The following is a 67,412-nucleotide window of genomic DNA, read 5'->3' as shown; positions in this document are numbered from 1 at the left end:
AAGAAAAAGATAAGATTAAATACAAATAAAAATTTATAAAAATTATACTATATAATGTAGTGGCTTAACATATATTTATAAAAATAATAATATGTTGAATAGGAACAAAATTTTATAATAAATTTTAGAATATTTAATAATGATATATATTATTTAATATTAGTTAAAGTTTTTAGAAAAAATTGTACAAAGTAATAAATAAAATTATAATATAATATAATATATAATGAAAATGATATAATGAATAAAATATATATTAATATAATATAATATATATATGAGAAAGCGTATAAATAAATGTCTAATTAAAAAAAATATATAATAATTTTTATATAATAATGTTTGTAGTGAAAATAAATAATATAAAAACATTTAAAATAGATAAATTATATATAAAAAAAAGTTTAAAAAGGATTAAAATGAAATAAGAATAAAACTTTAGGGTTAATTTTAAAAGAATTTTAAACCCAACTGAAACACGCGCTAAAACCAAGGGACTCACTGGGCAATTTATCCCTAGTCCCAAAACGACGACGTTCCAAAAAGGGCTTTATTATAGCAGCTAGGACCAAATTAAAATAAGAATAAAAAGACAGGGCCAAATTATAATAAAATAAAATAAAATTATAAATATTGAAAATGAGGAAGGACCAATTGGGCAATTGGCCCATTTCCAAAAACACGCGGATCCTCCCCGGGTCACGGGTCAACACGCGGATCTTAAGCTAAAATGGCACCGTTTTAGTACTTATTAGACTAAGCAAAAACGACACCGTTTCTATTGTACCATTTAAGTCAGTTTTTGGCCCAAAATTCATTTTTAGAAACTATTTTTAAAAAAAAAAAACTTTGAAATCCTCTAAAAAAGGAGAGGAGAAGGCCGTCCGGGCTCCGGTCTCTGGTTATTGGGCAGTATGCACCCACGCGCTACACGCACCACCGTACACGGTGGTCGGAAGGTCAAAAGCCTTCATTCTTTTGGGCGAAACACAGGTAATCCTTTACTTTTTAAATATTAACAGTTTTTTTTTGTAAAGAATGTGCTAAATAAAAGGAAATAAATTACGGTGAACTAGATATATGTTTAAATCACCTTTCTTTTAAAAAATCTGCTTGTACTTCTTTCTTGTAGTATCTGCTTTCGTATATATCTCAAAAAAAGGGGTCCCAAATTACAGTGAAATCATTCGGCTTTTATAACCTCTATTTACAAGTTTGGTGTATTCCCTATTCGATTTCTAGCCATGTTTGTTGTGTTCTTCTTTCTCTTTTTTTGCAGGTGACGACGAGGAGACTACCGATGATCGGGCACTGTTGATGGCACGCTGGTGTTGATTCATGCACCGATCACGGCGCGATACGGAGCCAGGAATCACGGTACTGATGGAGGCGTCGATGGAGGGTGACGATTGGAGTGCTTGCGGCGCCTAGGGTTTTTGAAACCCTAGGTCTTCTGCCCTTAGTTTACGGTTTGGGCCTCTTGGGCCCCGTATTTTTTTGGGGGGGTTATGGGTGTAATGGGCACTTGGGTACTTAGGCTAATTGGGTCTTGGGTCATCAGGTCTTTAGGCCCGTTTATTGTAAACTGGACAGTACAGACATTAAATTTATTTTATTATTTTTTATTGTTTTATTCTATTTCACGGGCTCGGGCAAATTTGGGCTATTACAATTTACATATGAGCTTACTAAGCTATGAAGCTTACTTTGTGTTATTTTTATATGTTTTATAGTGAATCAAGGCTAGCTCGGATCAGGAAGTCATCGGGAACATCATCACACTATCAGACATCTATTTGGTACTTTTGAGTTGTGTATATTTGGTATATTGCATGTGATGCGTGATATTCGTAACAGGTTTTAAAGATTTATAAATGAAACGTTCTTAAGACTAACTTATTATCACGATTAAGGCAAGTGTACCTATCGAACAGCAGTATAGTTCAACAAGACCGAATTGTCGAACCCAAAGGAACTACGAATACTAGTATTTACTTCCTTTTTATTATCTAGCTAAAAATTAAAAGGTTTGGTTATCTAAACTAATTACTAACTAAGAATGCACAGAAAGAAAACTCAGGAAAATACTTTTGGGAAAATTCGATTGATTGAGACAATACCTAAGGAAAAATCCACCTAGACTTCACTTGTTATTAGACTCTGAATCAAACGATTTATTCATTTGACTTGATCTGTAGAATCCCTAAGTTATATTATTATCTCTCTCGAGACTAATAACGTCTAACCCTAGGTTGAATAATTGAAATCTCTTTCTAATTAACACCCTAGAATTGCATTAACTCGATCTATGGATTCCCTTATTAGGTTTCACCCTAATCTGGCAAAATCTTGTCACCCTATCCCTAGGCGCGCAATCAACTCCGCTTAATTATGATAATTTTACTCCTAGACAGGGTCTATTCCTCCTCTGAATAAGAGCGTTAACTTGAATCAATATCCTGGAATATTAAAACAAGAATTAAGAACACATAATCAAGAACAAGTCAAATATTTATCATACAATTCATATAATAATAACAAGATCTGTCTTAGGTTTCATTCCCCTTAGGTATTTAGGGGGTTTAGTTCATATTTATAAAAGAAAACATCTCAAAACCATAAAGATAACAAAACATAAGAAAACCCAAAACTCCTGAAGGAACTTGAAGGGAGATCTCCAGTCTTGATGATGAATCCAGCTCTTGAGATGGATCAATCGGCTTTCCTTGAGTAATTCCTTGCTTCTGACTCTGTGTCCCCCATCCTAAGTGCCTCCTAAAGTGTTTAAATAGGCTTTTGAATGCCTAAGATCCCTAAAAATTGGCCTTTTCCGAATAGGACTAAACTTGGGCTCGGCAGGGACATGTCCTGTGACGCGCTTGTGTGCAATTAAATAGGCTGTTAAATAAGCACAGGCGTGTGGTCTACCTGTGTAAGTCATGCTTCGATCCTGCCAAATTGACACAGCCGTGTGACACGCCCGTGTGAGGAAGTCCAGGCCGTATTATTTTCCCATGTGGGTCTATTTTCTCCGTTTTCGGCCCGTTTCTCGCTCTTTTTACTCTCCTATGCTCACCTAAGTATAAAACATGAAATTAAAGGATTAGGAGCATCAGATTCACCAAATCTAAGGAGAAATCATTCGTAAATGCGCTAAGCATGGGATACAAATATGTATAAATTACGGTTTATCAAATACCCCCACGCTTAAGCATTTGCTTGTCCTCAGGAAAAATCCTCAATTCACGATCAAAATAAATTCTTCTCAATTTAAAATTCCTATCAATAATATCTCAAAATAATTATAAGTATTTATACATTGAAAATTCAACTAAAACTACATCAAAGTTTCAGACATTCTAAGTTGAGCATTTTATCATGAAAACATAGGTGTCTCCCCTCATCTAAATGATTACCTTGATCAAAATATCACAGAGTTTAATATCCTCACTAAAGATTCCCTCAAATCACTTAAGGTGTTTAAGGACATCAATTAAAGCACTCATTAGTCAATATGAGAAGTTATTACCATAGGCTTGCTTGAAAATCAAATCTCTACCACTATATATTGAGATGATACCTCAATCAAAAAGGTCTTTAGAGGGTTGTAACGTGGCTTTGGTTAGGGGGTGTGGTCACAAGCTGAAAGAAAAGGTTAGAATCGAGATTGAATTGAAAAATTACCTAGCTAGAAAGATGACTAGTCATCAGTTGATTACAAGTGAGCTTCTTCTCAGAATATGGAATTAACACTCAAGCTCAAAAAATGGTGAATTACTACTAATATGTATGTAAGTATTGTTGTTGTTGTTGGTTTTTTTTTAAAGAACAAGTCAAATACATAGAAGAACAAAACATAGCTAAGCAATTAGTTCAAATTAAATCTCGATAAAAATAGGGATCAAATTATGGGATTTCAACAATAATGGGTTATGGGTTAATATTGAGGGTAAATCAATTAATGGTTTGTTAGGCTCAAAGGGTTCACTAAGGGTTAATTATGAAGGTAGGCTTTTGTGGAGTGAGTGGGTTAAACCTAAGTGCCTTTATCATCTTGACATAACAAATCAAATGGTGTGGTCTTGACATGCATAATCAAGCAAGTTCTAGAATAACAATTCAATACTGACGCACTCAAAGCAACAATAAAAGTGAGCATGAAAGAAATAATAGATGCTCTAAAGCCTCAAAATCTCACAAAAATTATGGCTTTTTGATGTTTAAACTTGTGAATTTCAACTCAAGATAATACCTAAACTTGGGAAAAACATCCTAAAAATTTTAAATTCTTCAAAAATCAACTTATCATGCTTAATTTCTTAATGTCTTAAAGTTTAAACACTCAATGCATAAATGTCTATATTTTAATTCAAGACATATCAATAAAAACTATAAATTAATTAAAATTCATTCTAATAGTGATATGAGTGATTCACGTGAGAATAAGACACAATTTAGGGATTTCTAATGATGATATAAAAGACCTCCCACACTTAATATGTACATTGCCCTCAATGTACAAAGATAGATTTATAATCATAAGATAGGGAGAGAAGTGAAACTTCCTGGATGATGAATGAATTCCTTGAACTGGAGTTTTGGAGAATAATTGGCGTGAGAGTGGAAGAGGATACTCCGGTGGTGGTAGAGGTTCATTAGTCCATAAGCCCTGCGCCAAAAGAATATTATATCTGGTGATAGCTATGGTCGTGGTCGAGCAGGACATGGCAGTCGTGGAAAACCTTTCCTAGTGGAGATTTTAGTTCCTACGCGATGATAAGCTTTAGAGTTCTTTATAACTGTGATAGAATTAGGAACTTTTTAGGAAATATAAGGAAGCATAATTACTAGTAATGAAATAGCTGAAATTTAAAATTGTAAAATAATAATTATAAAACCTAATAAAAATAAGCTTAAAGAAAAATAAAAAGTAGTCTTAAAATAGAATAAAAGTAAAAACATAAAATAATAAATAAAAGTTTTTAAACATCTTCATCGCTAGATGGTTTGCGAGGTGGTAGTGGGGATGAGATGTGGAAGTGCTGACAAATCTGCTGTAAAGTAGCATCAATGTTATCGAAGCGCTGAAAAAATTATTGCTCGAATCGAGTAAGGCGCTCAGAGCTGTCAGCGTATGAAGCCGCCGCATGAACTAGACGAGAGGGGGGTGGTGGCTGAGTCAGTGGATCCTCGTGACGTAGAGGGACATCATCAGGAATGTCCTCTGGGTCCTCCTCCTCGGTGGACTGGGCGAGGCGGTACTGAGGAGGGTATATGCCACGTCGTTTCTCGATTATCCTCATACTTAGCATGCTCGAGATGCCCTGTGGGGACATCTGGCCGATGAGAGTGAGGGAAGATAATTGGGCTGCTGTGTTGAGGAGCCCGAAGTACTGAGCCAATTGAGCCATATAGGGCTCGATAGAGATAACCCCTCTCCTGTGCCGCTCCGTCTGGTGGCGAATGGCAATAAAGTAGGCGAGGTCGATGACGTGCCCGTTCACCATACTCCATAAGAAATAGGCATCGTGGGTGGTGAAGACGCCAGCGCTCTCTCCTCTCCCTGCCAGAGTGTGAGCCAAGATGGAGTGCAGATACCTCAAGGAAGGAGGGAGAACCGATGCCTTGAAGCGGCTAGGATCATAGGTGGCCGATGCAGGGACGAGGTCCCTCTAACATTTCGAGGGGGAGTAGTGGATGTGGCGATGGAGGGTGTCGAGGTCATTGCCATCCATAAACTCCTCTGTGTACAGCCCTAGTGCAATCCTGAACTCGAGTACGCTCAATTAACGTACTAGACCACTGAGGTGGAACTAGACTGTTCCAGGATCATCTAAGTTGGTCATGACGGTCTGAAGATGGAACGTCGAGCAGAGTTCCAATGTAAAATCGAGATACGTCGGCTCGACGATCTCAAAGAAGAGAGCTCGCAGGTCATTCGTTAGGAAGGCTCGGCTGCGTCAGTCAATTGAATCTACTCGAGTGCGACCCAGTCAATACAGCGGCCCACACCTAGGGGTCGGGCCCGTAATATCTGATATAATTCCTCTTGGGGTCCCAAGGGAACCTAGAGGAATGGGTGTCTAATCTCCGTGGTAGGACCCCGAGGATAACGCTGCTCCTTTCCTCTTCTTCGAGGCTAGAACAGCGGTCTTCTTACCACGTGAGGACGATATTGTACCTACACTGAAAAATCGAAGTTCAATCAATATGCCCCAAGAATAGTATGGAAAATCAAAGCTAAATATGAATATTTTATGAGATTTACATACGAGATGATAAAAACTAAAACCACTAAATATATCAAGTTAGAGGATTATAGAAATAATGAATGAATGCATGTTAGTAGGCATAAATTTCATGGAAACAAGCGAAAATGAAAGAGTATAGCATAATGGAGTAACTAAAATGACAAAAAATTTTATTAAACAAGCATTAGTATTTTACTATTCTAACTATAAATATTCAAAAATAGTTCAATATAGCAAATGAATCATGAAGTAAGCAACATATTTTGAGAAAATAGAGAGAAAAGAGTAAACAAACGCAAAAAGAAAGAACTTAGGGCGTCGAAATCGGTGTTGTAGACGGCGTACGGGCATGGGGGTAGGGCGTGTGGAGTTGCAGGGGCTAGGGTTAGGGATTTTTAGGGAGGGAGATGATGAATATTGAGGGGTTTATATAGATTTTGGGGCACACAGCCTTGGGACACGCCCGTGTGCCTTAATTTTTTGCCCGTGTGTTTTGCGAATTTTGAATTTGGACGCGTTCGACATTCGGCCCACGCCCGTGTTGCTTGGGCGTGTGGATGCACACGGCCGTGTCGCATGACCGTGTTTTGCTTCATTCACTTCTCCCACGCCCGTGTTCATTTTGACAGTGTTGACCACGGGTGGAGGGCACGGGCGTGTCGCACGCCCATGTTACATTCTCAGTTTCAACCACGGTTTCAAGGCACGAGCGTGTCTCATGCCCTTGTTGTTTTGGCAGTTTCGCTCACGGCCATGTCACACAGCCGTGACAATTTATCGCATCCCGTGTTGGGGAAAAATCTTACCCTATTTTCACAGGCCGTATCACACGGTCGTGTCTCCACCTATGGTGTGAGCACGGCCTAAGGCACGCCCGTGTGCCTGGCCGTGTGGATGGAAAACCCTATGTTTCAAGACTTAGTTAATAGGTAAGATGTGAAAAACTATAATTTAAATAAGTCATTATTGTTAATGCTCAGGTTGCCTCCCAAGAAGCGCTTATTTATAGTCTTAAGCTGGACTTACCGCTCTTCTGCATGGTTAAAATGGTGTGAGGAGTTTACACTTCTCATCCCTGCTATCAACTTTATCAACATAAGGTTTAAAATGAGTATTGTTTACCTTAAAAGTACCAAATTTGGGATGAATTACCTTGACTGTACCATATGAGAAAATACTGAGTACCGTAAGAGGAATTTCTTCATTAGGTTCAGAAGTGGTAATGCGAGGATCTACTGCATCTAGTAGTACTTTGTCTCCAACCTTAAGTTAATTTGGTGAGGTATTAAGCTCGTCCTGGCTCAGTTTTGGTTTATCGGGTGTTCTCGATTTCTGTATCTGTCATTCATCTAACTCATCGATTTGTAGCCTTCGTTCTTCAAAAGTAGGTCTTTTGTTGTTGTTTGAACACGGCTCATATGCGTTCTTCATAACTTTTTTTGCACAGAGGGTTTCACCACATGATCAGTACTAATAGAATAATTTATAAACCACCTTCAATTTTTGATGTCTTACTCGAATTACGAGCTTGAAGGGTGATTGTTTCATCTCCCACACAAAGTGTGAGTTCACCTGTGCCAACATCGATAATGGTTCTAGCAGTCACTAAAAAGGGTTATCCTAAAATTAAAGGTGGGTCACTATTCTCTTCCATGTCTAAAACAACAAAGTCTACTGGGTATATAAATTTATTGATCTTAACAAGAACATCTTCAATGATACCCCTAGGAAATCTAATGGTTTTATCAGCCAATTGAATGCTCATCCTAGTTTGTTTGGGTTTCCCAAGACCTAGTTGTTTAAAATTTTATAAGGCATAACATTAATGCTCGCCCCTAAGTCAGCCAATGCATTATGAACATCTAAACTACCAATTAAACAAGGAATCATAAAACTCCCTAGCTCTTTCAATTTGTTGGGTAGCTTATTCTATAATATGGTTGAGCAAACTGCATTCAATTCCACATGCGACGCCTCATCCAACTTTCGTAAAGCTCCTTTAAAAACTCGACTGCGTTTGGCATCTGCGAAATGACTTCAATAAACGGTAAGTTGATATGTAGTTTCTTTAAAAGTTTAAGGAATTTACCAAATTGTTAGTCTGATTATTCTTTCTTTGTCGCATTGGGGTATGACACACGAGGTTTATATTCTGTACTCATCGACTTTGGGTTATTGTGGCCTACCTCATTCTTACCTTTGTTTACCACTGTTTTTGGCCTTGGTTTTGCAACTAACCCTTCCTCATATTGAATTGCAATTGTGTTGAGTTTCTCCCTTGGGTTAGATTCAATGTTGCTTGGTAGGCTACCTTGTGGTCGTTTGAAAATCAACTTGGCGAGCTGTCCAATCTGAGTTTCGATCCCTTGAATTGATGCTTGTTGATTTTTGAGTGCTGTCTCGATATTCTGAAAACGAGTTTCTAACACTCAGATGAATTTTGTTAGCATCTCCTTAAGGTTCGGCTTTTTCTCTTATTGGTAGGGTGGTTGTTGGAAGCCCGGAGGATGTTGTGGCCTTTAATTTCTTTCACCGCCCCACGAGAAATTAGGATGATTCCTCCAACCTGCATTATAAGTGTTACTATATGGGTTATTTTGGGTCTAGAGTTATTGTTACACATAAATTGGACTTGTTCCTCCTCGATGCTAGGATTGAAGGGTTGATATTCTGTGAATGCTACTCCTCCATTCGAATCGCACCTCATCACTGGATGTACTTGGGCAGAACCATACAAACCGTCAATCTTTTTATTTAAGAGTTCTACTTGGTTAGATAGTATAGTAACCGTGTCGAGGTTGAAAACACCGGCTGCTTTCGTCGGCTTTGTTCTCATAACTTGCCATTGATAGTTATTCAGTGACATCTCCTCAATAAATTCGTAAGCCGCCTCAGGTGTATTATTATTGATAGTTCCTCCAGCAGCTGCATCAATCATCTGCCGAGTCGAAGGATTCAGGCCATTATGAAACGTTTGAACCTGTAGCCAAAGCGGTAACCCATGGTGAGGGCACCTTCTCAAAAGGTCCTTGTATCTCTCCCATGCGTCGTAGAGTGTTTCTAAATCCATCTGCACAAAAGTAGAGATATCATTACGTAATTTGGCTGTTTTAGCCGGCGAAAAATATTTTAATAAAAAATTTTCGGTCATTTGTTCCCAAGTAGTGATTGACTCTCGTGGTTAATGGCGTCATCAGAAGCGCCATTAATTTTAAAGGTATCGCAAAATTCTAGAAAATTTGCCAAGTGAGCGTTGGGATCCTCGTCCTGCAAACCATCAAACTGAACAAACTATTGTATCATTTGAATTGTGTTAGGTTTCAGTTCAAAATTATTTGCAGCAATAGCAGGTCTAACTATACTTGATTCAGTTCCTGTTAAATTAAGTTTAGCATAATCATACATAGATAGTGGAGCAGGATTCTAATTTACTGGATCAGCAGCAATTACAGGCGGTAGCAGATTTTCTTGGTTTTCAGTCATCTCCTCGGTTGTGGTTGAAGTATCGTCCTCTTGCTCGTCCTCTGTGTATCTTAAGCTTCACCATATTTCTCTCCGGTTTTTGCGAACTGTGCGGTCGATCTCACCGTAAAAAAGTAGTGGTTCTGACGGGTTTTTTCTGGTCATAAACTAGAAAAACCTGTTCGAAGACAATAAATGAAGAATTAGAAAATAAAAATTTAAATTGCAATAAAAGTAAAATGGCTAAAGTAATAAAAATCGAGTCTTCCTAATATCCTAGTTCCTCAGCAAAGGCGCCAAAAACTTGATGCGTGATATTCGTAACAGGTTCTGAAGATTTATAAATGAAACTTTCTTGAGACTAACTTATTATCACGATTAAGGCAAGTGTACCTATCGAACAATAGTATAGTTCAACAAGACTGGATTGTCGAACCCAAAGGAACTACGAGTACTAGTATTTACTTCCTTTTTATTATCTAGCCTAAAAATTAAGAGGTTTGGTTATCTAAACTAATTAGTAACTAAGAATGCACAGAAAGAGAATTCGGGAAAATACTTTTGGGAAAATTCGATTGATTGAGACAATACCTAAGGAAAAATCCACCTAAACTTCACTTGTTATTTGACTCTGAATCAGACGATTTATTCATTTGACTTGATCCGTAGAAATCCCTAAGTTATATTATTATCTCTCTCGAGACTAATAACGTCTAACCCTAGGTTGAATAATTGAAATCTCTTTCTAATTAACACCCTAGAATTGCATTAACTCGATCTATGGATTCCCTTATTAGGTTTCACCTAATCCGGAAAAATCTTGTCACCCTATCTCTAGGTGTGCAAGCAACTTCACTTAATTATGACAATTTTACTCTTAAACAGGGTCTATTCCTCCTCTGAATAAGAGCATTAACTTGAATCAATATCCTGGAATATTAAAACAAGAATTAAGAACATATAATCAAGAATAAGTCAAATATTGATCATACAATTTAGATAATAATAACAAGATCTGTCTTAGGTTTCATTCCCCTTAGGTATTTAGGGGGTTTAGTTCATATTTATGAAAGAAAACATCTCAAAAGCATAAAGATAACAAAACATAAGAAAACCCAAAACTCCCGAAGGAACTTGAAGGGAGATCTCCAGTCTTGATAATGAATCCAGCTCTTGAGATGGATCAATCGGCTTTCCTTGAGTAATTCCTTGCTTCCTACTCTGTGTCCCCCATCCTAAGTGCCTCCTCAAGGGTTTAAATAGGCTTTTGAATGCCTAAGAACCCTAAAAATTGGCCTTTTCCGAATAGGACTAAACTTGGGCTCGGTAGGAACACGCCCGTATGCGATTACTCCAGCCCGTGGTCGAGGCTGTTAAATAAGCACGAGCATGTGGTCTACCCGTGTAAGTCGTGCTTCGATCCTGCCAAATTGACACGGCCGTGTGACACGCCCGTGTGAGGAAGTCCAAGCTGTGTTGTTTTCCTATGTGGGTCTATTTTCTCTATTTTCGGCCCGTTTCTCGCTCTTTTTACTCTCCTATGCTCACCTAAGTATAAAACATGAAATTAAAGGATTAAGAGCATCGAATTCACCAAATCTAAGGAGAAATCATCCGTAAATGCGCTAAGCATGGGATAAAAATATGTATAAATTACGGTTTATCAGCATGTATAGGCTAGATGTGGTATTTTTGGTTGTGTTTATAGCCATAAGAGTTGGCTTGTAAATGATGTTAGTGTTAATGTGTGTTTGGCTAATAGAAATGGTTATTTTGACGTGTATGGTATGAACATGGTAAATTGAATTATGGAGTTTAAATGCTTGAGAAATTCTTTGATAAGGTATGATTTTAGAAGTTGAATTGATAAGTATTTAAGGCATTGAATTGAGTATTGGATTTGGTTGAAATGGATATTGTATGAATGGTACATTTGGTCGATGTTTAGGTGTGCATGAATAATGGTGGCAAATTAGCCTTGCAAATGGCCTATTTTTGTCCATACGGGCAGAGACACGAGCGTGTGTCTCAGCCGTGTGTGACATACGGTCATGTAACACGGTCATGTATCCCCTGGTGTTACTATTAAAATGAAGTCAGTATGCTCCACACAGTCTCACACGGGCGTGTGACTGATCGTATGGTACAAGTCAGTATACCCCCTAATTGGCACACGGCCTAGCACATGGGCGTGTAACTCAGCCGTGTTGCATAAGTCAGTATACCCCCTAATTTCGAAGGGCACACGGACGTGTGGTTGGTCGTGTGACCCAAGTCAATATGTATGCCCTGTTTTCACATGGTCTGAGACACAGGCGTGTCTAAAGCCGTGATGGGTACACGGCTCATTCACACGGGTGTGTGACCCCTGTATGGTTGAAATTTTACTAAGTTTTCAAAATTTTCGTATGATATCTATTTAGTCCCGAAACAATTTTAAAGCATGTTTAAGGCCTCATAGCCCTAATAAGGGACAATGTGATTGTGTTGAATGGTATTTGAATATGAATGCATAAATGTATGAGTTATATATATTATATGATGTATATTGATTGATAATGCCTCGTAATCCTATTCCAGCGACGGATACGGGTTAGGGGTGTTACAGAATCCTTAGTTAAATTATGACAATGGTTTATGCATATTTTTCTAAGTATAAGATTCGGTTGAACTTATATGAAATTCCCAGTTAATGAACGATCGAGTAGCCATGAAATATTTTTCGAACATTGTTAAACATGATGAAAATGAATTGAGTCAAGTGTTGTAATTATTCTAGCTTATTCATGTTATTGTTGTTGAACTTGTGAAATTGTTGCTAAACCATCACCCTGCATTTTATTTCATCTCATTTGCATTTAGGTTAATTTACATCTAGTTAATTAATTTAATTTTAACATCTATCACTTCAAAATTATTGTGTTTTCTTTACCAACTTGTAAATTCATAATTTTGAAATTATTTGATTAACAAATACAGTCCCCGTGAAGACGATAACTTTTTTACTTACTTATTACTTGATAACGACCGTGTACAATTGCACAAACCTATGCGTTACAGTTACCAGGAGCAAGGCTGACATATTTAAACTGAAGGCATACACTGTGATTACCACCATTAGCCCCATTGAACTCTCCAACATCCATAAAGCTATGAGTATTCCATACTTGTATAATGCAGTGTATGATGAATTGCATGTCTTGGCTCGCAATGGTACATGGGACTTAGTGTCTCCCCTTTCTAACATGTCACTTGTCAAGTTTAAATGGATTTTCAAGAACAAAAAGAATCTAGATCGTAATGTGGCTCGAAAAAAGGTATGCCTTGTAGCTTAAGCTTTCTCATAAGCTGTAGGTATAGACTATCATGAAACTTTTAGTCCAATGGTGAAAGCAAACACTGTTAGAACAATTCTATGTTTGGTTGTATCCAACAAATGGTGGCTCCAACAGGTGGATGTCAACAATGCCTTCTTGAATGGGGGTCTCACTGAAGAAATTTATATGAAACAGCCTCCGGGGTTCAAATTTATTGATGAAAAGGTAATTTATTGGCTTGCAAAATCAAGAAGGCACTCTACAGCCTTAAACAAACTCCTAGAGCTTGATATAGAAGCTCCATGACTTCTTAATTCAATAGTTACGTTTCCAGTCATTCGAAGCAAATTCATCTTTTTTTTTAAAAAAATACCCCTTCTAGTAACAATTTTTTTTTACTAATATATGTGGATGATATAATTCTCATAAGAGATTCCAACACAGACATTGAAGCAATCATTTAGTCTTTGCATAATCGGTTTTCACCAAAGAACCTGTGAGATCTTAGTTATTTTCTCGGTCTAAAAGTAACACAACACAGTGGTAATGTGCATATTTCTTAACACAAGTATGCACGAGGTCTATTAGACAAGGCAACAATGGGACAAGCAAAGCCAATGGCCACACCTATGGTTCACCCCTTGAAGATGGCATCCAATATCGACAAATAATTAGAGGGCTTCAATACCTATGTTTAACGAGACCAAACATTTTTTTGTTGTTAATAAGATGAGTCAATGCATGCACTTACCACATGATATGCACTAAATAGTAGTAAAATGAATTTTGAGGTATATAATAGGGACACTAGATCATGGATTGGTACTTCAACCTTCAATGGTAACTTTGACAGGGTTCTTTGACACTGATTGGGTGAGTTCTCTTGAAGATTAAAAGTCAACTTCTAGGTTCTATGTCTATCTTGGTAACAACTTGGTTGGCTAGTCATAAAAAAATAAGGGATTGTTTCTCGATCAATAACAGAAGCTGAGTATAGGAGTTTGGAAAATTACATTTCAATGGTTACATGGTTTCAATCTTACTAAATGAAATAGGAGTACCATTACAGTGTGTTCCAGTTATTTATGTGATAACTCGAGCACCATCTCACTAGTTGCAAATCCAGTAATACATGCCAGAGTCAAGCATGTGGAGCTTGATTTACATTTTGTTTGAGATAATGTATTAAGTGGGAAGCTTCAAGTAAATCATATACCTAGAAATGATCAGGTGGCTGATGTGCTGACAAAGCCACAACCATTGGTGCCTTTTCTTGATTTCACCACAGGCTGAATGTTGTTTCTTTTGAAATTTTTGAACAAGGAAACGTAGAGGGAATATCAATAGTAACTACTTAAATAGATTAACTACTTCCAATTAATTAGTTCATTCTTCTATTAGTTAGCTATTCCTTTGTTATTATAATCAATGTATAAAAACACACTCATTGTACCTCGAATGTCATGAATCAAAGATTATTCTTCTTTGTTTCTTGTTTCTATTTTTTGAGTACTCGACCCAATTAAGCAACGAACAAGTAAAAAATAGCAAAAAAAATTAAGAAATTGAACACACAAATTTAACGTGGAAAAATCCCTCAAAAAGGATAAAAACCATGGGTAAAGATATATTTACTATAATGGCACAAGAACGAAGAGTACAAAAGATGAGATAAAAACTAAACCCCAAAACCCAAAACAAAAAACCCTCAAAATGTAAACACAAAATTCTCCAAAAGTCTTATGAGTTCTAATCTTTAATGGGTGTATTTTCTAATGTTGTAAAAGAGCCTATTTGTAGGCTAAATTCATAGGTTAAATAATAGTAAAATAATCTAGACTAATTAGAGTTCGACTGAAACAAATAAATAGAGTTTAATTGGAGATTTTCTTTGAAATTTGATTGAAATGTGAGTCATAATCGACAAATCTCCACCTTGACTCATATTTCCACAACGCCATCTTTGTTAAAGCCCGTCACGAGTCTATCTTGAACTATGCAGAGAATTAATTGAGTCGAATTTGTGCTTAGAAGCTGGAAGACTTCTAGCTTTTGACTTGTGCACTACCAAATCAAAACTAACCCGGGTCTGATTTTCACGAACATAGTGCACTAACTTTTCAAAACATATATCCAAAAGAAAACATCTTTTCAAAGAAATGGGCATACTTTTTTCCCTTCTATAAACAAGTTGCCTCCGCTCTAAACGAGTTGACTTCGACTCCGTAACGGACGAGGGATGCCCGATTTCATCAGTCATTGTAGAACTTTCTAGAATATAAAGATTTTCAGTCCTTTTACCTTTTACCAAAAGAGAGCTCCACGAGACACCTTAATGCCACTCGACTTGATGTTGATTATGCATCCTTTCTAATCTAAAATACTTAAGAAGATGAGATTCTTTCGTAAAATCAGGTATATACCTGAAATCTGAGAGTGTCCTAATCGTCCCATCGTGCATCCTAATTTTAACAATACCAATACTGATTACCTTATTGGATGAATCATTTACCATGCGCACAATTCTATCTTCAACTGAACTGTATGTGGAGAACCATTCTCTGTTGGGCATGTGGAAAGAATATCCTAGACCTAATATCCACTTGGATGTAAGCTCGGAGCTATCACTCGTTGGCACTAACAAGAAATCATCACCATTTTCATCGGCCAAATTAGCACTAGCTATATCTTCCTCGTTACTCTTAGCAGCCATTTTATTTCGTAGTTTATAACAATCTGCTTTGACGTGATCTAACTTCTTACAATAGCAACACCTTTTGTCTCGCTTGTTTGATGCTACCAAAACAGAAGCTTGCCTATCTACCTTGCTATCTGAACCAAACTCATTATCGAGTTTGTCTTAACTCAACAAACGACCCTTCATATCCTCGAATGAGAGTTTGTCTTTGCCATAAACTAGGGTCTCCTTGAAAGACTTGTATAGAAAGGGTAAAGAGCACAATAATAGCATAACTTGATCTTTATCGTCAATCTTAACCTTAACATTATTTAAATCATTCCAAAGAGTGATAAATTGACTAATGTGATCTCTAATAAGCTCACTTTTGTTCATGCGAAACACAAATAAATGTTGTTTCAGCACTAAACGGTTAACTAGAGGCTTAGTCCCATAAAGAGTTTCTAACCTTTTTTATAAGGCAGATGAGGTTTTCTCCAATAATATCTCCTGCAATACCCTATTCACGAGGCACAATTAGATTGCAAATAGGGCATTTTCATCAAAATCTTCCCATTTTGTCTGATCTAGATTCTCAGGCTTTTGCTAGTAACGACCTTTTTCAAGTTGGTCTGAACTAGAATTGCCATCATCCAAACTTGCCACAGATTGAAATTTGTGACACAATTGAACTTCTCAATGTCACAAATTTAATGTAGAAAAACCCCTCCAAAGAGGATAAAAAATCATGGGTAAAGGTAATTTAACTATAAGATGGAGATAAAAACTAAACCCTGAAACCCGAAAACAAAGAACCCTCAAAACGTAAACACAAAATTCTCCAAAAGTGTTACGAGTTCTAATCTTTAATGGGTGTATTTTCTAATGTTGTAAAAGAGCCTATTTATAGGCTAAATTCGTAAGTCAAATAATAATAAAATAATGTAGACTAATCAGAGTTCGACTGAAACAAATAAATAGAGTTTAACTGGGAAATTATCTCTTAAATTTGACTGAAATATGAGTCATACTTAACACCTATTACTACCTATTCTTTTATGTTCTTAATTGATGAAATTCAATAGGAATACTCATAAAGATTTTCCAGTTTCTCATGCTAAAATGTTTTTAGTTTTTGATACTAGAAAAATCATAAGTTGTCGAAATTTTTTTAAATACTTTTTTATGTTAAAATAGTGGTTCTCCAGTACAAAATAAAACTCAAATATTTCTAGCATTAAATAAAAAAATACAAAAATAACTTTCTAACCCAAATACTAGTAAGAATTTTTAAGGCTAAATATATTGGTTTTTTACTAATTGAGACTAAATTGATAGGACGTATAAAATTTGAAGGGAAAAAAAAGTCACGTCAAACTTCCATTATCAAATTAATGACATGGTAACTAAAAAATCTAATTTCAAAAGCTTTAATGATTAAATAAAAAATTATAATTGTGTTATCAAAATAGAAACACTCTCATAGTTGAATGATTATTAATGTAGTTTATCCGAGAAATAAACGGTCATGTCAACTTAATGACATGGTGACTAAAAAAATGAATTCAAAAATTTTATTGATTAAATTGAAAATTTTTATAATTAGTTGACCAAAATAGAAACACCGTAAAAGTTTAGGGTGTGTTTAGTTTCAGAAAATATTTTCATTTATAATTTTTACTTCTATTTTTTGAAAATTGGAAAATATGTTTGATAAATGAAAATAGAAACTTGTTTTGGATAATAAAAATAGTGAAAACGATTTTGGTATGTATTTTTTTTTAAATAGAAATGAAAAAAAATTAAATTAAAATGAATTGCAATAAAAAAATAAAATGTAATCAAATAAACAAAATTTAAGATTATAAAAATAAAAATTATTACTAAAAAGATTCGAAAGCTTAAAACATCCATTGGTTTTAAAAAAAATCATTTTTCAAAAAATTTTTATTAAAAACAATGGAAGCATATTTTTTTTAATTCTCTAATTTAATGTTCATATAATTTGCAAGTTTTAGATTTTCACGAGTAAAATATTTATACTATATATAACTGACATTCATGTAATTAATTGAGTTGTATAAATTAATTCGATTTAAATTTGATTTGCAAAACTATTTAAAAATTAATTTTAATGAACTAATAAATATTAATTTAATATTTTTACTTTTGCTATTTTTATCTAAAACGTTTTACTAACGCAAAATATCTAAAGATTAAATTTGAGAATAATCATGGTTTATCACATTCGATTGTTGAATAATTGTTTTATAAACATGTTTCTAAATTAAAATTTTCTTTCACCCAATAATATGTAACAGAATTAGTCTTTTACTTTTTGTAAAATTTATACATTAATCATCTATAAATTTATACATTTTTATAAGATTTTTAAACAACTGACTTCTGGTGTTTTCAATTTCTTTTTTAGATTGAGAAGGAAAAAGATAAAAAAAAATTATAAATTACTATTAATTTTTTTATTACTCAAATATAAAAAATTATAAAATAATCAATAACTATCTCTTTTTTTTAACCAGCCAATAATCGCTAGATGGCTAATGGGAAGATCAGGTGACAACTTTTAAAATCAACATAATAATAAATTTAGCCCTCAATATTTACACATTTATTAATTTAATTTTAATTTTTAAAATTTTAACCCTAAATGATTATACATTTCCTAATTTTATCTTATTTTTAACACGGCAATATTACTCAATATATTGTGTAAATTAGAATTAAAAACAAATGTATATTCTTATAAATAAATGAATGAGTGGTGAAGCTTTTTGAGCTTGTCAAAGACGGTAATAAAGATGAAAATAACAAGAGCCAATTGAACTAATGTCAAACAATTCAAGTGTAAATCTTATAAACTCAGTAAAGAGTGAATTGACGAAGATTAAATCATCTCAACTGTTAATGTTTAATCCAACAGAGGAGAACTAAAATATTAAGAGAAAACAATGAAAAAAAGTGAAATTTATGATTTTGGATATTTTTATTTTTGGTATATTTTCAATCTAGCTGATAATTTTATTTTTTTTTAGTTTTTCAGCTGAAAGAGTTAAAAAAAGAAAAGAAAAGAAAAGAAAGAGAGAGAGAGAGTAAAACTATAAAAAGATCAAGTTACATAATGAGTAAAGGTTTGAGAGATTTTTTAGAATTAAGATTATAATGTATAAATTTTTAGGATTAAGAAAACTATGTTATGGTGTTATTTTTTGGTGAGCGATATAAAAGTTGGTAATTAAAAGAAATTGACTAATTAAATGATATTTTGTAATATTGATAACTAGAAAAAACATGCTCGGTGAGGGGCCGTCTAGTTTAACTTTGCTTTCCCGCCCAAAACAGGCAGTTAAGAAACCGTTTTTTGTTGTTCAATTCTCCACGATATGAAAGTCGGAACTTGATCAACCTGTCCCTCAAAATTCAAATATTTGTAGTTTCTCCAAAACCTCTCAATGCCTGCGACCTTTTTCCTTATCTTCTTCCTCTTCATGGTGGCTTCTCAGTCGACATGGTTCCCTAATTACCCACATTATCCACACTTGTTTTCCGCTCAAGAACGTTTCAGAAATCGCGGTGATAGGCTTTCCAAACCTTTAATCGGAGATAGTGGAAGAATTTATGCTTGTTCTGAGGATATGTTATTAGCATTTGAAAACAATGGCTCCATAGCTTGGTTTTTACCTTTGGGTTTCGAATGCAACGTGTCTAAAGCCCCAGTTCATGGTGGCAGAGGAAAGGTAATAATTGAGCAAAAATCTTCACTAATTTAAAACGGTTCTTTTAATTTTCTTTTGCTGGAATGCAGTGATTGTTTATGTCGTCAAATATTGGCAGATATATTTGATTGCAGAAAACAGGGTACTCCGGATCAATATAATGAAAATTGGAACTTCAGAACCTGCGGTTCAAGTTCTGTTTGATCCTGGACCAGGTCAACGAGGAGATGAAATTGTTGGGATTGCAGTAAGTACGTTGTGTTCATCTGTGATCATCAATGTCAAAAATCGGGGTTTGTTTGCCTATTTGATGCGAGGACAACTACTTTGGAGTGTTGGACCAGTGATAGATCAGTATGGTTACAGGCAAGGTTGCTGGAAAAATGTTTCGGATTGTTATTTTGCTTCAGCCCCCGTGATTGATCAATGCGAAGCTAGTGTTTATGTAAGGTCTGCTCACCTATAATCTACAAACAATAATCTCATCTTTTGATGGTAATTTCTTCTAAGCTAAAATGGTTTGAACATGCAGTACGACGTAAAAATGCATAAGCATTTTAAGACTACCAACTCTTTGATGAAATTCCGGATCTCCTAATATAAGACTGTAGTTTGCCTCCTAGGATGATGTTTTCATGTTTTGGCATATGCAGATCTCAAATACTGAAGGGGAACTTTATTCTCTGTCGATTCGAAGTCCACAGTTTAAATGGATTCAGGACTTAAGTTCATTTGATAAGCTTTACACTATTACACCAGGAAATAATGGCATCTTATATGTTACTGTACCGGTTAAGTCTCTTATTTTGGCACTAGACGTTTCTTCAGGGAATGTTCTTTGGCAGACCAGTATCGGACAACTGAGTTCTGCAGAATCTTCACCCGTGGTTGATTCTTATGGTCAAGTTTTACTTCTTTCCCTACTAATTTATGTTATCATAGTTCCTTTTGTTGCTTCTAACTTCATAATTGAAAACAACAGGTTGGGTGACAATTGGTTCATTGGATGGATTTTTATACTCATTTTCTCCTACTGGCACTCTCAAGAAATTTCCTAAAGCAGCTGTATTAGATTCTGTGATCCAATTTAGCATTTTCCTCGACTGCTCTGGATATGCAGTATATTTCTGTCAGACAGAAATGGAGGAAAAGGTTATCCATATAAACGACCAATTCTCTCATGTCTCTGCAATGAAACCGAAAAGCTCAATCTTTACGTTGATTGTTCCATCTACTGGCAAAATCTACTGGTCTGAAAGCAATCATGGTGATTTATATCTTTCTTTTAATCATCATTATTTCAATTGTTTAGTGGATTTACATTCTTAGTGTCTTTTTATGGTTGATTTTATCAGGCCCTTTTTTATCTTCATTGTCTCAGAGTGATCTGCAGAACTTTGTAGTAGATGAGGGTATGCTTCTGGCTTTTGTCACTGCTTCGAGTAAGATTCTTCGACTTGCTCTTGTAACCTGCTTCTTTCAGTTCATACATATCTTACTTCCATGGCTTTTAAAACCAATATTTTCATGTGAACATCATCTTTGTTACTGAGATGCGAGTGCCCATATAAGTATATAAGATATTGTTAACTTTTTCTAGTTTTTTTTTTATGTGTTGGAGTATATCCCATACCTATGTTTAGAACTCCATGTATGTGTTGGATGCATTATGCATTAGACATTGAGTATTTTAACAAAAATAAGAGCAGTAGGATAGATAACTATTACCATTCATTTTAATATAAGAAAAACTTCATTTTTCTAGTTTTTCCATAAATTTAAAATATCTTATACTTCTGTCTGGATATGCACCAAGACACAAAATTAATTCATTTAATCAAAACCATTACCATGGCTCTAAATGTTTAGTGCTCTCATAGATGGAACTTAATCATTCAAAAAAGTGTGATGTAATGCTTATTTAACTATATAAACACATACCTAGGATTTTATGAACTGAATAGCTTAAATTGTTTAGAAATTTAATAAAGCGATGGTGTCATTAAACTTAGTATTTTGGATTTTTCAGAGATTGGCAACCAGCTATCTTGTCGCAGCAAGGGTAATTCTTCGTATTGAACACCTTGTCATGTTTTCTGTTTCTTTAATTAGTGATTTGACACAGATCTCTGACCCTGTCATCAGCTCTGAAGCTTGCATCCAGCTGCTCCCAAGGAACACGCAAGCGCCAAAGTGTCTACACCGGTAATTATCGGCAATTTCTGACCCAATATGAAAAATACATGTATCAAAATTTATATAATAAAAACATGAATATATTATATGTTAAACTTGATTATGATATGATATGTAATTTAAATACGATATCAATTTTAACTAATAAAAACATGAATATATTTTATATTAAACTTGATTATGATATAGAGATATGATATAAATACAATATCAATTTTAACTCTAGAATCTAAAAAGAGCTAAATTGGCGCTTCACTTCCAGGTAATAGAAGTTCCATATTTCTCTTCTTGTTATTGGAGTCCATAATCCTGGTAGTTTTAGCTGTAGTCGTGCGGTTCTGTTGTGTCTTCTGGAGGAAGAAGAAGCTTCAAGATCAAGACCTTGGACGCTTTCTAGAAAAACGGGTAAGTTTTAATCTTAGTTCGTCTCAAACTTGTTTCTTATCTATGTTATTTGGATTCGGGTTGAGTGTCATCAAGTTTTATTTTCAAGTTTTTCATGTTTGTGGAAAATTCTCAATGCCCATATCTGAAAGTGGACCGTAGGAAACATGATAGATGATTGCCAAATATTATAGATCAATATGTTACTGAGATAGAGCAGAAAGATGGTAGAGAAGGCAAAGATACACAGGTTGATAAGAGTACTTATCGACTGCGCCAAAAATAACCATCCTAAACAGAAACTCAGTTATGAACCTGGATTTTAACTCAGTAGTCGGTCGGTTTTTGCTATTATAACATTCAATAAATCCGCAGTTTGAATTTGAACATCAACATTCCATAAATCTGGAGTGTGCATTTGAACATCTACAATCATATCCATCTTTTAATTGATAAAATAAGAAGTTAACAGTATATAAACTAAATGCTTTTCTGTTTGGTCCTTTCAGAGATCTCTTCAACTTAAGAAGAAAGCATTTGATAGAACAATTACAGAGCTTGAGCATAAGGCTACTGAGGAAGCAGTAGCCACTGAAGAAACAAAGGAAGAACTTGGCAAACTGGTTCGAGAAAGGCAAGGCATCGAGAGAAAGCTCTCCACAACCTACAGTTTAGGCAGAGATGAAAGAGTTTCAAATCCAAAGTCTGTTCTTCCATTATATACAGGAAGACCGAGCTATTCTTTCCAAAGGGCAAAGAAAGGAAGTGTGACTATTTTCTACACATTAAGCAATACATCTTCTGAAGGAAGCAGCGGTGAGAGAGAATATGTTTCAGATTCCGAAGTAGAAGAGGAGCATGTTGTCAAGGGAAAGGGAAAGGCTGCCATTGAAGATGAAAGTTCAAGTAATGATGAACAGCTTGGGAGAAAATATCAAAGAAGCCCATTAAAACCAGCTTCAAGCTCTAAAGGGTATACGGAATCTTTGTTTGTTGAGCAAGAATCTGGGGAAGAAAATTTTCAAGATGAGGGAAAGGGGGTGAAAACCGTGCCAAGTAGTAGCAGAAGCATTTGGTTAAAGAGGAGGACCTTTTCTTCATTAAACTGAAAACTAGAGTGTAATTAATGTTAATGACACAGCAGAGCCTTGAACAAAATTTCTATAAATTCAGACAAGTCCAACTTTATGAGTCTCTTTTTTAGGTTAAAACTTGCAAGTTACGCTAAGAAAATATTACTGAAAAAAAAAAACCATAGATTTACAAGCCAGGAACACGACCTGCATTTGCTTATGATATAATAAAAACAGGACGCAAAATGTTGGTCAAATATTTTATTACCAAAAAGCAAAAAAGTAGAGATTTGATTAACAGATTTAATTTTCAAAAAACTTAGAAAAATTAAGGGGAAAAAATGAAGCATATGGACATGGAAGTGGTAAACATTGGTGCTGTTTGATCATTTCAGAAATGGAAGAGCAACCATGACTTCAGCTATACACAAACAGGAATGAAGTATCATATCTGTATCTATGTATGTAAGTAATCCTAGAAATTATCCTTTGCTCTGCGTATGATACCCAAGGCTTCTGCCTCATTTGCTGTCACCGGAATTTTTAATGCTTTCCGGATTTCTGCACTTGATGTCCGGAGGAATGGATTGCATTCCTTCTCCATCTTTAATGTACTAGGAACCTGAAACACCACGTTAATGGTCAACTTATCCTTGAATATTTCAGTTCAAGATACACCCATCTCAAACACTAAACCCTTAATCAGATCACACACAAGCATCAGACATGGATGCTTTAAGGGAAATGAAGAGTCTGGATAACATAACTGACCAGCGTGGTTTTACATTCAAACTTTGAAAGATTCTATAAATCAATAACAAAAGAAGCAAATTTCAGAAATTACCGTGGGCAATCCCTTGTTGCGAAGGTGAGCTACATGGGTTGCATAAGCCTGAAGTGCATCATTCTTGAGATCTATAGACAAAGCAAATTTCGAATTACTCTGCCAAAATGGGTACATATAATGTTAGAGCACATCAAATTCAAAGACTAGGAAAGTTAAGTGATTAGGGTAAAAAAAATAGACTAACCAAAGTATATTCATGACCACAGTAGATATTTGTATCATCAGGTAGTGACATGATCCGCTGAAGGGAAGAAAGCATCTGCTGGATAGAAGTTCGGTTGTTATGATAGTATCAAAAACAACGAAGGTTTGCCAGATTATAAAAGGATCATGATATATGCTCCCAGAAATCTACATTTGTTTGGTTTTAATTTAACTCCATGAACCTTCAGTTAGTATAAAATGAAACTAATGTCCCAAATCGTACAATGACCCGTGCAAGTGTAGAAGTAACAAAAAAGAAGACCCCACAATGTTAAACGACAATTTCAGTTGACATGTTCACATGCACCCCATTTCCGGTGGAAATTATAAGGAAAAACTGTGCATAGAGATGATTGAACTACCACTGCACTGAACAATTAATCTACCATTAGTACTTCAACTTTTTCTGTGAAAAAGATGAGTAAGAAAGTCGAAGCAAAACTAATAAGAACAAATGACAGGCAATTTTTTAAAAGTTTTTTAACTTCTAAACCTCAAAAATTCATTTCACTAGTAAATAACATGAGACGGTTTGAACTTTGTATCCTATTTTCCCTAGCAATAAATTTGCATCACTTTGATAGCTGAATCCCATTTTCTCCACAAAGTAACTTATTTACCATATGTTTGCATTTAAAACTTGCAATATACCGTTCTGGGGTGTCCACTGTCAGGCTGTCAGCTACGATATGGTAAAATATAGATGTTAAAATTACCTGCTCCGGAGTGCCTTCTAAAAGCTTGCCACATGATAAGCTGAACAAAGTGTCTCCAGTAAAAATTGCTCGAGAACCAGGAAAATAGAAGCTAATATGGCCTGCATACAACAAATTAAATTTAAAAATAAATAATAATAATAATAATGGGAAATGAAAAGATACAACCTATCACAATCAGGAAGCTTCTATATTCCCAGTATTCTTTCCTTGAAGTTTGAAATAATAAAAGTATCTGATTAATGCAATTTCCGAGAGAATTGGCTAATGAATCTAACCTCGGGTATAACCAGGGGTCTCCATGACATGCACTTGATGACCTGCAAACATCCACTTTTCCCCATCATTTAGAACAATGTCAATTCCAGGAATCCTATCCTTGTCTATTCCAGAACCAATCACCTACATGAAAAAAGAACGATGACTATTATTATTAATATTATTATCATTATTATTGTTATTATTATTATTATTACTCCATATGTGAGCTGATAAGTTGAGAGGGAATTAACTTTCTGATACAGGCTGAAAGGTGACAGAAAATTTAGCAGGAGATAAAGTTGTCCATACCTTTGCACCATACCTTGCTTTTAACTCTGCGTTCCCACCAGTGTGGTCGTGATGGTGGTGGGTATTCAATATATAAGTCAAGTTCCAGTTTCTTCGACTCAAAGCATCAATAATTGGCACAGCTTCTGAAGGATCAACAACTCCAACTGTGCCTGTGTCCACATCATGTAAAAGATATGCATAGTTGTCTCCAAGACATGACACCTGAAAAAAAAATGGTTAGTGAAAGCTTCATATCTAACGTACATGAAAACCAGTTATTATAACCTTCAACCACAAGTCAAAGGACTCTTTTTCATGTCAAAAGAAAAGGGCCAATAAACGGTCCATCAAAAGAAAATGCAATTAGAGATATAGAGGTTTGCTCACCAATTCAATTTGTAATGAGGAAGACATATTGGAAACACTGCAAAACTCTGCAACCCTAAGAGATCGACTCGCTCCACGCAAGGTTTTGAAGGGAATTGATAGTAAGTGCATAAAGCCATACACAAGACCCTTTCTAATGCAAAGTTGCCTATTACCTGGCCAGACACAAAGCCCACTCCTCACCTAAAACATTGGAAAGCAGGCTTTCAAACTTAAATACCATAAACCAAAATATACTCAAGAAAAAAGTTCCTGCAGTAACAATCAACAGATTTCAGAGAACCCATGCGGAAAATAATAATGAAAGTTCATATTAAAGGATTTGTATTTACAGTCGAGATCCTAAACCGCCAATATATTTTTTAAGGGAAACATCAATACACACAAGGAAGTGACTTCACAGCGTGGATATCGACATACGATATAAACAAAATATAAAAACTCAAATTCAGATTGAAGTCAAGGCTTTCTTTTAAAGACTTGCAGTCTAAGTTAGTCCCTCTTCATCTTTTTTCTCCTTAACTAGCTATGTCCGCCATATATTTGAATATGAATATGAAGGTAAAATCATTCAAAATATATGAAAAGAAAACTGAAACTACCGAATCCCAGTAACAATAGCTTGTAGCAAATGATTCATATCATGCAATTCAGAAATAAAAAAATTGTTTAACTTTTGATTGTTCTTATAAAGGTAAAACTATAGAAAAACACATCACTGAATTTCGGAAGATAGAACTAAAAGTAAGAAAAAATCAGTAAAAATGGCACATAAATCAAATCAAGCATCACAAATAGCAAAACTCAAACTAACCATTAAGCAAAAATAGGCTAACAAAAACACCCATTTACTCAATTAGCCACAACAAGGGGAAAAAACAGATCTTTACCATCATATTTTCATTTCTCTTCATAAAAAGAGTTAGAAATTCAACAGAAGAAAAAACAAACATGCAAAATAAAAAGAGAACGAAAAGAAAACCATAAAAGAAATGAGAAAGAAGCAAACCCTGGAACAAGGAAAGGAGGCCATATCAGGTGAGGTTTTAGAGAGCATTCAATTAACACTTCCTCTCTCTAAAATGGGTTTACTTTTTTTTTTTTTTTGAGTTTTTTTAGAGAGAGGAAGTGTCTGTATTTGTGGGTTGGCAGTCAATAATGCGTGTTTTCCTTTTTGTGCTTATGTGGGGGAGGGAGAGAGGAAGGGAAAAAAAAAGAACCTTTGATTTTTTAGGTAATAATAATTAATTAATTAATTAATTAAAACATTGATGAGTTAATATAGAAAAAAATGAGCAGTTAATTGTAAAATAAAGATATTTTTGGCCGGCACTTCTACCTAGAAATATTTTAAAACAAAAAATATTTTTTTTAATATAAAAAATCAAGTAACTTTTGAAAGGAAGGACTTTTGCTTGATAAAAAAACTGAAAAAAATAATGTTTATTTTGTAAAGGGAAAAATTATATTTTTCGTTTTAAATAAAACAAAAGCTTTTTAAGTAAAAAGAAAAAAGATGAAGAAGATTAAAACAAATATTTTCCATCTTGTTTTCTGTGAAATTCATCATTAATTAGTTTTAAATTATTTATAAAATATATTAATAAAAATTATAAACAAGGAGAACTTTAAATTTTAAATATATATAATAATAATAAAAGGTTGCATCTGTAATCCGAGTCGACCCGGTCATATACTTAGGGGAGGCGGATATTAATTTCAATTAAAATTTGACAATTTAGCTTTGACGATAAGGTTACCGTGGGTGAGAATTTAAAGGTAGAAAAGCCATTGGTGGAGTCACACGTGGAAGTGAGGTTGGGCCATATTGGCGTATGATTCCGGTTACCTTTTGTGGGACATTGTTAGCTTCACCCACCAATTTGAAATGCTCTCCCCATCTTTATTAACACTTTTTTTTATTACTAATCTCATCATTTAATATATCAACATTAACTTAATCTATAAATTCACTTGAAATCTTTATAAAATTTTAAGTTGACGCTTATATATCTTATTAGTTTTTTTTTAATTTCAGGAACTCTTTAATTGATATTTTTTTTAAAAATAATAATAATCTTTTAATCGAAAGTTAAAAACCTTCATTATCTGTCTAATAATATATATATATATAACAACTAGTATAATTAAATCTCTATCTCACTTGGAAGAATGAAGATGAATGAATTGATGGGGTTTTTGTAGATCTAATAAGCACTTTCTAAAGTGGTTTTAGTCATTTGCCAATGGAACAGAGTTTTTTAGATTCTAACCTTTTCTGTCGAAAGATAGATATATTCAAGTTGGACAAACTGTTTCATTTTGTATAATTTAAGCCAACAAATACAACTGTAAGAAAAACTTGCACTTTGCAGTGCATTCATACCCAAAACCCATGTTGGATTTATATACATATATGATAAGCTCCTCCGATGTTTTGCCATGATGTCACTTTTTCGATTTTGTTTCAGCTGCTCGAATAGGTGGTAACGGTTGTGATCCGCCACCACCTAGAGCAGCAGCAGCAGATTCGACATGTGTAAGAAGATATTCGTATATTTTCTTCCTTAGCCGATCAATTGTCTCTGATGAAACATGGGGTGTCATCTCTTCTCCTTCTCCTTCGTCTTTGTTTGAACTGATTTCGTCTAACCAGTCATTCACACTCTTAAGCTGTGTCAACATCCCAGCTATTTGATCATTGTCTGATAAAGCAGATGTATCGACATCGACATCCAAGAATTTCTCGACAAATCCTAAGAACCAATCCTGGGACTCCATTCGCAGCATTTCAGCCAAGTCAACAGCCTCATCAAGGCCATTTCCCCTTGTCCATTCTGGTGGTGGCCGGACCGGTACCTTTGGTCCGAGGCCCGAAACATCCCCTGCTTTTCGAAGAACACCCTGTGCTACAAGCTTAGAAACAATTACCGGACGAGTTTTCCCTTGGGCTTTTGCAGAAGCATTCTTAGCAGAATTTTCTAGAATTAAAATGTTTTGATTGCCAGGGATAGCCTTCTGGCTTTGCACAGATGCTGATGCATGACTCGGTATTGAATTATGTTCTTTGGTAAAAACCGAGAAGGACGATAGATTGGTAGCCAATGCGGCTTGCACCCATGAAGCTGCATATTTCCGCCTATCCAATGCAACCTTCACTGCCTCTTCTGATGGATTTCCTTCAGACTCTGGAGATGAACTGACTGGAATAGTTTTCAATAAAGAATCAGCAATCATCCGAACATTATTCAACCTCGCATGCAGAGTTAAGAACTGATCCACTGCAGGCTGAGGATTATCTTCCTTGGCAGAAGTAGTAAGATCAGAATATAAGCTGCAACACAAAAATAGTATACCAAATATATAAGAAATCAAAGAACAATCAGCTATAGATCATCCATAAAAGATTACAAAACATAATTACAATAATCTCCAGAATCTGTCAACCCTTTGTTACATAACCAATATCCATATATGAATCACTTCAATACGGCGAGTTTGTTATGGGTGTCTCAACATGCACCAACCTACATAGCTTTCTCCAGGTCCAACCACTTAGTCTCCATTAATACCCACTACTACAAAGAACATTGTATTTATGGAACAGAAAACTGATCATGACATTACCGAAGAACCTATATAACCTTTATATAGTTCCCTCTCTCCAGCTTTGTCCTCAAGGCCATAGCTGCGGCCAACTTGTGGTCATTTTTGCTTACGGAATTTAACAACACCAATGTATAAAGATAAGATATATTCCTATTATGTACTTTAAGGTCCATGGAAAAGCTAAAAGTTTCATTTTTCTTCCCTCTCAGAAAAGCAAGAAATTTTGCGGCTACAACTGTGGAAGACCCTTGATTCTAAATGGCTTCCAATCCCAATCAAACCAAGGTTTAAGCTGTGCTAATGTATGGTTGCTAAACAATCAGCCTAGTTTTGAAATTAACAAGTCTTAGCTTTTACTGCCAATTTATATAATTTGATTTGCTAAAATTTCTTTTATTGTTAAGTAGCCCATACCTTAAACATCGAAGTAAGCTCTCTGAAGCAGCAGCCTCTTGTAAAGCTTCTATTGCTGCCGTTTGTGCTGCATCTCTATGTTTCATGACCTCCTGTAACAACAAAAATAAATCCGACATGAGAATCACAAAAGGAACTATGTATTTCGGAATGCCAGAAGGTAATTTATATAAAAGTTAGTTTTAGTTAAATCTGGACTTGGTACTTTTCTTCAAAAGGAATTTGCTAACAGCAGATACATCCTTTTTACGACAAGATAACCCTTAAAAGAGACTTTGTATAAAAACTATGAAGGTTATCAAGAGTAAAGAGTCATAGGTTCATACCTTTCCGAGCTTTGAAAGAGAAGAGGGGAGTGAACCCCATGAAACACTTCCATCAGTCAATCTTTTACTATTTATTGGAACCTTAACCAAGTTCCCCAAGCCACCATTACTACTTAGATCTCCAGATTTCTTCCCAATGTAAGTTCTCGGTTTATTTGGTTTCTCTTGCTCATCCAACATTCCATTTGGCATGACTTTCTTAGTTGAAACCAGAGATTTACTCTCCTTTTTTAGTGACCTGGTCGATGTTTGTAGTTTATTCTCCTCTTTGGGCAGCAACTTTTCGCTTGATGTGCTCTTTCTAGGAACCTGGCATCCGGATTTTAGTTATTACGGAGGGGCAACAAGTTGAAGACAACCATGTCATACATGTATGCCATATCCTAAACTTAAATCAGAGTCCAAGCATCATCTTAGGTTATATCCTTAAGGAAAAATCAATTCAAAAATTGAACAACTCAAAACAGTAAAAATGGATTTAAGAGAAAGGAACCAATTACATTCTATAATCTCATATTTTAAACTTACCAAGGCATTACTCAGTTAAAACTAACAGATCAGACAAATTAAAAGACAAGAACAAGAAAACTTACAGAAGTGCTCCGAGATTCTTGCTTGATATCATGCTTGCTAGCCCTCGGTTTAGAATGGTCCCTACCCTTCACTTCCAGATTCCCTTCCCAGCTCTTTCTCAAAGCCTTTGCTCCTAATTCAATCCCCTGAACCAAAGTTTTGATAACCGGTACCTTTTTCCCAGTCGGACTCGTCCCATGTAAAGAACTCGGCTTCTCCATGGATCCCACCTTGGGACTTCCCTTTCTCAGAGCCTTTATTTCCGCCTGCTGCTTAATCCCAGAGGCAAACTTCTCAAAAGATGTTGGCAATGAATAACAACTAGTGGGGGAAGACGGAATCGACCGTGAGCTTAGAACCTTCAATTTCCCCAAAGGTTCCTTCTTCGTATCTGAAGTCAATGCCGGTTTAGTCGATTGAGACTTTGATCTAGTCAAAGAAGCCATTTTCTTATCCAACTGATCCTCTCTTGCACCACCATTTGATCTACTCCCAACATATTTATCTTTCTCTCCACTGACTTGTTTTGATGGTGACTTAACTTTCTCTCCAGGTTTTGAAATACCAGAGCCATTTTTACTACCATTATTAAGGAATCCAAGAGAATGAGTTGCAACAATATCCTCGGGGCTCCCAACACAAGGGTGTCGCCCAGGGACCGGCCTAACCCCATGAAGAATGGGAACTGGTGAAGCTGATTCTAAGCGATCAACATGAATAAACTGACCTAATTGGATCTTATCACTAAGAATCAGATCATCATGTTCATCAGGCAATGATACATATGTAGCATGACATGAATCTGAAACCTTAAGGTAAAAGCCTTGGTTAGGGAAGAGCTCACCCCCTGCTAGTGCAGGAACTATACTCACTACTTGCAATAGAGATGACCTGTGCTCACCAGCAACCTTCACATCCGTGTTCATATGCTGTAAAAGCTTCAGAAGAACCCCTGGAACAAGATTTGCCATTTTGGGTGCCTCCAAATTGCATTACTCTTTACAAAAAAAAAAACCTCACACAAATAAACTCAAACAGGTTGTGTGAGAGAACAACTGAGACCTTGAGTCAAACAAACTGAAAATAAAACTTTGGGGTCAATACCCGGATTAAGAAAAACAAACCCAATCAAGGATCAAAGCTTAACATTTCACAACAAATATATATATGGAAGATGATATTTGCAACAAATTGTACTAGATTCAGACTAATGGGATTGCTTTACTGCAACTTTTTTGGGCTCTTTAATATTAGTTTAACAAATAAAGAAAGGGAAAACAACAGGTTAGACAACCACCCAGAAGAGATCTATTAACAAAAAAAACACATTAATCATAGACCCCCCTAAACAAAGAAAATTTTAATGGAATGAGATGTATTCAATAATTAGAAGTAACAACAACAATAATGGTGGTACAACTTGTAAAAATCCACCAAACCCAGATAAGAAAATAGACAAATTAATAAATCATAATGGACTTTGGCTGTTTGTATAGAACCCCCCCCCCCCAATTTCTTCAAATATCAACCATTTGCTGACCAAAACCCAAAATGGAAATGTAAAAAGAAGAGCAAAAAAAAATGAAAAAACTTTGGGTTGATTTTAACTTTAAAAAAGGTGACTTTTCAAGGACGATAAAAGATTTTAAAAAAAAAAGAACAGAGCTTGAGAAAGGGTTGCTGAAAATTTGCAGGAAACAGGAAAAAAGGTAGAAAAAAAAAGAGAATAATGGATTGGTTAGTTTAATGCATGATTGGCATAACACAAGAAAGATAGAGAAAAAGGGAGAAGATGTGTGTCAGAATCTGACACATTTACATATATATATATACACATGCACAAACATATAATGAATACAAAACTTGGAAACTGACCCACTTTGGCTTCTATTTGAGTTTCCAGTACTTTGGTAAACAAAAGAACTGCTCAATGCTGGAAAAATTGAAAATGAGTTTTCATGAATTCTTACAAGAACTGAGTAGGAATCTTGGTAGAGAGTAAGTTATTTCTAAATTCAGATTTCAGTTTTTCATTAAGGACAACTTTTTTAATTGCTAAACAAAACACTTGTTGCTTTCACTTTTTTCCATAAAATATATTTTCTAACACACATTCAATGAATATATTTTATTTCTTTGAAAAGAAATACTTTTTCAGATTATAAAAATTAATCAATGAATTCTTTTCCCAGATGAAAAAGTTAATTTTTAAGTTTTAAACAGGGTTTAGTATTTTAATTGAAGAATAATGGAAACTTGGAAAATGTTATTTTATTTTGTTATGCAAATGGTGCATGTGCAGAGTAATGGGGGGTGTAAGAAACAAGGCAATGGCTTGTCGGTTACCTGAATAAAGGTTGTCACATCATCGAGATAATTGCTTTTTTTAATATTTTTTTATTTTTTACATAATAATTTATTCATCTTTTCAATTTTAAAAAAATTATTTAATTTTTTTTGTCCATTTTACCCAAAAGTTCGTTTTTAAACCTTGATAACAGAATTAGGCCATTTATTGGATTATTTATCGGATTAAGTGTTTTGCTAGTGTAACGGTCAAAAATTTGACCATTGACTTCTAACGATCCAAAAAAATTTATAAAAAGGCCCCCAAATAATTTTTCACACAAATCTCTCACAATTTCTATAATTCTCTCAAAATTCATTTTTCTTCATTTATTTTTCACACAATTCTCTGATAATTCTCAACATTCTTTCAATATTCCCTTCAAAAATCTATCAAATTTCATTGAAATTTTCTCAAAATCTATCAAATTTCTTTGTTTAAAATTTTTTTGAATTTAATTTTTTTAAATTAAAAAAATCCGATCGTGTTAGTAATGACCGGAGAATTAATTCGTTTCGATAATAAGCACATCTCCATTGATCAAATGACAATGGTAAGTGATAATTTTAAATTTTCAATACTATTCGATATTTTTTAAATTTATGCAAATTTAATTAAATTTGCAATACTATTTGATATTTTATTCATTTATGCAATTATAGTTAATATTTCAATACTGCTTGATTTTTTTTTCATTTATGATGTTTGCATTAATTAATTTATGTAATTTTAATTAATTTTTGTTTTATAAATTTTTATAATAGTCTGTAAATCGGGTGTTGCAATGTTACATCCGTAATATGTTTGGTCCTCCATCGTCGTTGATCGAGAATTACTTGCGAGAAACGGGATTTTGGCACGTGGTCACGATAGGCCAGGGATGCAAGTTGAACTCGAAACTAATCAGTGCGTTGATAGAGAGGTGGAGACCCGAGACACACACTTTTCATCTTCTATGCGGAGAGTGTACTATCACTCTAGAAGACGTGCATTTGCAATTGGGATTGTCGGTGGATGGGTACACGGTCACCGGGTCTGTATCATCTACTAATTGGGGAGCCGTATGCTACGAGCTTTTGAGTGTTATACGGGATAATATTAACGAAGGTCGGATCGAGATGGGCTGGTTACGAGACACATTCTCGAAGTCGGATAATGATTCAACTGAACTCGAAAGAATAGGATATGCTTGGGCATACATTCTTGAGATGATTGGAGGTTATCTGATGCCGGACTTGTCACGAAACCTCGTACATCGAAGATGGCTGCTGAAATTTGTAGATTTTAGAGCAGCCGGCGAATTGAGTTAAGGGTCTGCCGTGTTGGCAACATTGTACAAGGAAATGTACGGGGCGACGCGACCGAACAAAGCCAAAAATAGGAGTAACCGCCTATCACTACTACAATCATGGGCACGGTTTCGCTTTCTATTTTTACGTCCCCGAGTGGACCATCCATATATATTTCCACTCATAACGAGGTAAATTTTGTATTAGATTTTAAAATTATTATTACGTAGATTTAGAATATAATTGTATGCTAAAAATTTATTTAGTTAGGTGGAACCATTCGGCGGGTTATGTCGGAATACCTACCTCTCTTGAAGATATACGGCTTCTATTAGACCAACGATCCGAAGCACAAGTAAGTATTAAATAAAATATATATACATAATAAAATAGTCGTTTCATATTTAGTATTTAGTATTTAGTATTATGTATTATGTATATAAGTAATATTTTTATCATATTCATATAGTTTCAAAAGACACCATACGAGGATCCGGCAATTCGGGCAGCAATTCCAGATGAATTCCTTCAAAATCCAAATGTTTGGCATGTGAAGGTCACATTGGTTAACTATGCTATCGTGGAGATGCACCAGTCAAATAGAGTATTGCGGTAATTTGGATTCCGACAACCGATTCCCGTGGCACCCGAGGTGTTTGATGATGAGCACAAAGTTGAATTATAGCAACTGCATATGGATTGGCCGAGATTCTGGTCACACTATATCGAAATAAGGGAAATCAGTATAATTATATACCTACTCGGGAACCGATCATCGTTCCAGAGTTAGCGTACATACCGGAATACATGCCATGGTTTAGGATCCATGGCAAGCCATATTTATTATCGGAAGATGAGAGACGACGACAAATTCATGCCCAAAGGGAACAACGGGGCCCTTTAAATCAAAGAAGAATAAATGACGACGCAAGCCAATCAACAGTACCCACACAATCACTAGGCCCAACAGTTCAACCGATGACACCCACATCACAGCCTTTTCAGATTATGCTAGGTGCATATCCTAGCCCTTATATGTATTCTAACCCTTATATGTTTCCTTTTCCTAGTCCTATGGTAGGTTAGAATCTATGGTCCGGTTCATCTCCGTTCCTGATTACTCCGAGTCAACAGCCAATCTATAGGCCGTCGTCGCATGAGGGATTGCACGACGCACCATCAGGGAGCTCTTCTTTCTACCAATCTCCATCACCTTAAGAGATTCAAACACCTCCGCCATGGGTGATGCAAACACCGCCACAGTCATTATTCTATCAAGGTGGGTTACCCTCCCAACACCCACAACTAGATCTCCTACCGGAGAAACCAGAACCTCCGTCGAAAGCTGATCCAATGAGGAATCCAGCACGAACCCGTCGACGACCCCCATATGACAATGATTCTGACTGCCACGGACATTATTTTTTTAATATATTTGTACAAAACTTTTTTATATAATTTCATTTAATAAAATAAAAGTTCTTTTGAATAAGACAATTGTAATACAACATAGTTTCATTTAATAAAATATAAATAATACAACATAGTTTTCTACGACAACTATCAACTATTTCAATTTGGACATGATCTACTTGTATGGCCTGGGTTCCTACACCATCCGCACAACTTCTGTTGATTGGTTATTTCCCGGATATCCATATTGGTACGTATTCTAGTCGAGCAAGGTCGACCCTTTGGTTTGCGACATAATTCTCTATCCGATAACAGCTTAAACGGAGTAAGCAATACAGGCAGCCACTTACGTTCATCTGGGATAGGTGGGAATATATGTCTCCACACGTTATACATGGTTTTTAGTTTGTACACTTCGTCAACGTAGCTCATGGGATTTAGACAAAGATTTTGACAAGCTGCAATTACATGAGCGCATGGATAATGAAGTGCGTCAAACCTCCAAAAGTGGCAAGTCCTATTTCTCAAGTGTACACGATATTGCCCGCCAATAATACCTTCATGCGGTCTGTCAAACTCCGTCACACAAAACCACAGGTTGTCTCGATCATGACAGACTGTGTACATAGTGTTCGCCTGCGCCTTCGCTTTGTTAATTTCTTGCAATACATTTGCGCACTATACATGGCCTCATTGCATTTGGCCTTTATAACTCGCTGCTCGCTTCGGAAATAATACTGTTAAATGAAAATATGTCTCTCGAACAACCGATGTTATCGGCAAATGACATGTTCTTTATGAATATAATTTATGCATTCAGCCAGGTTTGAGGTCATACGACCATATCGTAAGTCGCCGTCATATACTTGCTTCCACTGTTTGAAAGGTATGTTACAAAGGTAATCTGCTCCTTTTTCGTCAACTGAACACAAAACCACCAACATCTCATGAAAACGGTCTTTACTTATCTCATACTCTGCCAATATAAGTTGATAGCAATAATTACATACCACTTTTCCATTTAAAATAAATTCAATATTACAAACGAAATTATATTAATAGATGTTAAATACCTATGTTGGTCACTTGTCGTTTTTCACATGTAAATCGAAATTGCCCATAGTAGTTGGACGCAACGTGCCTTAGGCAATACCGATGGTGTGTGTGATGCCACAGGCTTCCCTGTTGCTCAATTGCGGCTAGTATTTCGATGCCCCGATTTGATATGATACAGATATTAGGTTGGGGGCAAACATGCCTCCTTAACCTAGAAAGAAAGAAATCTTAGTCATCAGCTGACTCTCCCGGTGTTATTGCAAACGCAATTGGAAGGATTCTCCCACTGCCATCTTGTGTCACAGCTAGCAATAGCCGATTGGTATATCTACCATGCATAAAGGTACCGTCAATTTGTACCAATGACTTGCAATATATAAATGCGTCTCGGCATTGCTTAAAGCTCCAGAACAGACGCTTAAATACTTGGCATCCATAGAGCAATTGGTCGTTGTAGTACGTAGGTTCCGTTTCAAGATCTGTTACGTAACCTAGGACATATCTCTCCAGCACTTGACACCATTGTCACATTTCATTATATGAAGCGTTCTACCCACCATGCATCTTTTCCAATGCCTTCTGCTTAGCTATCCAAGCCTTGCGGTAAGAGGGCGTGTACCTCAACTGGCTATGAATATTGGCAATTAAGACTGGTACTGAAGTTTTGGAATGTGCCTTCACTGTCGGTAGTATTAAGGTAGCTAACATATCTGAATCTATCTTGGGATGATCTTCCGAAACACCTGTCAACAAAATACGTTAAAAAATGTAATAGTACGTAATAATAGTACTATTAAAAAACTCTAAACAGTTAGTGATACTATACCGGCAATACATAGATGTGGACCTTTGTATTTTTTTATCTCCTACAAGTCTGTCTTTTTCCTCAACGAGGCCATGATTTTCTATTAATATGTACCGTCTTGCACTAGAAACTTGGCCTCAAACTTATCAGATTTGGATTTAACTACTTTGTAGTTAACCCCATTCATGATGCTATGTTATTTTAATGTACCAAGAAAACTATATTTATTGGAAAACTCCTTACCAACTTCTAATTCACCCGAATCCAATGAGGAACTTGTACGGTCACACCTTCTATGTGGTAGATCTGGAAACTCCAACGCATCATCTTGAAATAGATCGCCATTATTGATATGGGCTGGAGGCGAGTACGCCCTGAATCGCGGATCTTCTTCTTCATCATCTGAACCCCCTTCAACATCTTCAGGTATGGTTGGAACAGGCTCTAGTTCAGAAAATAATACAACTTCCGCACCATCGGGGCCTGCCTCTTGAGGTGGATCCGCATCGAACTCATCATCAGACCCATTATCATGTACAACGTACAAGGTCCCCTTGCCGGTGGACGTCTTAGGGAGTACATCATCCCTCCTTATGGACGTTTCACAACATCTCCAATCAAATTTGGATTTCCAACCACTAGAAGTTAATGTTATTCCCCACTACGTATTTCCAGTATCAAACATCGACCCACTGAGATGCATGTCCCATCCACTAACGGAGTGTCGTACAGGGATTGGGTATTCCATACTGCTACTAAACACGGGCGCTTCCGTGTTTTGTCACCCACTGATGGAGTGTCGGGTAGGGGTGGTGTATTCCTCTCGACCAACAGTAAATGTTGAAGCTGCAAATGCATCATTTGGCGATGAAAATTGTACATATAACTTAAGATAAGGTGATCCACTAGTGAGATGAGTCTGCACCATTGCCTCCAAGCTACGAATGCCTTTGATATCGAATGAGTCATATGTTACAGGATCCACTGAAGCACAAAATCGATACTTAATAGACAAAACTTTCATTGGAGTAGTTTCGAAGGTTTTACCCCTAATTCTTTTACGAAGTTCTGTCAAATCTATGTTCTGGTTAAAAACCAGTCTCGCTGTGTTCTCCGATAAAAAAACAACACCGTTCTCGGTGTTACAGACCTCACCATCATAGTAAATAACAACAATAATACGTTCACTCATCTTCAATTTCTTTTCTTCTTAGCCTCTCTAATTTTTTTTGCTGTAAGTTATGCAACCTGAGAATAAATTTTGGCTTATTTATAGCCTCATTTTTCTATGAACTACTGTAATAAAAGAGTGTCCACGTGGGAGCTTTTTTCAGAAATTTTGCTTACAATGCATTCTGCTTGAAGCGTTTTCGACACTATTTATTCAGAAATGTCTACTCAGAATTATTTTTCTATGAACTACTGTAGCAAAAGAGCGTCCATGTGGGAGCTTTTTTCAAAAAATTTTGCTAACAGTGCATCCTGCTTGAAGCGTTTTCGATACTATTTGTCCAGAAACGTCTATTCAGAATTATTTTTCTACGAACTACTGTAGCAAAAGAGCGTCAACGTGGGAGCTTTTTTTAGAAATTTTGCTGACAGTGCATCCTGCTTGAAGCGTTTTCGACACTATTTGTTCAGAAATGTCTACTCAAAATTATTCTTGTAGAAACCCTAAACCCTAAACCCTAAGACAAAAAAATTTATATTGCTTATATGTTTTTTTTAATACCCTAAACACAAATTTATTTAAAAAAACTAAACCCTAATTTAATCAACTAACTCTAATACCCTAAACTCTATTTAAAATTAATAGTTAATTTAATGAATTAACCTTAAAACCTTAAACCCTAATTCAATTAATTATTTTCCAAAACCCTAAACTTAGCATAGCGCCAGTACGTATATATGCTGCAATCATGTTATCTTTGAGAATTTCTTTTTTGTGTATGTATATTGGAAATTAATAATTAAAAAAAATCAGAAATGAACTTGTTACAAGGTAAAAGAAACTTAGCCGGTGGATCAAAAATAAAATGATCTAAGCCTTTGATAAGGAAAAAAAACCTAAACGCTGAAGTAATCGAATTACCAAGTTGTTGTTTACACGTTAAGAGTTATTTAAGGGTTTTTTACTAAAATATTATAAGAAATAAAATATTAAAATAGTATGTTTAAGCGATAATGTATCAATTAACCCCAAATTAATCAACTAACCCTAAATTTAATCAATTAACCCTAATTTAATCAATCCTTAATTTAATCAATTAACCTTAATACCCTAAACTCTAATTTAGTATTTAGTATTTAAAATTAATAGTTAATTTAAACCCCAATTCAATTAATTTTTTCCTAAAACCCTTAAATTCTAAACCTTAAAAACCCCTAACCCTAAATCTTAAAAAACACTAACCTTAAATCAATTAAACCCTAAAAAACCCTAACCCTAAAAAACACGGGCAAAATGCTTCCCTAGGGGAGCGTTTTGTCCAAGTCAGCAAAGTGCGCCCTCAAGGAAGCGTTTTCTGCTGACATGGACAAAACGCTCCCCCAAGGAAGCGGTTTGCTGGCACGTACTCTGAAAACGCGCTGACGTTGACGCGTTTTCGTGAAAAATGGCCTAATCTGGTAAATAACCCAAAAAAGACCAATTTCCGTAATTAAATTTAGAAAAGGGCATTTTTAAGTAAAATGGCCTAATTTTTTAACTCTTAAACTTACATTATTTATCAAATTATCACAAAATAATAAAAATTCAATAAATCCTTCAAACCACATTACATTATTGACTAAGAAATTAAAAAATTTGTGTAGAATATTTTGTTTTCTTCAACCTTCAACCATTGTATGCCCTGACTCTAAAAAACCATCAATTTTCTTATGAATTGTCATCCCCTTTTTGTTTATCAATATCCTCATCTTGATTTAATCCATGTTTTTTTTTCTTTTTGGTACATTAATTCTTGTTTCTTACTTTAGAATTTATTATTATTTTTAAACATCCTCCCGAATTAAAATAAGATATAAAAAGAACCAGTGTTTTGTAATGGCCTTTGCCATAGTTTTCCTTTTCCAGATTTCCAGAGCCCAGATGGGGATGGTTGAAGGAGGAAACAAAAATTTTGAATGTCCTTTTAATTTATTAGTACATGTAATTATATAATTGGATGGCACCATTATTTATATAGTCGGAAATTTATATTTAATAATTTTTCTAAAATTTATTGAAAAATTAAATTTGTTAACTTGACTAATATGACATACACATGAATTGTTGATTTTACATAATAATTAATTATTTTGTAGAATTTTAAAAATATTTTTAGAAATTAAAACTATTAAAATTATTAAATAGCATAAAAGATTTTAAATATTTTTTTATTTTAAAAATTTTAAGTAATTATTAATGTGGCATTCACATGAATTGTTAAGTTAGTAAAGTTAATATACATTAATTTTTTCATTCATTTTAAGGTGATTTGATAAATAATACAAATTCAATGGTAAAAAAAATAAATAATATTTTTATAAAATTAGAGAGCCAAATAAAACAGTATACCTTTTTATAAAATCCTTACTTTAACGATTCTAGAAAGGATGAAAAATTTTAAATTAGAGAAAAAAATACATTTAAATTTACTTAATTTTTTTTTACTGTTATAATAGCAGCAATTAAATTAAAATTGAATCTAGTTTTTTGTTTTTATAATAATGAATATTTAATTTTTTGAATTTTCTTGAATTTTTAATGTTAACCACATTTTTATTGGAAATGTCACCCGTCACATATCATGAATCGAAGCATGTGGTAGGAGGTATACTTCATAATTTTAGTCCTCAAATATGCATTTATATAAAAATATAAATATTATCAAGTATATAACTTTGTACTAAATCAAAAATTTCTATAACATTTTATACACGAATTATTATATTAAGATTAACCAAAAATTGACCCCTTTGAGGTACTTGGTTGTCCCATTCATATTAAGTATCACTTTGATTTAATTACTAGCTACAATTGTACAAAATTAACTGTTGAGGAATCACCATGTGATATGAAAATTATGAGTACAATTGTAGGCAATGTATTAAGTAGAATTGTACAATGGAATATAATGCGGTGGTTATTCAACTTATCTCTTAATTATAAGGTTGAGATTGATTCTTACTCATGAGATGAAATACATTTCATGATTAATTTTTTTTTAAGAAAATATTCACAGTGAAGAAATTAATTACTACTAGTAGTGAACACCCTGATTTTAATCAAAAAAAAAACTATTGAAACCAGTAAATTTTAAATCAGTTGCGTTGATGTTATTGTAATAATATTGACTATACATGTTTAAATATGCTTAAATATATATTATCTTCCAACTTAACTATTAAAGGGTTTATAAGTAATTTAGCAGTTACTTATATATACACACAGCACTGTTGAGGAAGCATCATGTGATATGAAATTTATATAATTTATTTTTTGGATTATTATTTTGTATATTATTAATGGAGTAAACAAAAATTCGATTTAGGATGATGACATTTATTTTTTTATTTGGAGTATAGTAAAATAATAATAAAAGGATAATTATTTTGTACGTTAGAAAATTTTTAACTCCACGAGGGGTTGAAATTTTAGTTGTATTTAAAAAATTAAAAATTAAAAAAATAAGATATATAACAAAATTTCAACATGCAATAAAAACTTTTCATCCATACGTACTAAACAAGAGTAAATTATTAAAATAGTCACTTTTGTTTATCTCATGTTACATTTTAGTTACTTATATTTGAAATGTTACGTTTTAGTCACTTACGTTAACGTGTTGTAACATTTTAATCACTGAGACATTAATTTTCATTAATGGTATAATGGTAAGTTGACGTGGCGCGTTAAATCATCATTTTAGATAAAAATTTAGGTTAAATTATACAATTGGTCCCTATATTTTTTTCATTCTGAGCAATTTAATTTTTTATTTTATGTTCTCTTCTGCCAATAAAATAAATTTGATTACTAATTTAAGCTCATATAAAGGTAAGTTTTAACATGCCAATTTGTAAGTAATCTTATGCCATCCAATATTAATTCTTCAAGTAATTGGCTTCTGTTTCTTTTTTCAAAAATTATTTTCTTGCTTTCTTCATTTATTCCTTGTATAATTTCATATTTTTTCAAGATTTTTAAAAACCCTGGATAAACCTCAATTTCCCTTTTGGCTCTAGAGAATGATGACTTGAAATTGGGTTTTCATGTGCTTAGGTTTCCTTTGTACTTTTCTATTTCAAAAATATGGAAAAGAAAATGACGAAAAAAAGGTAAATTTGTAATTGCTTTCTATTGGACCGTTCGAATTAGTTGAATCGGTGCTCTTCGAAACCTTAGTTGCCTCTCATTTCTTAGCTCATGTTGGGATCTAGGAGCAATATGTAGTTCAAATTCTATTGACTGGTAAAAACCATATAATATTTGAACTAAGGTTTTGATCTTGTTTCTCATATTTTACTCGATGTAAAAGTATTGACTTGGTTTTTGGGTAAGCAAAAGCAAGAAAACCCTTTTTCAAAAAAGAAAACAGGTGCCAATTACTTGAAGAGTTAATTGTGGATGGCATAAGATTACTTACAGATTGGCATGTTGAAACTTTCCTTTATATGAGTTTAAGTTAGTAATCGAATTTTTTTTATTGGAGTTGCAGTTACATGAAGGAGAGCATGAGAACTAGCATTAAAATAATTTTTTAACAAATGAAAAACATAGAAAAACTACATTAAAAGAGATGGAGAAGGGAGGAAAACAGAAGAAGAAGCATAAGAGAATGGCAATTAAAGAAAAAAAAGTTAAAAAAACATAAAAGAAAAATTAAATTGCTTAAAACAAAAAAAAATAGGGACCAATTATACAATTTAACCTAAATTTTTATTTGAAATGATGATTTAACGTGTCACGTCAATTTATTGTTAACCGCTAATGACAATTAATGGCTCAGTAACTAAAATGTTACAACACGTTAACGTAAGTGACCAAACGTAACATTTCAAATATAAGTGACTAAAATATAACTTGAGTTAAACAAAAGTGATTATTTTGGTAGTTTACCTACCAAACAATTACCAATAATGAAATAATTAAAAATAGGGTGAGTATTTGGTACACAGGAAGTGTACTTTTTTTTTATTCCACAAGTAGCCTTAAAAAATTGATATATATCTCTTTTTTAAAAATATTTTACTATACACTTATTGAACAATTGATAATGTACGAAATAATTTCCCTTGAAAATAATATTTATTGAGGGGTTTTTTCTTTTCTTTTCATCCGCAGTAAATAGAATAATTATATTTATTTGATTTATTTTTATAATTTATGATATATTATTGCATTTTTTAAGTACATTATATTTGGTATTTTTGATAGATTCATATTCTAATGTAGGTTAAGGATTTTTATTTGCAAAAAAATAAAAAAAAGATTTTTTATAATTAATTTTATTTATACGTACATGTATTCATTTCCGAGCTTCATCAGCCTTGTAAAAATTTCAGTAGATACGTTTAGAATCAATTTTAATAAATTCAATGGCTTAGATGATTCTTATCATAAAGGAAGTGTTGGAACTTTTCACGAGAATATTTATTAGGTTTCTCAAACAGTGATCCTAAAATAATTTTCCCTGCAGGAATAAAAAAATTAATTTTATAGTTATCGATGAAAAGGCTAAGGCATTCATAAATATTTTAATATATATGTTACTTCCATATTCAAAGTTAGAAATCAAGCATGAATATGGTTGCTTACTTTGTTCTTAACATTTATATTTTTCTATTAATTTAGTCTTTATTTTTTAATTAATTTTTTTTCTTAATTTTTAAAAATAAGTTAAATTTTACCTTCAACATTTCAAAAAGAATTGAATTATTTTTTTAATAAAAATATTGTAAAAAAATAGAATGCTGATAATGACAATGTATCACAAAAAAAGAGAAAGAAAAAAATAAAGAACACAAAGATTTTACGTGGAAACTCTTTCAGGAAAAAACTACATGCGGAGGAGAGATAATTCACTATGTCAAATTCGAATGATTACAAGAGAAGTAGACTACGTCTATTTATAGGCTTGTAAAACCATATTCTAATAGAATGAGTGTAAAAAGATTAAAACATCTTATTCTAATCGATATTAAATAGATGGAATTTAATAAGATTTAAAAAACCTTATTCTAAAATAAAATAAAAGAAGCATAGTTCTATATGGATTTTACTTTTATTTTATTTTACCACTATATTTTATTTAAATAAGGATTCAGGTCACTCAATTCTAACAATCTTCACCTTGACATGAATTCTCAATGAATAAGTTCTTCGTCGCGAACTCTCAACAAACGAGTTCCCCACCTCTTCCATAAAACCCCTTAAGGGTTTAACTTCAACAATGAACACCAACCAAGTCTAAGCAATGCTCAAACTCGGTTATGAGAAGTGACTTAGTCATCATATCTACAGGATTTACATGAGTAATAATTTTGTTCACAACAATATCACCATGAACAATAATATCACGAACAAAATGATACCTAACATCAATGTGCTTTGTTCTCTCATGAAACATTTAATCTTTTGTACGGAATATGCCACTTTGACTGTCACAAAATACTGTACTGATTTGAAGGTATTCATTGAGTTCATTAAAGAGTCCTTTCAACCAAATGGCTTCTTTAGAAGCCTCAGTAATCGTCATGTACTCAGCTTCAGTGGTAAACAAGGCGACTGTAATTTGCAAAGTGGCTTTCCAACTGATTACACAACCTTCAATTGTAAAGTCATAACTTGTGAGAGACCTTCTTCTATCAAGGTCTCCAGTAAAATCAGCATCAACATATCCAATAACTCTATCTCTAGTTCTTTCAAACTGTAAGCAAACATCAGTAGTACCTCATAAGTATCTTAAAATCCACTAAACTACTTTCCAGTATTCTTTACCGGGATGTGCCATGTATCTGCTAACGCATTGACTGTATTCGATAAATCTAGACATGAACAAACCAATAGCATACATGAGAGATCTCATTGCACTAGAATATGGAACATGTGACATGTACTCAATCTCATCATATGATTGTGGAGAAAAGCCGATGAAAGCCTGAAATGAGCTACTAAAGGAGTACTAACAGGCTTAGCACTCTGCATATTAAACCTGCAAAGAACTTTCTCAATATACCCTTTTTTACTTAGGTACAATTTACTTACTTTTCTATCTTTGAGAATCTCTATACTAAGTATCTTATTTGCCTTTAAGTATCTTATTTGTCGGTCCCAAATCTTCCATCTCAAATTCTTCACTTAGTTGGGCTTTGACCTTTCTTATCTCTCATTTATATTTCACTGCTATCAACATGTTATCAAGATAAAGGAGTAGATATACAAAAGAACCATCATTGTTTTTTTTAAATAAACACAACTGTCAAAGCTACTTCTTTTGAAATTATGAGAAGTCATAAATGAATCAAACCTCTTGTACCACTGTCTTAGTGACTGTTTCAAACCGTTAAGGGACTTTTCAGCTAGCAAACATAGTCCTCTTTTTTTGAAACTTTAAAGCCCTCTGGTTGTTGCATGTAAATATCTTCCTCAAGTTCTCTATGCAAAAATGAAGTTGTTACATCTAACTACTCAAGCTCCAAATCATGCATGGCTATAATACCGAGCAAAGCTCGAATCGAACTATGCTTTACAACTGGGGAGAACACATCTGTGAAGTCCACATTTGGAATTTGACTGTAACCTTTTGCAACAAGCCTTGCTTTATATTTGAGTTTTTCAACTCTTGGAGTCCCTTCTTTCTTTTTAAACACCAATTTACAACGAACAGTTTTTTTGCCTTTAGGAAGTTTTACAAGTTCCTATGTTCTATTTTTTGGAGTGATTCCATCTCCTCTTGCATCTTAAACATCTATTTTTCTGAGGCTTTACAACTTACTGCTTCATAATAATTAGATAGCTCTTGTTTTGCATCTATATCTTCAGCCACATTTAAAGTATAAGCAACTAGATCAGCCTCGGCATACTTTTTTGAAGGTTTAATCTCTCTTCTAGTTCTATTTTTGGCGATAGAGTATTGTGGTGAAGAAGTAACTCTATTCTGAATTTTTGTACTAGCTTAAAGAGTCGACTCTGTTGTAGATTCTGTATTAATCTAATGCTCCACCTACTTTTGCTGTTCTTTGTTGAAAGAGTCTTTGAGAGATAAGTTAGGTAGCATAACAATTTCATCAAAAACAACATCTCTGCTAATCATAACTTTTATATTTTCAAGACACCATAACTTATACCCTTTAACACCAGCTTTATAACCAAGAAAAACACATTTAATGGATCTTGGTTCTAATTTTCCATTATCAACATGAGCATACGCAGGACACCCAAAGATTTTTAAATCAGAATAATTAGCAGGATTACCAGACCATACCTCTTGTGGAGTCTTTTTCTCAATGGCAATGGATGGAGATCGGTTGATCAAAAAACACGCATTAGAGGCTGCCTCGGCCTAAAATGACTTTAGTAAGTTAGCATTCGACAACATACATCGAACCTTCTCTATGATTGTTCTGTTCATTTTTTCTGCAACACCGTTTTGCTATGGAGTATGACGAACTGTCAAGTGTCTCACGATCTTTTCTAACTTGCATAGTTCATTAAACTCATCAGAATAGAACTCTAAGCCATTTTTGTGTGGAGATGTTTTATTTGTTTTCTCGTCTATTTTTCAACCATAGTTTTCCAAAACATAAATGTTGAAAACACATCGCTTTTCTGCTTCAGGAAAAACGCCTAAACTTTTTTGGAAAAATCATCAATAAAAGTTAGCATATAATTAGCTCCACCTCTTGAAAGCACTCTAGATGGCCCTCACAAATCAGAATGAATATACTCTAATTTTCCTTTCTTGTTATGGATTCTTTTGGTGAATCAAACTCTCTTTTTCTTTCCAAAAACGCAGTGCTCACAGAACTTCAGTTTGCAAATTCCTTGCCTATCAAGAAGTCATCTTTTGCTCAATTTTGCCATGCCATTCTGACTCATATGCCCTAGGCACATATGCCAAAGTCTAGTAACATCATCAATTGACAAGGACGAGGAAGCAACAACTATATCACTAGTAACAGTAGAACTTTACAAAATATATAACTTGATAGTCTTTCTATACTCTTTCATCATAATGAAGGAACCTTTGGAAATCTTCAAAAACTCACTTTCAGCTGCGTATTTGTACCCTTTCGAATCAAGAGTACTCAACAAAATTAAATTTCTCTTTAATTCTAAAACATGCCGCACGTCATTAAGTGTTTAGAAAACTCCATCAAACATCTTAATTTTAATTGTTCCAACACCTATGATTTTACACAAAGCATTATTTCCCATAAAAATAACACATTCAGACACTATTTCGTAAGTTGTAAACCAATCCCAATTGTGAATCATGTGAAAAGTGCAGCCCGAATCAAGGATCCACTCCTCGTTCACTTTAGAATTATTGATAGAAGCGACTAAAAAATCACCATCGCTGTAGTTTTCTACAACATCAACTTCACCAAATTTTTCTGGTTGTTTTCCCTTTCAATTTGCAGCCTCCCTTTTGATCTTGTTCTGTAGCTTATAGCACTCAGATTTACCTCTGTTTGACAACTTTGATCTACCCTTAGATTTACCGTAAGGATTCCATTCTTGTTTCATTCCACAATCATCATCAGCATTCTGATCTTGTCTCCCAAGAACAATGAGACCCTCTTCCTAAGAGTCAAGTTTAACTATAAGATGCTTCATCTTGTCATACGAGGTCAAGGAATCATAAACCTCATCAACTGTGAGAGACTTGCAGCTATATAAAATTGTGTCTCTAAAGGTTGAATAAGATGAAGGCAACAAACAAAGTAGAATCAACCCTAAATCTTCCTTATTATACTGAACCTCTATAACCTCCAAGTTTGAGATAATTTCTTTAAACATTATTAAGTGTTCGTGCACAGATGCACCTTCTTCCAAACGATGAGCATAAAGACGCTGCTTCATATGCAATTTGATGGTTAGAGTTTTCGACATGCATATTTGTTCCAGGCTCTTCCATAATGCAGCGACGGCCTTCTCCTTCATCACATCCTGCAAAATTTCATTAGATAAATGTAGATGTAACTGTGTTAATGCCTTTTGATCTTTACTTCTCTTTTGTTCCTCTGTTAATGTCTAAGACATCTTATCTATCCCTAGTAAGGCATCCTCTAAGTCCATTTGTGCAAGAACTGCCTGCATCTTTATCAGCCACAACGTGAATCTGGTGTTACGATCTAACAGTGGAATTTCATACTCTAAAGATGCCATCACAGTGATTGATATGAACAACCCGAAAACTCTGATACCAATTTGTGAAAAAATAAAATGTCGATAATGACAATGTATCACAAAGAAAAGAGAAAGAAAAAAAAATAAAGAACACACAGATTTAAGTGGAAACCCTTTCGGGAAAAAAACTATGAGCAGAGGAGAAGATAATTCACTATGTCGAATTCGAATGATTACAAGAGGAGTAGGCTATGTCTATTTATAGGCTTGTAAAACCATATTCTAATAGAAGTGTAATAAGATTAAAACACCTTATTCTAATCAATATCAAATAGATAAAGTTTAATAAGATTTAAACAACCTTATTCTAAAATAAAATAAAAAAGAATAGTTCTATATGGATTTTACTTTTATTTTATTTTACTACTGTATTTTATTTAAATAAGGATTTGGGTCACTCAATTCTAACAAATATTAACTAAAACATTAAAATTTTAAACATGACAATTAACATGGTAATTAGCATGGCAATGCATGTGTAATGTATGCCTTTTTTTAAAAAAATTTTACCAACTTTTTATTTTTTTATTATTTGAATATTTTTATAATTTTAAATTTTTTGTTGAGGTGGCACATAAAAAAATAGTGTAATATCAATATGAAGTACACATTAATTGTCACAAAAAAAAGCCTAGTAGAACTTGTTTAATTTTCAAGATCCTACTATAAATTCTATCCATATAGATTCTAATTGCCAACTCATGCATACTATATCTAGTTGCATTTTATTGGAATTGAAAGAATAAGAAAAATAAAAAATAAAAAATGAATTTACTTTTTTTTTGTTTCCGAAATAACTCTCATCAACTAGTACTATCTTAATATGAACTTTTAGAAGGAATTCATCAAATTGCTTAGATCTAAAATCACCCCCTTTATATGAACGCCTATACGAATTTAGTAGATAATAAAATATGTATATGTTGAGGTCTAAATTTATTGTCATGTCTTTTTTTGATACAATACCTAAAACTACCCGCAACCCCTCCTTAACCCTTAAATAGAAAGATAAACGTGTTCCAACGGGTTTAAACCCATGTTCTCTTGCACTGGAAACAATGTCTATGCCAACCGATGTAAGACTCAATCGACGAATTTCTTTGACTTTGTTGAAAATATTAATATTGATTAAGTAAGTGAAATAAACAAATTGTATGCAAATTTAGTTTAATTTTTATTTTAATTTACTACTAAGGTAAAATATATGGTATATTGTCACTAAAATTTTTAGACTTCATGTTAATGTGTGGGGATATACATATTCATCAAGGTCACCATTTAAGAAAGCTATCTTTACATCCATTTGATGTATTTCTAACTTGTTAATAGTTGTAATGGATATTAATGTTTGTATAGGTGTTATCCTTAATATAGGTGAGTATATATCAAACTAATCCACACATTCTTGGTGTTTTTATCCTTTAACAACAAGGCTACCTTTGTATTTATTATTAGATCCACTAGCTTTTACCTTCCTTCTAAGGATCCATTCATAACTTAATGGTTAACTTCCAAGGCTTATGTCATTCTTGGCACCATCAAAGATAGCTTATCCCATGAACAAAGTCTCTCATACTTCTTTGCATGGGATATTCATGGTAACACCAAGGCATGTCAATGCCAAACCATGAATTCTTCTTTATTTATTATGTTTATGCCTTCATCAATGTCAAAACTACACCAAAGTGATCATGTTGCATAGAGTTGACATTATTCTCAAATATCCTTTTCTTGCCCTTAAAGACTTGGTTATGATCTATCAAATCAAGCACAAAACTTAGTGTTATCATCGATTTATGCAAAAGAAATATATATGCACTATTGTATATGCAAAGAATATATAGTTCATAATAGTATGTCTTATATTGACTTTTTGAGATCAAGTAGTACTCCTTTAAACACCCTCCCCCCCATTTTAGGTATTTGAAAGACCGTTTCTTTCTTTCCATGATTCATGTGAAGCTTTATCCAATTTCTTGCACGATACTTTAAATTGGTTCCCCGCCAAGTGTTGAGGTGCTCCCAAACTTATTAATAAGATTTTATTCAAGTTCAATTTTCTCATTCAGCAATGCACTTTTTGTTGTCATCCCTTAAACTCATTGAACTTTTTAGGTTCCTTACTATGCACCGACAAAGGTGATAGTGAAAATTTTCCTTCTGAAGAAGTTTGAATCACAACATTTTTTTAGTGGAGTAAATGACATATTATTTAAAACTCAATTAATATATAATCTATATATTAATCATAACCAATATTTTTTAAATCGGGTCGGTGGTCGAATCGATCTAATAACTAATTCAAAAATCCGAACAGCCTGATTGAAAAATTATTAAAAATTTTTAAAAAATTTGATCAACCGGTTTCTTAGTTGGTTCATACTAGTTCCTGATCTAACCAGTTCCAAACCATTTTCCGGACTGATACCCCAACCAATTTCCAATCCAACCAACCGATCCAGTCCTGTTCAAACAACACATTCATAACCAAAACCAATAATCAATATAGTAACTCATTAAAATATTGATTTTGATTAGCAAGTAACTCAAAAAAAAACATATAAACAAAATATAAGTTAGAAATATAATTTGTGCCTTAATTTTATTGGGAAAATCATATATGTTTTTTATATTTGTAAAACCTTTTTGAAGAATTCACTGGCATTAAATGAACTTTGTTAAAATAAAACATGCATATGAATGATAAATTTAAAAATTACTGACTTATAAATAACACATACTTGTCAAGAATAGATTTGAATAATCAAGAACTTAATGTTGTTGTCAAAGAATGAACCCTTTATCCTTAAAGTGAAATTTTCTATTTCCTTGTGCATACAATTTAGATACAATTTCTTCCTAGGACTTGAATAACACCTCCAAAAATTGTATATGTTTTAAAGGTCTATGAACTTCTAAAATTTGATTCAATTTTTCTTCAATACTAACAATTTCTAAATTTATTTTATAAAAGAAATTAAAAAAAATTTGGTGGGTGATTTGATGAGGATGAAGAACTCACTATATATAGTAAAAAAAAGTATAAAGGTAACGTGAATCACATTAAATATTTATAGAAGTTTTTTTTTTAATTTAATGATAGTAAACTTATAAAATAAATAACTAACATTAAAGCTATTATCTTTTAAAACAAAATGAATATTTAAATATAAGTTAATAAATATTTACATTACTATGTATACGTTTGTGATCCTTAAGGTATGTTTGGTTGGATGTAATAGCCCAAGCATTCCAGCTCTATTCAATGGACCCACCATAAATAATTGTTTGGTTTATCGTATTAGCCTATTACAAGCCGAATGGAATCAACCTCTATTACAATATAGCCTGTAATAATAATTTAAAAGCTTGGAGTCTGAATTAGCTATTCAATAACACTCGTGTTTACATTTTTTCGTTTTTGGACCACAATATCTTGGCCTCTCAACTACATCATTTCACTCTTCACTTCAGACCATTTCATTTTTCCTGACTTCCCCCCTCCAAAGTGAACCCTAGAAATTAGCTTCTTAAACGATGACAAATCAAGCATTCATTTGCCATCTTCATCTTCCTTCTAGTTGAACCTCCTTATTTACAGTAAGTGATGGTTTAATTTGGGTATTTAGAAGTATGAAACTGACTTGAACGAGCATAATCAATGTTATACTTTTGTTTCTTTTGCTTCCCTTTTCTTAAGCTCCACTCTAAAATTTGTTTTTGCCTCAATAAAATCTCTCCTTTTATTTTTACTTCTTATAGAGTTATATTTTATTTATTCATTTGCAATTTGACGATGAAAACAATGATTATTGGGACTGAAAATTTGGGTTCTAACCTTGCATTCATCTTTTGTGAGGAAATTGTGTAAAATCAGTTTGGGATGCTCTTTCTCCATCTCTATGTCTGCCATTTTTCTTTAGTTTGTTTCTCGAAGTCCAATCTGGTGATTTTTTTTTGCTTAGTTTAATTTTATGGTTTTCTAGTGAATTATTATGGTTCGATTTTTTTGGGGGGGACGTGTTGCATTTAATTTGATTCCAAGTTTGCTTTTATTTTGCAGGTAAGCTTGATTGTGTGCTTTGAATATATAATTTTGCTCTGTAATTTCTGTAAGTTTATCATTAGAACGTGTGGCATTCTCGTGGTCAGCAATTTTAGGTAAAAAGGGTTTGGCTGAGTTGGTTTTTGATGCTCTTTCAATTATGAAAGAGTTGGAGTAGTGTTTGTGGAGGAAAATAGGACACATCCCTATTGTGTAGGTAATGGAAAACACTAGAAAATCTCTAGTAATGTAATGGTATTGTTTCAAACTGGAAATGATGATAAAAAGAGTGGACAACTTAAAAGAGTTTAATCGAGATTTGTGTTGGATTGAGTGGTAAGGTGTCGGGTTTGATTTTTATTATTGAAATGATTTTGTCTCACTTCGAATTTAATCAAAATCCAATATAACTACAAATAGGTCAGAATAGGTTTAGGAGGGACTCGAGTCCCTCTAGTTCTATTTAGCGCCCTAGGAAATGAGCTAGATTAGTTGGGCCTCCGAGGACTGAGGCATCAACTGCAGTGACTGAGATTTAGACTTGCAATTATTGTGGGAAACGCCATTTGGACGAGTGTTGAAGAAAGTTAGGGGCTTGTCTTTTATGCGGATCGATGAAGCACCGTGTTCGAGATTGCCCCCTGCGATTTGACCAGGTGTAAGCTTCTACACAGACTCTGGCTTTAGGTTCTGTTCAACCGTTGAGAGCAGGTTTCCAGGCACCTAGGGGGCGTGGTTCAGTCAGGGGTGGTAAAGGTTCTGGCCGAGGTTAGAGAGTACCAGGCAGAGGTGTGAGTCAGATTGAGGCACATCAATCTACTTTCGTGTATGCAACAAGGCACCGTGAGGATAGAGACAATGCCAATGTTATAGCAGGTCTATTTTTTTATCTATTATGTTTTGTATTTTACTCTTATAGATATTGGTTCTACTCACTCATATGTAACTAGTACTGTTTATGTGAATCTGGGTATATCTGCTAAGAATACTATTAGAGATATTTCTGTAATTAGTCTCATGAGTCAATTGGTCTGAGTTGATAAACTGTATAGATGTGTTCCGTTAGAAATTCAAGGTGTTGTACTTCCGGCTAACCTAATGGAGCTTTTGTTTGGAGAGTTTAACCTGATTCGAGGAATGAATTGGCTCCTGAAACATCAAGTCAATTTAGATTGCACCTCTAAGAGGGTTACTCTAATATTTGATGAGAATATTGAGATCGTTATGATCGATGAGCGTCGAGATTACCTTTCTAATGTAATCTTCGTTCTTGTAGCTAAAAAGTTAGTTCGAAAAGGTTGTGAGGCATACTAAGCCTTGTGTCTGATTCTAGTTCTACAAAGCTCTCTGTTAAAGCATACTATAAGAGACTTTTTGAATGTGTTCCCTGAAGATTTAACGGGGATACCTCTAGACAATGAGGTCGAGTTTGATATTGAACTGTTTCCAAGTACCGCTCCTGTGTCCATTGCTCCTTATCGTATGGCACCGAAGGAGCTTATGAAGCTAAAAGCTCAACTTCAGGAACTTTTCAATTAAAGGTTCTTTTGACTGAGTGTGTCTCCGTGGGAGCACTGATCTTGTTCGTCAAGAAAAAGAATGGCACGATGAGGATGTGTGTGGATTATCATAAGTTAAATAAGGTGACAATAAAGAACAAGTATCCACTTTTAAAGATCGATGATTTGTTCGGTCAGTTTCATGGGTATCTATTTTCTCCAAAATTGATCTTCGTTCTGGGTACCATCAGCTCAGGTTTAAAGAGACTGATGTGTATAAGACCGCTTTCAAGACTCGTTATGGGTATTACGAGTTCCTAGTCATTCTCTTCGGTCTGATGAATGCCCTGATTTTGTTTATGAATCCGATGAACCATGTATTTCAGTCGTATCTGGATCAATTTGTCATAATCTTCATTGATGATATTTTGATTTTTTTCCAAAACTGAGAGTGAGCATGATGATCATCTTTGGATAGTTCTGCAAATATTCCATGAGAAATAACTTTATGCTAAGTTTAGCAAGTGTGAGTTTTTGTCGCAAGAAGTTACCTTTCTAGGGCATGTCGTTTCAGGTGAGGGGATTCAAGTAGACCCTAAGAAAGTTGAAGTTGTGATCAAATGGAAATAGTCGAAGAATGTGTCTGAGATTCAGAGTTTCCTTAGTTTGGCAGGCTACTACTTGAGGTTTGTTGAAGGGTTCTTGCTTATCGTAGCTCCCCTAACTAAGTTGTTGTGTAAAAATGCACCTTTCATATGGTCTGATGAACAACAAGCAAGCTCCGAAAAGCTCAAGTCCATTTTGACTCAAGCTCTTGTTCTGGTACAACCTGAATCTAGTAGAGAGTTTGTTGTCTATAGTGATGCTTCACTTGTAGGTTTGGGATATGTTCTGATACAGGACGGTAAGGTTTTGGCTTACGCATCTCGACAGTTTAAGTCACACAAGGGCAATTATCCCATACACAATCTTGAGTTGGTTGTAGTCGTTTTTGCTCCGAAAATCTAGAGGCACTATCTATATGGTGAGAGATGTATCATCTACACTGATCACAAGAGCCTTAAATATCTACTAACTCAGAAGGATTTTAACCTTAGGCGACGTAGATGAGTTAAGTTACTTAAGGACTATGATTGTAAGATAGGGTATCATCCCGGTAAAGCCACTGTTGTGGCCGATGCTCTTAGTCGTAGAGTGATGACGTATTTGAGAGCGATGTTTGCTCGTTTGAGTTTGTTCGAAAACAATAGTCTTCTGACTGAGTTACAAGTTAAATTGACCTAGGTTGATTAGATTCGAGATAAACAAATGAATGATGAGTTTCTTGTTTCTTGTTTTCATCAGGTTGAGGATTATGGGACTTCTGATTTTGGATTAAATAGAAATGGGATTCTGTGTTTCAGATGTTAAATCTATATGCCTAATGATGTTGAGTTGAAGCAGTCGATTCTGGGGGAAACGCATGGTAGCCTATATATTATGCATCCCGATAGGAATAAGATGTATAGGAATCTTCAAGAGTTATACTGGTGGCCTGGTTTAAAATGAGAGACAATTGCTTTTTTTCTCACTGTTTGACTCGTCAAAAGGTGAAAGCGAAGCACCAGCTATCTTCAAGTCTGTTACAACCAGTTAAAATTCCCTATTGAAAGTGGAAGCGTGTGAGTATGGACTTCGTTAGTGGGTTACCCTTGACATCCAATAAGAAGGATTCAATTTGGGTTATCATCGATCGATTTACTAAGCCTGCTCATTTCCTTACAATTAGGACTAATTATTCACTTTAGAGATTGGCTAAGTTGTATGTCTCTAAGATCGTAAGGTTACACGGAGTGCCGGTTTCGATCATCTCTGATAGAGACCTATGTTTTACTTCTTGATTCTGGAAAAAGCTTCACAAGACCTTGGGCATCTGATTGGATATCAGTACTACGTATCATCTTTAGACCGATGAACAGTTTAAGCGAGTTATTCAAATTTTGGAAGATATGCTACGAAGTTGTGTAATCGACTTCTGAGGTAGTTGGGAGGATTATCTATCATTTGCTGAATTCATGTATAATAACGTTTTCAGTCTAGTATTCAGGTGGCACCTTATGAGACTTTGAATGACCGTAAGGGTCGTACTCTTCTATGTTGGACTGAGTTAGATGAATATTGGGTTCGGGTCCCAAGCTAGTATCTGAGACTGAGAATACAATTAGATTGATTTGAAACCGCCTCAAGGCAGCTTCCAATTGACAGAAATTGGATGTGAATTTAAAAAGGTGAGATATCAAGTTTTCTGTGGGCGAGTAGGTATTTCTAAAAGTTTCTTTGTGAAAAAGGTTCTCCGGTTCGAACGTAAAGGCAAGTTGAACCTGAGTTTCATTGGGGTTTTTTCGTATTTTGAAACGTATTGGACCTATTGCTTATCAGCTAGAGCTACCTCTTGAATTGGATCGGATTTATGATGTGTTTCACGCCTTTATGTTGAGACATTATCTGTTTGACCCCTCTCATATCGTCCCTGTTGAGGAAATTAAGGTGAGATCATATTTAACTTTTGAGGAAGAACCTATTTAGATTTTGGATCGAGACGTAAAGGTCTTGAAAAGAAAAATCATTCCTCTGGTTAAGGTCTTATGGTGGAATCATGGCACCGAGGAAGCCACATGGGAACCTGAGGATTCGATTCATCAGCATTACCTTCATTTGTTTGAGTCAGGTAAATTTTGAGGGCGAAATTTTTTTTAGGGGGAGAGAGTTGTAACTCTCTGAATTTTGAACTATTGTTGTTAATTTCTGTCTATAATTAGAAATCTGCATTAGTGGTTAAGTGTTCTGTTGTGTGGTTGAGGTCAGGGGTTCAAGTCCTATTTTTATAAATTTTGCTACCCTTTTTGGTTCAATTCTTTTCCTTGAGTATTTGACTTAAGTTTATTTTTGCGTTAATCTATGTAACACCCCACACCCGAGTCTTACACCGAGGCAGGATAGGAGGCGTTACCTCACTTAAACACATGCATTTCAATGTTTTCGAATCATTAAGACTTGATCAAACTTAAAACTTTTTCGAAATTTGTTTGAATTCCTTAACATGGGCCTATGAGCCATTTGAAACCATTAGGGACCAGTTAGGGTTCTTAACCAACTTTAGAAAATTACCCCTTGGAAACAGGGCACACGCCTGTATGGTCTTTATGACATGGCCGTGCTAATGGCCCGTGTGATACACATGGCCTAAGCATCTAGGGACATGCCCGTATCCCATACCCGTGTAAATATAATTCCAAATTCAAACCTATAGGGGTTTTTACACGGCCTGACATACTCCCATGCCCGTGTCCTGCACACGGCCATGACATGCCCGTGTCCTAGCCCGTGTCTAAAAACCTTGACATTTTGTTTTTGATCTCAGCATCCAATAAGGGGCACATGGCCAAGGCACACACCCATGGCCAGAGGCCGTGTCCTCCACATGGCTGAGACATACGACCGTGTCTCTGCCCGTGTGTTTACTACCATGCTACTGACTTGTAATTTTTACGTGCAGGGGCACACGGCTGGACAACACGCCCATGGGGCTGGCCGTGTATGATAAACGCCCGTGTGTTTACCCGTGTGGACAACATAGGGCTATTTACTAAGCCCTTTGCCACCCTGAAACACAAAATAACAACATCCATCATGCTAAAGATCATTAAAATAAGATTCCTCAATCCAACAACCACATCTAAGGCTTTTCCACATTTCATATTTACTAAAACAACCAACAAATTACCCATTCATGAAATAACTTCTTATATTCATATAACAACTTTTAACTTTAGCCATTTCCATGGCCTTATACAAAATGAATCAAAATGCTAAAGTAAGCCAACACAATTGGCCAATTAACAATGACACAAAATCCTAAAGTCAGGGTCTTATACATACCATAATAAAAATAAATAGATCTAACTATACCAAGTGTTTCGATTGATAGTGTGATCGATGCCTCCGACGTCCGTTGATCCACGAGCTAATTAGGCGACACTATAAGAAAATGGAAGGAAATAGGGTAAGCATAAAGCTTAGTAAGTTGCATACAATAAATATAACAACAACTTTGCCATTCATCATCATGCTCATAGTACTTAAGTATGCGTAAGCACAACTTACTCATAACTAGCTAATACTTTTCACATAGCATATACTGAGCTCACATATCATACATTTAAAATAGGTACCTGTACCACTCACAACATGGTTATACTTTCCTTGTTTAACTTAAACTGTGGCTCTCACCGTTGAACCATTTGGAATGCTATCAGATATTCATTAAGCCTTAAACATAAGGTGTAATGCCGATGCCACGTCCCAGACATGGTCTTACACTGGCTCATCCATCAAGTCGATGTCATGTCCCAGACATGGTCTTACACTGACTATCGAAATCGAGGCCGACGTAATATCCCAGATATGGTCTTACACTGGCTCTCATAATGTGGCTGATGCATGTCCCAGCTATGTCTTACACTAGCGAACAAATAACCCAAATGTCATGGCGCGAATATCCGATTTGTTCCTAAAGTTCACCCAGGAGTTTTATTATCTCAATTATCATCATGTATTTTCATTTACCACAATTAAGAAAGTTATGCTATATCAATTCAAACACATATAATAACAATGTAGTTGTATTATTTACATACAACTTACCTCGGTATTCAAAATGTGGCGACTAGTTCGGCTTAGTCCACTTGCTTCGCTTTTCCTCGGTCTAGTCCCGAATTTTGCAATTCTTGAGCTAGAATAATAAAAAGTTACGAATTTAATCATTTTATTAATCTAGATACTCAAAATTTTAAAATTGGGCAAAATGACCATTTTGCCCCTAAACTTTTACAAAATGACCATTTTACCCCTAGGTCCGAAAATTGATTTTTATTGAATTTATTCATATCTTAAGCCTAGTCGATTACTTTTTACACTAGAATCAGTCCAAAGTTCTCAATATTTCACACCTTTATCACCTATTTTACAACTTATGCAAAATGGTCATTTTTAGGGTTTTCATGAGAAATCTCTTCACAAAAGTTGTTTATTTCACAACCATGGTTCATTTTCTTCCATAAAATTTTAGAAAAACACATGTATACTATCATGGAAAAACCCTAGACTTTCAACCATTTTGCAAAATCGTCCCCTTGTTGGAAAGCTCAAGATACAAGGATATCAAAAGCACAAAAATATTCAAGAAAAGCCCTCAAAATCACTTACTTGTAGAGAGATTAAGTGGATGAAATTTTAAAGCTTCAAAACCTTATATGGCTGATATTTTCAGTCAAGAAGAAGGTGAGAAAAGGGATGATATCATCCTATGTCTATTTTATTTCTTTTTAGTCAAATAAGTCACCAACTTCACCTAACATTTGACAAAGTTAAAATACTTGTCTCATGGATTGCCAAGCACTATTTTAGCACCTAATTTCACTTTAAAAGCCCCCAATTTATGGTACATGACAATTTAACTCCTTTAGCTATCAAATTAAAAATTTTGAAATTTATGCGATTTAGTCCTTTTTCGCGATTAAGCTCACAAACGCTAAAATTAATTCACCAAAATTTTCATGCATCTTTATAAACATTCTATAACTCTAAAATAATAATAAAATAATATCTCTAACTTCGGATTGGTGGTCTCGAAACTACTGTTCTGACTAAGCCCAAAATCGGGCTGTTACAATCTAGGTTAAGAATGACCCTGTTGGTTCGATGGTTAAGTTTCAGTATACTTTTTGGTCCTATGTTTGAGTCTCTGTACATGCAGCAAGGAAGATTTTTTTATGCTTTATGGCAAAACATTTTAGCTTGTTTTTTTCTAGTTTAGTTAAATAGTTTTTTTTATTTTTTTAAGTGTCTTCCCTTCCCTCTTTTTTTTTCTTCTTTAGTTCAATTGCTTCTGTAACTTTACTATCAGGATAAATCGAGGGTACGACATTACTCATTGCTTCAATTGAAAGGTTTCTACGTAAGTTTCGTGGTTGTTTTTCTTCAGTTTCTTTTGATTTCATTTTTACTTTGTGAGATTGAATACTATTGTTAGCCATTCCAAACTCTTTGTTAAGTGTTTGAATTACTTCTGTTTAGGCAAAGATTTTGATAGGAGTGTTCCTCTAGCGAGTTAGTTCTGCTTAGTTCTGCTTAGTTGTTGTACGATCGTTGGTAAGTGAATAAAACTTTTTTCCGGGGTTTTACGTCAAAGTTTTTGACATAGTTCAATTTGACTACTAAGTTAGCGTTTTAGTTAGATTAATTTGTTAAGATAGATATCCGATGGTGGTTTTTAGGTTCTAGATTTCTCTGTGTTGTTCTGACATCGAAACTATATTAGATGTGTAACGAAAACCTTTTTTTTATGATTTGCAAACATCGAAAAACATGGCTGTCAATGCTACACATTCGTGTGACAGATTGTGTAACTCACTATTTGTGTATTAAGGTCACACGGGCCAAGGACACGGGCGTATGTCCAGGTTTTGTAACCTACTATTTGTGAATTAGAGTCACACGAGCTACAGACACATGTGTGTGTCCAGGCCGTGTGAGGGATATTTTGTGATTTAAGTTATATGGGCATGTGCTTGACTGTGTGCGAGATCGTGTAACTTACTGGTTTAAGCCACGCGGTCGAATGCCAGGCCGTGTGTGGTAACGAAGTGGGCCATACTGGAGTGTGCTAGGCCATGTGGACCATACGGGCCAACCCTTCAGGCCATGTGAATCCACTAGTGAGTGTAGGTCATAATTTTGGATTTATTGTTAGGGTCGTAAACCTCGTTCTAGTCAAACATAGGCTTACCATAGGGTCTGGATAATCCGATTTAGGCTATAAAACCCATTGACTGATAATCTGTTTCTATATAAACTGTTATTATATAAATAATTGAATTGTAAACTAACGAGTAATTGTATTCTGTATTAACTGAGTATAATCTGAATCTGTAACACTATATGTTCATATTTGTATCTGTAACTCTGCATCTGCATTAGGTCCAGGATTGAATAAGAAAGAAGTTGTGGGCAGTTTAATAATCTGCCAAGACTGGTGGTTAAGCCATGTATATGTATCTGATTCTGGCGACTTTCGTATTCTGTTCTGCCATCTAGTCTACGACATTTTGAATGTGACATATGATCATTATGTGGTGTGTAGGGATGGATGGGTATTCGATACCCTTTTTGGTGTGTAGGGTTGGACCGTACTGCTCAATACAACGCCTACTCTACATAGAGTAGTTGCACAGGCATTCCAACCTATTTTAGTAGAAGGACCCGCTATTCCCTCAAAAAATAGAATGTTTTCAGTTGTCGAAATAGTACTTTGCATTTCTATAAAGAATGAAAAACTATTAAAATAATTAATTATTTAAATCTGCAAAGCAATTAATTAAAATATTTCTAAAAATAAGTCATTTTTTTAGACAACTATTTTTTTTAATTTAGGTCATATTTAGAAAATTCTAATAATAACAAACTAACATAAAATAAACAGCATAAAACAACCAAAAAGTAACTCATAGGCCACATCAATAAAATTTCAAACACATAGCAAAATAGCAATTTCTAAACATGAAAACCATAAACCAAAAAACACAAGTCAAAAAAGCATAAATCATAAATTAAAACAGAGAAAGCAGAAGACAATGCTCAAGTAAAGATCCATACAAGTTAATGAAAGGGATTCTAAAAATCACAAAATCAAAAACAAATGGCAAAAGCGGTACACAAAATTAAACACTAAAATGAAAGCCCAATAACCCAAGCCCAACAATATTAATAGATTAAAAAAAACCTAAAAAATTTAAATTACATTGAAGATTTTAAAATTTATTTAATTTTAAAATAGTTGCTTCAAAATTAAACAGTTTTGTTCAAAAATATTTTACAAATCTTTTTAAAATTAAATACTACCAAAAGAAAACTGAACATAAAAACAACGCAAACCCATTCCAAATCAACCCAACCCAAAACACTAAAAATTAAAAATAAAACCAAATTTGTGGCTCGAGCAAAAAAAAAAAAAATCACAAACCAACATGCAAAAAGGAGAACACAAAGATTTAAAGGCTTTCACAATCGACGCAACTTACAGTGCATTTGCAAATAGGATCATACTGCCTTCCATCATTCCAGAGAACCTCCAAGCGGGATAAAAGCCCAAAATCTAAGCAAAACACAAGCCATAAACTAAGCAGGGCAGAAGCTCGAACACCAACACAGGAGCCCATAAAGAGAAACTGAAATAGTGTATTTTGCGACTTAAAAAATATAAGGAAATCGAATATATTACGATAGCTACAATCGTAAGTAGATGGAAAAAATGGAAACGGAAGATAACTTAAAATTCCTCTATCTCACAAAAGTAGATGAGAAACAAATAGAAACCAAAACAGTAATTTGCGAAGCAAAAAATAAAACAAATAAATCACAATAGATACAATAGGAGCAGAGTGAAACAAACAATTCAAAAACAATAAACATATAGTACAAGATAATAATAAAAAAACCGCAGAGATACATAATTTCAATGGAACAAAATAGTGATTCTTTGAATCTGAAAACAGAAAACCCTGACAAATACCCAATGAGAATATTAGTAAAAAGAAGTATATATCTGAAACTAAAAATAGAGATTAAAGAAAAAGACAAATTTTAAGTATATATTCATACCTGAAATCAATCTTCGATGAAGCAAGACCAACCATTTTTCACTATCTTCAAAACCCTCTTACTTTCCTTTTTGCTTTGCTTCGAGTGATAAATAAATATATCTGAAACAAAAAAGTAGAAATGAACAGGCAAAGACAAAGGATTTATAAAAAAGAAAACAAAAAATCATAAAAAAAACCAACTGAAATACAAGTAATAAAGAATAGATCTAAAACTAAAATGAAATGAAATGGCAAAGACAAAGACAAAGTAGAAGTGATGATTCATACCTGAAATCAGTCACCGATGAAGCAGAGAATTTCAAAAAATAAAAAAAACTAGAAACGGTAGAAAAAACCTAGTGTAGGGATAGATAGGTATTCGATACCCTTTTTGGTGTATAAGGTTGGACGGAGATGGTGTGTAGCGGATGGAGGTAAGAAATTTGTATTCTGTATCTGTTGTAATCTGTATCTATAACTGATATATTTTGTTCTACTTTCATATCTGATTCTAAGAACTGTTTGAACAATGAGAAACTGAAGTTCTGCTTTATTTCTTACAAGTTACCCATTAAGCCTACTAAATCATTTTGCATGTTGTATTGAATTTTAAGTAACACATCGACTTAGGCAGGTTAGCGTGGCAGAAGCTCGATCATCCTTATCTAGTTATTTTACTTTTTAATTAAATTTATATTATAGTTTGTTTTATCTAGGATTTCAGTTTTCAAGTTTGGATTTATTCGTTGGTTCAAGTACTTAAATGATTTCTAACAGTTAAACTTTAAATAGTTAAAAGATGAACTTTCCTGAAACGATTCGATGTAGCTTTCCAGACTAGGTCCTAACGTCCAGATCGGGGTTGAGGTGTTACAAATATCTTGTAGTAATGGCTCGTTTTCCTTTAATAGTACAAAATGAGAGGTGTAAAAGAATTGGTCTTGCTGTGATAGTATGGTTGCAAATGTGTGCAGTTGCGAGTTGGTCCTTAATTACATTGGGTGTCTTCCATAGCCTACATACTTATAGACCAAGGATTATATATTTTAGATTTTTATAAAAACGAGATTATGTGATAAAACTTGTATATGCTAGTGACAAGGCATGTATTGAACAAGTTAAGATGAATATAATTGCTTTTTTCTAAACTATGTGAGATGTTACAAACTTTAGGAGGATTGAAGTCGTCAAGAAAACATACTTGTTGCTGAGCAAGTGGCAATGTTTTTACATATCATTTCTCATCACCTTAAAAACTGAGTTATCATTCATCACGTTAATAGGTTTGGGAAACTATTAGGAGATCATTTCACAGTTTTTTTAAATGTTTTCATTCGCTTACAAGATGTGGTATTTAAAAAGGCAGAGCCAATTACAACAAATTCTACAGACCCAAGGTGGAAATGGTTCAATGTATTAGAGTGAGTTCCATATATAGCTCTTACATGATTTAGTTGATTTAGATTTAAATATAGTATCCTAACTTGAGGTTTTATACATTTAATGTAGAATTGCTTAGGTGCTTTAGATGGAATCCACATCAAGATCAGGGTTCTAACAGTTGATAAACATAAATATCGAACGCGAAAATATGACATAGCAACAAATATATTAGGTGTTTGTAAACTTGACATGCATTTTTTATGTTCTTGTTGATTGAGAAGGTTTTATTGCTGATGGATAGGTTCTTCGAGATGCCATTAGTATAAGACATGGACTAAAAGTTTCTCATGGTAAAGTGCAGAATTGGAGGATTTTGAATTAATTTTTAAGGTAATACTTTTTTGGAAAATTAGTCATGATAAATAGTTTTTTTTTCCTTTTTTGTAGGTTATATTATTTAGTTGATGCGGGTTACACAAACTGTGAGGGGTTTCTTACGCCTTTCAGAGGACAAAAATATCATTTGAATGAGTGGCGTTAGGGTTACCAGCTAAGTACTTCAGGAAAATTTTTGAAAATGAAACATGCTTAAGCACGTAATGTTATTAAAAGATGCTTTGGGTTATTAGAACTTAGATGGGGACTACTTAAGTGCCCATCATTCTATCCTGTGAGGGTGCACAATAGAATCATTATTACATGTTGTTTTCTCCATAATTTTATTCAAACATATATGAGTCTTGATCCTATTGAAGTGAAGTTGTTAGAAGGATTACCAGTAATGTGATAGATGACGATGATTCGAATATCTTAAATATTCATCCATCAGATGCATGGAATACTTAGAGGATGGAACTAGCCAATCAAATGTTCTATGAATGAAAGACATCTAGAAATTAGTTAGGTTTAGGGTAAAAATAGTAGAAGGTTAATTTGTTTATGTTATATCATGTATCTAGTTTATGAAACTTTGGTGGTTTTTGAATTGTCTTTATGTATTGTACTAGACTTGTTGAATTACAAATTTAATTTATTTTTTTTTGATTCGCCATGTGTTATAATTTTATAAAGTGTCAATCTTTTGATTCATAATATCGAACTTAATTTTAATTTGCATTTTTTATTAAGATAGTTATGTTAGGCTTTTCACAATAATGTAATTCTTCCCAAAATTCTTGAGGAACCAAAAGGAAATGGGTTCCAGAAAAAGATGCTGCATTGGTTGCCTATATGGTCGACTTGCACAATGTTGGAACTTTTAACGCAGATACGAGATTCAAGGCCGATTATTTAAATAAGATGGAGAGAATGTTAGAAAATGTTTTACCCCATGCAATGTCGAAGGCTGAACCTAATCTTGAATTGATGATTAGGACATTGAAAAGGGATTGGACAATCGTTTATCACATGCTCAGTGGAAAAGACAATAGCGGCTTTGGTTGGGGCGAGCATAGACAATTTGTTGTTGTTAAAGATGTTGTGTGGAACTCATATATAGGTGTAAGAATTATTTCCTATCTTTATTATCTTGTTTTGACTAAACTTATATCTAATATAGATTCCTCCTTTTTTATAGAGTCATAAAGAAGCCGGTCAATTTAGACATCGCAATTTCCCTTATTATGTCCATCTTATTGCCATCTATGCAAAAGATTGAGCCACTGGGAAAGATGCTCAAACAGTCGTTGATATTATTGAAGAAATAGATGATGAGGATGTAGCTACTGCAAATACTTATGAAGAAAGAAACGATTTCCATGGATGCGAAGCTGATGTTTCTTTAGATGAGATGGATCTCTCAGCTACACAACCACAACCATCTAGAAACCAAGATGATTCCACATTTTTAAAGAAGAAGAAAAAAATATTTCTGATGCAAGTGAACAAATTTATTCTACTTCATTTACTAATGCTGCCACGTTATTGAGGGAAAACATACGGACTGTTGGCCTTGAAATAAATAGGAGCATTGCCTCCGAAGTGCTAATTCAACAAAAGCCAGAAATGATCATTTAAGAAAGTGCTCTAAAATTATATCCTGCCTTATGAGAAGTAGAAGGATTAACTAAGGATGAACACTATTGTGCGTTGAGCAAAATTCCAGACTATTCATCGCAAATGCTTATTTTTTTTAGTCTACCTTCTTCTATGCAATTTGAATGGGCGAGAAGATTTCTTTTTGACCATTAAAAATCATGGTTTGTGTTGGTGATGTTTTGTTAACTTTTTGTATATGTAATATTTGGATAGTATAATGACATAATAGAATGCCATAGACTGTTGTAACTTTTTGATGTCGTAAAATTTAACATATAGGTTATGCCATATAAACTAATGACATCATATAACTTTTTGTTAATGTATGAACATTATGTTTGGATGTAAAATATAATTCTCAAGCTATTTATTGCTTCTAATATTTTACTTTTTAGTTTAGAAGATAATTAAATTATTTATTTTGCTAATGATATTTTAATACATTAAATATGTATTGCAGTTTAAAAATAATAAAGTAGGTTATATATTATTTCTATAATATTATATATTATGACTTTTATTAATCCATATTTTAATAATAATTATATTAGGAAAGTTATTAATTCATATATTATTTTATTAAATTGTATTTAATAATTATTATGTTAAAATATGAATAAATTATTTATTTTTATTTTTATTAAAATATATTTAATAATAATCCTGTTAAAATTTAATAACAATAACAATAATCATCTACCTAAAAAAAATAACTAATGGTACTTTGGTCATCTAAGTCT

General features: G+C 34.0%; 3 protein-coding genes and 1 non-coding gene across 9 annotated transcripts; 2 read left to right on the top strand and 2 right to left on the bottom strand.

Moving 5' to 3' along the window:
• Nucleotides 1-9,247: 9,247 nt before the first annotated feature.
• On the top strand, nt 9,248-9,354 carry LOC121209090 (small nucleolar RNA R71). Its single transcript, XR_005904207.1, has one exon. It is a non-coding gene; the product is annotated as a small nucleolar RNA R71 (small nucleolar RNA).
• Nucleotides 9,355-19,167: 9,813 nt separating this feature from the next.
• LOC107895592 (protein GAMETE EXPRESSED 3) lies at nt 19,168-23,215 on the top strand. Its single transcript, XM_041078863.1, has 9 exons — nt 19,168-19,462; nt 19,560-19,886; nt 20,095-20,341; nt 20,424-20,708; nt 20,797-20,883; nt 21,471-21,503; nt 21,587-21,646; nt 21,900-22,042; nt 22,531-23,215. The coding sequence occupies exons 1-9, from the start codon at nt 19,178-19,180 to the stop codon at nt 23,128-23,130; spliced, it is 2,067 nt and encodes a 688-aa protein (XP_040934797.1). The 5' UTR covers nt 19,168-19,177; the 3' UTR covers nt 23,131-23,215.
• A 242-nt stretch (nt 23,216-23,457) lies between these two features.
• Nucleotides 23,458-26,981, bottom strand: LOC107896918 (probable hydroxyacylglutathione hydrolase 2, chloroplastic). 6 transcript variants are annotated; one of them, XM_016822228.2, is made up of 8 exons: nt 26,810-26,981; nt 25,801-25,983; nt 25,432-25,635; nt 25,140-25,263; nt 24,862-24,962; nt 24,126-24,200; nt 23,939-24,037; nt 23,458-23,716 (listed from the first exon to the last, which is right to left on the bottom strand). In XM_016822228.2, the coding sequence occupies exons 1-8, from the start codon at nt 26,855-26,857 to the stop codon at nt 23,570-23,572; spliced, it is 981 nt and encodes a 326-aa protein (XP_016677717.1). In that variant the 5' UTR covers nt 26,858-26,981; the 3' UTR covers nt 23,458-23,569. The 6 variants fall into 6 exon arrangements, with proteins under 6 accessions (XP_016677717.1, XP_040934794.1, XP_016677715.1 ...); XM_041078860.1 differs by having other exon boundaries at nt 24,126-24,203; nt 26,691-26,977; XM_016822226.2 differs by having other exon boundaries at nt 26,691-26,977.
• A 1,122-nt stretch (nt 26,982-28,103) lies between these two features.
• Nucleotides 28,104-32,907, bottom strand: LOC107896919 (uncharacterized). Its single transcript, XM_016822229.2, has 4 exons — nt 30,743-32,907; nt 30,150-30,458; nt 29,824-29,915; nt 28,104-29,134 (listed from the first exon to the last, which is right to left on the bottom strand). The coding sequence occupies exons 1-4, from the start codon at nt 31,691-31,693 to the stop codon at nt 28,249-28,251; spliced, it is 2,238 nt and encodes a 745-aa protein (XP_016677718.1). The 5' UTR covers nt 31,694-32,907; the 3' UTR covers nt 28,104-28,248.
• Nucleotides 32,908-67,412: the final 34,505 nt, after the last annotated feature.

Source organism: Gossypium hirsutum, chromosome A10, assembly GCF_007990345.1.
Source record: "Gossypium hirsutum isolate 1008001.06 chromosome A10, Gossypium_hirsutum_v2.1, whole genome shotgun sequence".
Lineage (NCBI taxonomy): Eukaryota > Viridiplantae > Streptophyta > Magnoliopsida > Malvales > Malvaceae > Gossypium > Gossypium hirsutum.
Note: the sequence above shows the minus strand (reverse complement) of the source record. Positions and strands in the feature narration are given on the sequence as shown.

What these genes read in the sequence shown, in the direction of transcription:
- LOC107895592 (XM_041078863.1), top strand. Translation starts at nt 19,178, where the DNA reads ATGCCTGCGACCTTTTTCCTTATCTTCTTCCTCTTCATGGTGGCTTCT. An exon ending in ACCCGTGGTTGATTCTTATG is followed by an intron (nt 20,342 to 20,423) that starts GTCAAGTTTTAC and finishes TGAAAACAACAG; the next exon opens with GTTGGGTGACAATTGGTTCA. An exon ending in GCGCCAAAGTGTCTACACCG is followed by an intron (nt 21,647 to 21,899) that starts GTAATTATCGGC and finishes CTTCACTTCCAG; the next exon opens with GTAATAGAAGTTCCATATTT.
- LOC107896918 (XM_041078860.1), bottom strand. Translation starts at nt 26,753, where the DNA reads ATGTTTGTTTTTTCTTCTGTTGAATTTCTAACTCTTTTTATGAAGAGA. An exon ending in AGAGAAATGAAAATATGATG is followed by an intron (nt 25,984 to 26,690) that starts GTAAAGATCTGT and finishes CCAATGTTTTAG; the next exon opens with GTGAGGAGTGGGCTTTGTGT. An exon ending in CCTCATTACAAATTGAATTG is followed by an intron (nt 25,636 to 25,800) that starts GTGAGCAAACCT and finishes TTTTTTTTTCAG; the next exon opens with GTGTCATGTCTTGGAGACAA.
- LOC107896919 (XM_016822229.2), bottom strand. Translation starts at nt 31,693, where the DNA reads ATGGCAAATCTTGTTCCAGGGGTTCTTCTGAAGCTTTTACAGCATATG. An exon ending in AAGAATCTCGGAGCACTTCT is followed by an intron (nt 30,459 to 30,742) that starts GTAAGTTTTCTT and finishes TCCGGATGCCAG; the next exon opens with GTTCCTAGAAAGAGCACATC. An exon ending in AGCTTACTTCGATGTTTAAG is followed by an intron (nt 29,135 to 29,823) that starts GTATGGGCTACT and finishes TTTGTGTTGCAG; the next exon opens with CTTATATTCTGATCTTACTA.